General features: G+C 33.2%; 6 protein-coding genes and 1 long non-coding RNA gene across 7 annotated transcripts; 4 read left to right on the top strand and 3 right to left on the bottom strand.

Moving 5' to 3' along the window:
- Window positions 1-6,870: 6,870 nt before the first annotated feature.
- LOC102624754 (uncharacterized) lies at window positions 6,871-9,301 on the bottom strand. Its single transcript, XR_003062871.2, has 3 exons — window positions 8,786-9,301; window positions 8,356-8,419; window positions 6,871-7,165 (listed from the first exon to the last, which is right to left on the bottom strand). It is a non-coding gene; the product is annotated as an uncharacterized LOC102624754 (long non-coding RNA).
- A 1,509-nt stretch (window positions 9,302-10,810) lies between these two features.
- On the bottom strand, window positions 10,811-13,718 carry LOC102624480 (hypothetical protein). The gene is made up of 3 exons (XM_006493682.3): window positions 13,209-13,718; window positions 12,705-13,052; window positions 10,811-11,502 (listed from the first exon to the last, which is right to left on the bottom strand). Exons 1-3 carry the CDS (start codon window positions 13,527-13,529, stop codon window positions 11,008-11,010), a joined length of 1,164 nt encoding a protein of 387 aa, XP_006493745.1. The 5' UTR covers window positions 13,530-13,718; the 3' UTR covers window positions 10,811-11,007.
- Window positions 13,719-19,199: 5,481 nt separating this feature from the next.
- Window positions 19,200-20,967, top strand: LOC107174703 (organic cation/carnitine transporter 2-like). Its single transcript, XM_015525821.3, has one exon. The coding sequence runs from the start codon at window positions 19,282-19,284 to the stop codon at window positions 20,845-20,847; it is 1,566 nt and encodes a 521-aa protein (XP_015381307.1). The 5' UTR covers window positions 19,200-19,281; the 3' UTR covers window positions 20,848-20,967.
- A 2,834-nt stretch (window positions 20,968-23,801) lies between these two features.
- Window positions 23,802-25,163, top strand: LOC102624199 (organic cation/carnitine transporter 2-like). Its single transcript, XM_015525808.1, has 2 exons — window positions 23,802-23,950; window positions 24,008-25,163. The coding sequence occupies exons 1-2, from the start codon at window positions 23,802-23,804 to the stop codon at window positions 25,161-25,163; spliced, it is 1,305 nt and encodes a 434-aa protein (XP_015381294.1).
- A 5,354-nt stretch (window positions 25,164-30,517) lies between these two features.
- On the top strand, window positions 30,518-32,611 carry LOC102623913 (organic cation/carnitine transporter 3). The gene has a single exon (XM_006493680.4). The coding sequence runs from the start codon at window positions 30,773-30,775 to the stop codon at window positions 32,300-32,302; it is 1,530 nt and encodes a 509-aa protein (XP_006493743.1). The 5' UTR covers window positions 30,518-30,772; the 3' UTR covers window positions 32,303-32,611.
- Window positions 32,612-44,725: 12,114 nt separating this feature from the next.
- LOC102613725 (transcription factor MYB41) lies at window positions 44,726-46,398 on the top strand. The gene is made up of 3 exons (XM_006493733.3): window positions 44,726-45,114; window positions 45,210-45,339; window positions 45,452-46,398. The coding sequence occupies exons 1-3, from the start codon at window positions 44,985-44,987 to the stop codon at window positions 46,224-46,226; spliced, it is 1,035 nt and encodes a 344-aa protein (XP_006493796.1). The 5' UTR covers window positions 44,726-44,984; the 3' UTR covers window positions 46,227-46,398.
- A 12,996-nt stretch (window positions 46,399-59,394) lies between these two features.
- LOC102623621 (NAC domain-containing protein 54) lies at window positions 59,395-62,802 on the bottom strand. The gene is made up of 4 exons (XM_006493679.4): window positions 62,560-62,802; window positions 62,182-62,462; window positions 61,178-61,534; window positions 59,395-59,979 (listed from the first exon to the last, which is right to left on the bottom strand). The coding sequence occupies exons 1-4, from the start codon at window positions 62,714-62,716 to the stop codon at window positions 59,740-59,742; spliced, it is 1,035 nt and encodes a 344-aa protein (XP_006493742.1). The 5' UTR covers window positions 62,717-62,802; the 3' UTR covers window positions 59,395-59,739.
- Between the last annotated feature and the right edge of the window lie 4,194 nt (window positions 62,803-66,996).

Genomic DNA, 66,996 nt, shown 5'->3' with positions numbered 1-66,996 from the left:
AAAGGAGAAAGAGCGAAGCTCCCATTGAAACCCCTCTCATATCAACCTTTTTTTTTTTTTTTTTTTTTTATCTTACACTTTTATAATTAGTGATTGTCTAATGTTGGAAAAATGAATATATTTAATTAAAAATATATATGGAAATTATTAAAAAAAAAGTAAGGGAATTGTTATAATTTTCCAATTTATTCCTAAAAATTTTCAGAATTAATTGAAAAATTAAATGCAAAATAAATAAATTGAACTGCATTAAAGAATTGAATGACACAATAGGGGGCTTCGCTATTTTTTCCTTATAAAAAAATCAAAATAAAATTGACAAATTGAACTTCATTTAAACAGTTCGATTTAATTCAAGATCGGTTAAACAATTGCTCACTTTACTACTATTACTACTACTACTACTATTATTATTATTATTGCTATTATTATTGCTATTATTATTATATGTAGTTCAATTTTCCAGGAGAAAATAGGCTACAATAGCTAGCTTGTTACACACGCAGCATGCATGTCTTTCGTAAAACACCGGAACATCGTCTCATTTAATTTATGCAAACATATAAACATATTAAATGAGTCATTCATTTAAAGAAGAAGAAGAAGAAGAAGAAGAAGAAGAAGAAGAAGAAGAAGAAGAAGAAGAAGGTTTTAGTTTAAAATAAAAGAGAAGAGACAAAAATCGAAGTAAGCAAAATATCGGTTACTTGGGTTGGCGAGTCAACATTCCTCAAGGTTACTATTACTATTTCTAATGCAGTAATCTTTTCGAAATACAGTTAAGAGTTAAGCCTTTTTTTTTTTTGGTTAGTTGCTCCAAGTTAGTTAGAATTCTCATCATTGCAGACAAAACCATTGGAAAACTCAAACTAAATAAAGATTACAAAATAATTACTCATATTTATTAATATAATCCCGATCAAAGCTAATAAAGATTTAGGGTTTCGGGGAAAGATATTATAATACATACAGTAAACAAATGAAAGCAAAAAGTTAATTTGAACATTATACACAGGAGGATTGATAAAGAAGCTTCCTCTTGTTAATTAACAAGTGTTAATCAAATTTGAACAAAAGCAAAATTTCCCATGAGGGAAACCGACAAAGGGTGTCTAATAACTTTCATGATGTTTTTTTCTTCTTTGGTACCAACAGTCCTTACTAGGGCATCCGGCACCGTTTTAGTGACCAGCCTTTTCGTCTATATTACTGTTAATGCTATGCTTTCAAATTTGTTAGCACAAAAAGCTACATGCCATGGGGTGTGGCTAAGTTACAGAATCTGTAACTTACAGCCAACCCATTTTGTGCAAGTATAGGCAAAAAAAGTGGGACCAAAACCTTGTAAATGGTGGCCAGCAGTGCTTCTTAAAATTGGTGGGCTGTAAGTTACAGAATCTGTAACTTACCATGCTCCCATGCGATGATGAGCTTTTAGTTAATAGAGAAAATTAATACATGATGGTGATTGATAAATAATGAGATAGAAAATAACAACGAATATATATTAATCATACACTTGTGACAAATCAATTGAGCTCAGGTATGTACGTTGGGATATGTTTGATGGGAATCATATGATAGATCTCGAAGAATCAAAAGATGATCGAGAAAATCGTGTAAATATGACAAGTATGTTAATACTTATTATATATGGAAAACAAATATGTAAGAAATCTCTTTAAGCTACATTGGGTCTTTGAGTTACATTGAATAATAAGAGTGAAAAATATAACCTTTTTGCAGTGGATCTCATAATTCTGTTAAATGTTTTTATTTTATTTTTCATTATTACTAAATTATTATCGATTACTATTTTTACATTGTATTTAATAATTACTAGACACACACACACACACATATATATATAGTAGCTTTCTGGTCATGGATTTTAAAGTGCGGGAAAATCCGGAAAAAATTTAAAACTACACAGTTTTAAAGGCTTATAGTTTTAAGTCTTTAAAACCATGCGGTTATATATATATACACATATGTGTGTGTGTATTGCCAAACAATTAAGTGGGTTATTGGTCAAATATTGAAGAATTTTGTTAATGCAATTAATTACATAATTAGTTGAAACGTCTTGTGGACCAAATAAAATAGATATAATTTGGTTGATTACTTAGTAGCAAAAAATGATATGTATGTGAATAATGAATAATGAAAATCAATAATATTAATTACTTGATTTATGTGTGTGTAACGTTGTTCGTGTTAAGGTGTGTGAAACTACCGGGCAATATACACCTTCACTATTAGTTACACTATCGTTTTTTCTAATAACAGAATCTACAATCTTTTTTTTTTTTTCATAGATTCTATTACTTTTTTTTAATCGATTATAGTATATTCTTTTTCTTTATTAGATTCTATTATATTTTTTAAAAAAGATAGAGAGGTGGACAAAATCAAAATTAATTTCTTAACCCGACCAAACTCTCGGGATATATTTTTATGCATGAGTAACAACAGTTTAAGTTCATTTGGAAAGACTAAGTAAGAAAAATCGACCTCTCCTTATCTCTCACTCTAGAATGGTAAATCTAAGATTAGATCGATGCAGAGGTTTTCTTTCTGTTCCAGAAAAGATTGTGGTGCTTCTGCCACTCACCTTTATTGGTTGCAGAGCGAAAAAAAAAAAAAAACAGCTCTGCAAGTTGGAAAGAGAGCTCCCTCACTCCACAAACAAACACATACACAAAGAGAGAAAGAATGAAAGTGAAGAAAAAGGGAAAAAAAGAAAGCTAATAAAGCCTAAAGCAGAGGAAGAATACAACGCACTTCCATGCTTGCTCATCTCGAGGAAGCTTCTCGCTTTATGTCTATAAAGTTACAGTCCTTGCATTGACATTAAAAGCTGACCATGCGTCATCTATACATATATAGATTTTTCCAGTCCGAACTTGTAATCCGAAATTAAAATTTGGAATGAGTTGTTAACGGTGTGAATATATTTTTATAACATATATTGTAAAAGTATATTCATACCACTATCGATTTGTCCTGAATTTTAAAAAAGTTTAGAATCTTAAACCAGATCATCGTAATCATCATGTGTATATGTATGTGTGTGTTTATACAAAAGTTCCAACTCAGAATCTTCAATTTATTAAAATATGAGAAAACTATTAAATCATATGGATTAATAGTATAATGTATAATACTATTAAACCATATGCTTTAATAGTTTTTCTGAACTTGAATAAAATTTAAAATTTTGGACTAGATTAGTACTCTCTTTCCCGCTCTCTCTCTCTCTCTCTCTCTCTCTCTCTCTCTCTCTCTCTCTCTCTCTCTCTCTCTATATATATATATATATATATGCGCTATTACATCCATAATTTTTAAGAATTTTCGTTAAAAGAATCAATGTATGGAACGAAGGAGTTATGTCCGAATTTTAGTTGTTAATTAATGATAAGATAATAACAACAAAATGAGTAATTTTTAAGGCATTGTTAACAGGGATCATGATTCTCTTCTAATCTGATCATGTCCTGAGCAAATAACTCAATCGATGATTAGTTGTTAATAAATAAAAAAAGTTAAATCTTACCCATATACTACCACTGAAAGACACATGTCACAAGATCTTTAAAAACTCAGTAGAGCTCAAATTAGGAGAGAATCATGTTCCTGTTAACAGACCGATGCATTTAATAAATATATATGTATAGTATATGAAGTAAAAGGGATGGTACGTAGATTGATCAATGTCCTTTCCATTTACATGAGCGGGATTTGAACCCTCCATTAAATTCATCGTATTGTTCGATAAGGTTAATTATTACAATATCATAATAAGCTAAGCTAGCGGATCTAGTTGATTTTCCAAGTAAATTTGAAGTGCTTCGGATTCGGCTCCCTCATTCATATCATCATATGATAGCTTTGGGTTCTGCAATGATGTTTCATTATATTTTTTTCCCAAACAAAAAGCACAGTCCAGAAGTTTCTTTTGTCCCACTTCTTTCTCCTTCTTTGTATCACTTTGTTTTATAGGTAGAGTGATAGAAAATGAGTCAAATTTCCAAGATAACATGCATGGAGATTTTGTTGTTATTTGCTTACCTTTATAAAGGAGAAAAGGAAAAAGAAAAAGAAGAAAGAAAAAAAACAAATTAATAACCCCTTAGCACGCTATATAGATTGCCTTTAAACAATGATCTTCGTCTATAGGATAAAGACATCCCACGTACGTCATCAGTATATAATACAGCCCCCAAAAAAAAAAATTGTCACATAAAATCAACCAAATATGGTAGATTAAGACAAATGATGGAACGAATTTAAGTACATGCAATATTTATATAGAATGGTCTCATTTACATTTTTTTTTTCCCAAATTTTTTTTATCTTGATTTGGATCAGGAATTCGTAAGATTTTTCGGAAAACATGTAACTAGTTTTGGATAAACTTATAGGAACGATGTGATGCATGCGATGAATTACGCTCTTACCCTTTTTTTGGCTTTTACAAAAACATTATTGCAGTAATATTTTTGACATTAATTGTTTAATCTATAAAAGAAAGTTAATTAGCAAATTCAGCAATAACTACTTATTAGCAAATTCAGAAATAATTTTTTTTTTTTTTTAAAAAAAGAAAGTAAACCTTTCAATTGATCACAACACATCAAACACATCTTGAACCTCACCTGGAATAACTCCTATCCGAGGAAGAGTTTCTTCCCAAAGCAAACTTAGCTAGGGAATGGGCATAAGCATTACATTGTCTTAGAACATGATGAACTGCAACTTCCTGAAAATTCCTTAACTGATTTTGGATTTTCAGAAATTATCCAAATTATTTCTATTCTGCTACCCTTAGTGTTGTTAACTAATTGTACCACCTCTAGGCAATCGGATTCTATGATCAATGAGGTTAACTCTGTTGCTCCAGCCACATGAAGACCCCACTGCACCGCTTCAGCCTCAGCAAAACTAACATTTCCCCTTAGATGAGCCTGGTTGATACCAGCCGCAATCGCCTTACCATTTGAATCTCTTATCACTGCTCCTAGCCCTGTCCTCCCATCTTGCAACCATCTTGCTAATAATTATTTAGATATAAATTAATACAAGTTAACTGAAAGCATGTTTAATATCCTTACAACTATCTTAATAATAATCATTTGATAAAAAAACTAATTTACCAAATTAATCTTAAAATAAAATAATAACAATTCATTTTTATTTTAAGGCTAATTTGATTAATTTATACTTTTGATTTTTTATTAATATCCTTAAAAATATTACTACAAGGGTAGTATTGTAAAAGCAAAAAAAAAGTAAAGGTAAGATTGTATTTAATTGCTAGCGAGGGTATTTTGAGATAATTATTAAAATATAAAAATTAAACAATACTTTTTTAAAAAAAATTAAATAAATAATTAAATCAAAATATGGGAACCAAACAAACATTTACCTCCTTGATAATACTAAGAACAATTTTCACACACAACCGCGACATATAATAATGGGAATTCAATTTCCGTAGCCGATAAAAGTCGTTGATTATTAAATATTTGGATTTGGACGGAGAGCTGCCAACTGTAGGCCATCTTTTATGGGCCTAATCCATGGGCTGCAAGCAAAGCAAACCATTTATTTCCCCTCACAAAACTTTGGACCCATACAATTCCTTTGGCTATGATCACTATTCACTTGTGAAGTTTTCTCCTCTACTCTTCTGCTTCAAAGCACGTATCTGAATTTATTTTTCAGGTGAATAACTTTCCAACTCACCTATCGTATTAGTTCATTTATTTGAATATTTGAAAGGATATCTTCTTATTGAAAAAAATAAATAAATATTCATTTAGTCATTTATATTTGGGTTAAGTGTCCGTTAGTCTTTATATTTTAAAAAATAACTTAAAACACCCATGTTATTAAATATATTACATTCACGCCTTTAATTTTTTTTAATTTTATAATGATACCCTTTCAACAATATTCTTGGAGATATTAATTAATCTATCTATAAAAAAATTAATTAACAAATTAACCCTAAAATAAAATAAAATAAATGTAAAATTTTTATTATTATTTTATTTTTAGAGTTATTTGGTAGATTATTATATTATTATCAAGATTGCTACAATAGTACGGAGAATATCAATTCTTTCATACTAACAATTATTGGTTAACATTCTAATAAAAAGTAAATAAATTAATGCCCCAAAATTATGGTAAGGGTGTTATTGTAAAAGTAAAGGAAAAAATAAGAGCATGGATGTCATATATTTAGTAGGAAGGATGTCTTAAGTCGTTTTTTAAAATATAAGAAGTAAACGGACACTTTGTTTAAAATATAAAAACTAAACGAGTATTTACCAAAATAAAAAAGCACAACCAAATAATTTAATTCTTTTGATATACAGTAAATTATTATATTATTACTCATTTGAATTCAATACTGCTCATAGCAGTAGTTACAATCTATCTTTTTTTATAAAAATAAAAAATGGAAGAGTAGCTATTGGTTTAAAGATCCTTCACTACTAGAAAAATAGTCTTTACTGACTTTAGAATAGTGTCAGAAATTACTTTCACTGACACTTATTAATTGTGTCAGTAATCTAGGAGTCAGAAAAATAGTGACACTTGTAAGTGGTGTCAGTGATTACTATTACTATAGTATCACCGATATTATGACACCATAGTGTTAGTAATTATTGATATTTTATTAGTGTCTATAATTATTGTTACCATGGTATCACTAGTTAATTTATTTTTAAAAAAAATAAAAAAATTGAATTGGATCATTGCCTATTGATTTATTGGTAAAATTAAAAGCACCACAAAATAACAAAAAGAAATTGATTTATATCACAAAATCTTTCATTTCACATTTAAATATTATTAGTATATATTACAAATTCAACTTCAATAGCCAAAATATGAGATATCCTACTCTTATAACTAAATAATCTAAATTCAATACATAAAAATTTCTACCATCCAATCAAATGCCTACTACTTGTGGCTAAATTTAATAAATCTAGAAGCTAAATTGATAATAATGACTGTCTTTCACTCTTTGAATATGAGTAGTATAATTGCGTTATCACACAAGTAGCTTCTCCATTCAATAGACTGTATGGGTTAGGATACAAGTGAAGTTGAGGAATAAACATTTCAAACACATTGAGCAAATCTGCATACATGGAAAAGGGAGAAAAAATTAGCTGCCAATTCCCAACCATTAGAGAAACAATGGTTAATTGTTTCAGAGCAGCAGAGTTTAAACAATCATTAAAAATAACCTGCAAGTTCAATCAACATAAAATTTTTCAGATTTGAAGTATGCATATAGAACTTTAGTTTCTCCGAATTTCAGCTCATTCAAACATGTTTAGACTATTGTTTTGCACCACCAAACATGATACATGAGTAATTTATGAAAGATTGGACATCAACCAACCATTTTGAAAAATCGATTAAAAATCAGTTATAAACCCAATTCATTCCAAAATTTCTAGAACTGAAACATACACATTTAGCTTTAATTATTTCAAACATATGATAAATTTGGACAAAATATTTCAATAATTTGAGAGTTCATTCCAAAATCATTACTTATAAACAAGTCTTATGATTTTGGCCATCAGTCATATAAATATAAATAAGAAAAATTAAACAACTGAAGTAGATATTGCCTTATTATGAACATAAATATAAATAAGACAAATCTAATATTGCCTTAGTAATGAACTGAAGAAACAAAATTCTGTTTTGCCCTGTAAACAAATCCATTAAAGAAATGACAAAGACACCTCATTTCTCAACCAGTAAACAAATCCTCTTTAATGACAAAGACACCTCATTTCTCAACCAGTAAACAAATCCATTAAAGAAATGACAAACCTAAGCCACATACTTCAAACTTTTCCTTTGTAAAAGCATCTATTTGATAATTTGTAATAAATAATCATCCAATGAGACTATTTATAGCAAATAAAAATTGAAATCCATTCGATATGAACAAAACTAAAAAATAACAGCCGAAAAAAAATGAAAAGATTGCTTTTGAAAAAAAAAACTAATAACACATGAACAAATGGTTAATAAGCAATAAGTTATATCAACATAGAACCACTATGAACCAATATAAACCATCAATTTTAGCATAATCATACTGCTCTTAAGAATTCCCAAATTAGAAAATTTTAGGGTTTTAGTGTAAAAAATGTTTAATGCCGTTCATCAGCGAAATAAAGTTAATCTTACAGTGACAATCACCCTAAACACAATATTTTTCAAAGTAGATATAATGAAGGCTATTTGGTGCCAATAAAAGAAAAGAAAGTAGCAAAGAAAAAAACATAATAAAAGCTAAATCTTTACCTTCTTGTTTCTTCCAAGTAGCCAAAGAAACATAGAAGCTCTTCTCCAAATCACTTATTTAAACCTAAAAGAACAATTAAAACAAAAAAAAAATCAAGATCTAATGACAATAAGAGAGACCCGAAATCATAAAATAAGAAAAGAAACAAAAAGTTAGGATTTTGAAGGTAAATGGTGAACCTGTGCCACCGGTTTGACAGGATCATGGTTGAGCACTTTTTGACAATTTTTTTTTAGCACATAAATAATTTCATATTTACATATGGAAAATCATCAGTCACTTGCTGATAATAGAGAGCAATTTCATAATAATTTAAGTTCTTAACTAGAGGCATATGGTTACATAAATTTTGTCAAAAATTATATTCATAATTGATTTTTTTTTTATACGAAATGGAAAGAGCTCAACAATTAATGAAGAATGTCATACACAAAAGTCTCCAGCTCCTTTTTTGCAAAAATCTTCCCTTTTGGCCTTTAATCTGGCACTTCTTTGCACCTCAAAAATCACGTGGATTCGAATAGGCTCGCTTTCCGCTGCTGATGCTCTTACTCACGTGCTGGGTTTGAAGAGGCTCGCTGGCTGCTGATGCTGCTGCTCGCACTCGCGTGTTGGGTTCGTAGAGGCTTACTGGCCGCTGATGCTGCTCGCGCTCGCGTGCTGGGTTCGCAGAGGCTTACTGGCCGCTGATGCTGCTAGCGCTCTCGTGTTGGGTTCGCCGCTGTTGCTGCATGGTTCTCGTGGCTGCTGCATCGTTAGCTGGTGGTGATAGCTGATGGGTTCGATTGGCATTCAACAATGGTTGGATTGATCGATGATGGCTGCGATTTAAGTTGTATGGGTGTCGGTCGACGGTTGTTGGCTTTTGATTCTTGCTTGTGTTTAATTTAGGGATTGGTAGTTGAGCACTTTTTGACAATTTAGATGTTAGGGATTTTTCAGATCTGGGGAGCTTAGAAGGGAACCAAATACTTTGGTAGAGGGAGTTGAAAAGTTGTATTTTGGATAAGATAAGACTTGTCCATTTGCTGTGTTTTTATCCACTCAAAAAGCACAACTCTAAAAAAATTAAAAATCGTAGCCTAGTGGTCTTTTGATTCAATGTAGAAGCTCTAGGTTTAAGAGATCTTGGGTTCGAATTCGGACTAAAACAAAATTAAAATGATAATTTTTAATTGCTGATACATAAGCATCATTGATCGCTATTACTAAAGTTATTGATACTTCAGTATTAGTAATTACTGATACATATCTGTGAAACGCGGAAAATGATCCAAATATATGTATATACTGATATTTTTAAATAAAGTGTCAGAACACAAGTATCAGTAAATACCATTTTTAGGCAGTGTTTACTTTCTGGAGTGGGAGTGTGGAGTGTGGAGTGTAGATTTCTCCCACTCCAGTGTTTACTTACCTTAAAAAAGGGGAGTGAGAGTGGGAGTCTATGGTTCCCACCCAATTTTGGAGTGAGGAGTGGGATTCCCACTCCCGTGGGGAGAGGTGGGAGTGGGAATCCACTCCCCCCTCTTCCCATTTTATCCTTATAAAAATAAATAAATAAATAAAATTTAATAAAATAAATAATATCATATTTATTAAAAATAATTATTATATCATATTTATTAAATTAAATTAAATAAAATAAAAATAAATAAATATTATATTTAAATTAATAATATTAAACATTAATTTTAATAAATATTAATTATTTATTTAATTAATAATAATAAATATTTTATTCTAAAAAAATATTAATTTTGTACTATATTATCAATAATAATATTTCATTTGTGTTGCTATTATTAATAATTTTTATTCACATAATTTAAATTAAAATTAATAAAAAATTATGATTTACATAATTAAGAATATTAGTAATTATTATTAATTTATAAATATAATAAAATATTTATTTTATTTTCCAAATATATTTTTTTATTAATTTTTTAATTACAAATTATAATTCTGTACATAAGGATAAAATTGTAATTTAAAATAATTTACTCCCAATCCAAGACAAAGTAAACAAATAATTAGGATTCTGATTGACAATTCATACTTTCATTTAATCTAAGTAAACACCCTACTCCCACTCCCACTCCACACTCTTAATCCAAGGATTCCCACTCCAATCCAAAAAGTAAACGCAGCATTATAGTAGTGCTTATTTAAGCATATCTAACTAGTTAAGAACTTTTCACTATTAATTTAGACTAAAATATCAGCATTTGGTCGTGTTAGGATGCTTTATTGATGTAAGTTCTCTTAAGCTCTGTGTATTTATGAGAACGAATGATTAAGATTAATGTTATGAACTTTGTTCACATATTTGTATTTTGTTCAAGTAAATTCAAACTATTCGAGAATTTTAATCCCACTTTGAAGAACATTAATCAAAACATATAAAATATACATTTTTTTTTTCATTAAAAACTTACTAACAACTAGACATTAGAAGAGAAAAGTCTATTATTCATTCCCAACCTTGAATGTTGACCCATTCTTTAACAACTGTAAACCAACTACTGGTACATACATACTACACTAACCGAATTAATACACCATAAACCCACCAATATTTCCAAATTATAACCAAAACATTTAAAATTAAAAAAGAAAAAGAAGCAAGTTAATGTTAGTAATTAACATCATGGGGATTTTTCATTATCGATGATATCAGCAGGAGGAATGAAATAGTCCATGGAAAGGCCTGGCACATTGAACACAACGTCATCAATCCTCCACATCTCTTCCATCCTGGTTCTGCTATGCTGTATCGACAGCTCTCCGAACCGGAAAACGGTGGCGATTGACCGCCCTTGATGTGCGATGAGCACGCCGTCGACGTCGCTGTAGTCACCAATGCTACTTCCTATAGTTGTTTCCCAATAAATAGTGTCATTTTCCGGAGTCTGTACCCTGGTGAGATGTGAGTCCTCTAAGTATATCAATAGGCCACTCTTTTGGCAAAAGTAGCCGTATAATACATGCCTTATAACTTCAGCTGGACCCTCACTTCTTTCCATAACGGCTGCTCGATCTGCTGCAACTTTTAGAACAAAGCATTCATCATCTCCTATTCTCTTCTCCCCCAAGCATTGTGCTTTTGCAAATAAGCTGGCTGTGATCTTTGGATCTAGGCCCTGGAATTGCATTTATTACTGATCAATAATATTTTATAAAATAACAAATATCTAGATCCTAAATAAAAAATTTTTATTTGTTAAGGTGAAAATTATCCTTTGTAGACACGAATATATTTAGATCTTTAATCCAACGTTGAGTTTATATGTAAATAATTATATATTATAAACTAACATATAAACTTAAGTTCTATTAAAATTTTCAGTAATTCAGGCGATTAAAATTTTTTTTTATTCTCTTCCATTAAAGCTTGATAAAAGAGAGAGAGACTTGGCCTTAAGTTCAAAGATTGGGATCGTCACTTAAATAAAAAAGATATAAAAGAAATACAGGGGGTGGGTACAAGAACTATTAGAGAACGAACAAAGTAGAGGAAAAAAGACAGGAAAAGTGAAGGGGCAATAATGCGCTAAATCCAACCCTGTATATGAACCAAAGTTCCAAAAAGAAAAAGCAAAGCAAAGTATAAGTTGCAATCCCAAAAAATACTTAAAACCCATGTATGACTGTAATTTGTGGAACATGATCAAAATATGACATCACAAAAGATAATCACGTGCTACTCCTAACTCAGTGAGTTGATTATTCAAGAAAGGAGTGTGTCCGGTAAAGCATGGGACAGTTTCTCCATCATTGTCAGCTCACTCACTATTATTTGATTTCTTGGGATTCTCCCCCGTCATTCGTCTATCTATCGCTATCTTTGTTTGGCACTAAAGAAATTTGAATACACAGAAGCTTGCTTCTTTATTGAGATAACACGAATTATAACTTTACTTGTTAAAGTTTTCGAATCTACCAAACCTTAGTTAGTCCTTCAACCTATAAATTTGATTTATTTTTATATGAAATGACATTTATTTTATCTTTTGGGGCAACAAATATTTGATTTGTTCCTAAAAATTTGTAATTAAGATTTTCTAACAATAATTTAGCTGAACAGAAGAGCAACAGGATTGTATTGCTGCAATCCCATAACTCATTAAACTGTAGACGTTCGCTAAATAGAAAGAGTTATTATTACCTTCTTTGCGGCTAAGTTAAAGTTTCGGTGCCAAATATGCAGTGTGTATGATTCTATTTTACTGCTTCGGTTTAGTGCTAAGGGCGCTGTATTGCTACAATTCGCATTTTGTAAATTGTGGATTAATGAAAAAGAAGAGGAAAGTTAATTGTGTTATAATTGGCGAAAGAGGATTACCTGGATAATGCGACGCAGAGGGCGTTGAGGGCCTTTAGCTGCATGGGTTCCGAGCCAAGGAGTGTGTCGCCAAACAGTCTTGCCATCGCTGCCGGCGATGACCTTGTTGCCGCCGACTACCAACTCAAGAGACCACATTCCCGGCAGCATTTGCCAAAGAACAAAGCACCCACTTTCCCCACTTCTAGTCCCCAAGCTCTTCACATTTTTTCCTGAAGAAATCTCCGTCTCACAACAGACCATCTTCACTGTTCCTGTTGCGTACATATTTTTTGCACGCTTTTGTTGTTTCAAGCAACCCGTGGCCGCCAAATATTGCTGTATGATATAATGTGCACTCGAAGTTTCCTACCAAAAAGTCAATTACACAAATCATCATAAGTTAATCAGAAACAGTACTCAGCAGCCACCTACCAAAATGTGCTAAACAAGAGTCTCTCTCTGTAGTTCTAACCCTATTCACCCAAATAGAATTGAAGAATTTTAAACAAATTGGAAACTTACAATGGGGATGTCTTTGATATGGATGCGCAGAATTGGGTCGTTAACAAGAGGAATAGGAGCTAATGGGCAGCCTAAGACACCTAGCAAAAGCCTTAAATCTTGCCTCTTAGCAGGAATACTGCTACCTTCTAACGACATGGAAAAGTTATTATGATTAGTCCCCGAAGAAATTCCTTTTTGAATTCCGAACCATTCTCGAATCACTTCCCATGAGCTCTCCTTCTTGCTTCCTTCTTCTAGCATTTCAGGATCAGGACCTTCCATCAATGGAGTAAGCGTTTGTGTGCACCATCTTTGTTTCCTCCGAGCTTTTGAACTCATTATCAATAAAAGTTATCAAGAGATGGTCAAAGAAGAAGAAGAGAAGTTGGATATATGAATGAAGATAGAGTAAGATTTTGCTTTAAAGAGAGGAAGAGGGACAAAATATTTTAAAAGCGACAGGCCATCTGTCCAACCTGCAGAGAGGGATAGATTAGCATTATTATTATTTTACAGACTCGCATGTTGGGCTGTCGATATAGCTTTGCTTTATTCTTCTTCTTTTTCTTTTTAGACTCATCTCACTTGTCGTCTTATTTTTTAAGTCTGTTAAGTCTATTCTCCTGAGCTACTCGCCTACTCCTACTCCAAGTGAGAGGTCCCATTAGAATTGGCCAACATCTCTTTCCATAATCCTGTAGCTAGCTGCTAGTCTCCCTAATCTCCTCCATTTGGGTTAATCTTTTTCGGAAAACGATAACATGTGTTCCACATTATAAATCGTATTATTCTTTTTGCAAATTGATTATAACGATAAGAAACGCACTTATGTTTTACTGTTTATTACCATGAAAAAAATCATTTCTTGATATAACACGAGAACAAGATCATCACATGAATTTTTAAAGACATATATATTTTTGCCCATTTCATGGATGTTCTTTTTAATATTTGTACTTGATTAATACTTAATTACTGACTTATGTTTGTGAGAACTAGTTGATTCAATAGGTGAAATTTTTTTAAATGGTACAATAACTTCAGTTTTTAAACCATTTAAGCATAGTATTCATTTAAAGTAAAAGTTTTTTTTTTTTTTTTCTAAAGTCTATTCAAGTAAAAGCTTAAATTAAAAAAGGAAGTTGGTCCTTCGTTAACAACAATCACTAATCTATCAAAATTCAGATAAAAAAGAGTCCTAAGTCATTATTAGCAATAAAACAAGTACCGATCGATCTAGAAGGGTGCACTTTGATCGATGCATGACAAATTAAATATATTCTAATTTAGGATAAAATTGTGGTGCAACTGTGGTACCGTGCCACAGTTGCACCCAACCGTTGGATTTTCACTTATTTAAGTAGACCCCACTCATTTGAGTGGATCCAACGGCTGGTGCAACTGTGGCACGGTACCACAGTTGCACTGTAGCCTGACTCTCTAATTTATTGTAATATATTATCCTGCTTTGATAATCTTGATTCTTATCTTTCTCTGTGAAGAACATTTCCCCAAGTAGTCCGCAATTGCGTATATAATCTTGTCTCTATGATAATTATATAATTAAATCATTAATTAGGTGACTAATGAGCGGTTACATCCGGTCATCATACTTTACCACGTGGACTTTACTGATGCTCATGATAGTAATAAAATGGGACCCACAAAGAGGTGAGCCGGGGCCGGCAATTGGGCCGATCGAGCAACAAGTGGTAAAGATATTGGAGGGTCGGCATCTTGGTGATCTTCAAAGCTAAGCTCTTCTTTGGCAAAGGTTGGGGTGTGATTTTCGTTTGTTGGAGACAATTTTTTTTATCACATATTTACGCCACATTTGCTCTGGGATCCTCAAATAGAATTGTTTTAGTACATGCTACATGCTTATAGCTAGTCCATCAACATCGAATTATTGAAATATTAGACTATATATATATAAATTAGGATGGTGATTTAACAGTTAGCTTATTAGTGCAATTATTTTCTTCACAATTTCTCTTGTGACATGTCTTATCTTATTTGTTTGGCAAAAAGAGTTGTTCCGGCACTCGTTATGTAGCTAGATGGCAAGCTTGACTTTCCATCAAGATAGTTCGTATAGTTAACTACAAATTTAGGCAAATTATTCGTCTTATTACTCTGGATTTACTTTTCTCTTATTTTTAAATTTAGCTTTAAAGAACTTATTAATTCTCTTAATATTGGTTGGTATGTACCGAAGAAAGATAAAAGTAAACAAATAAAAGAAAGAGTGAGGCTATTTGCACCAAGCAATCTACTCTCAAACTCACTTTTTAATAATATTTTAATTCTTGAAATATTCTCATAATAATTTACTAATAAAGACAAGAACGATATAACTAAATAGAAATATTTTTTTCTAGTTATATTGATTAATTTTAAATAATTATTTTTGTTCACCTTACCATGGACTTACATCACTACGGTTCAACAATTTCTCTCTTAAGAAATGACTAGATAAAGTTTAAAAAAAGATCGCTTCAATCTATATTTTATGATGTTAGGTCGAAGATTTTAAAAGTAAGTGAAACTATAACAGTTACAAAATTATTTTTTTAAATTTCGAAATCTATCTTTTTTATCTACAGGTTGAAGATTTTAAAAATTGTTTTAAAACTATATAAAAAAGATAAATAAAAAATAAAAAATATTTTATAACGGTTATAGTTTGACTTACGTAGATAGAAAAAGATAAGAGGACATGGATTTAAAATGAGTTTATCAAGTAATTAGGTAGAATTTTTAATAAAAATTTAATTAAGTTTATCTAAAGCTTGGGTCTTAGCATGATTTTTTTTTTTTTTTTGCCATCCCTAATTTTAGATGAAGTGGAGCTTCTAACACACTTAAGAAGTCATATGAATATAATTACAGCTCTTTCTTTGACAAAAGTATAAAAAAAAGGACAAAAAATTGTATTAGTTATTTAGTTTAATTAAAGTTACTATCTTCTAGAATAAATTAATTAAATTGTACCCTTCATAATAAAATTCATATTATTAGGGAATTTATTTTTCATTGTTTCAAAATAGTTTAATAAACGATATAATTGTTTTATTAAAAAAAATTATATCATATATATAGCATTTGAAGATAGTTAACATCGATGACTTGTAAATATATTTTGTCCTTTCATGTCATTTTTTCTGGCAATAGAACCATGATCATAAAAGTTGGGTTTATAATGATGTTAAGGGGTGCGAAAAGCATTATTCTTTTAGATAAGAAAAGAAAGAAGTTTCCACTTTCGGCATTTTTATTTCTCTAGGCCTTTGGACACCCCGCAAAATCCCTTTTAAAACCCCCTTTTAACTGAAATTACTCAAATAACCTAACACAAATTAATTCAACTCTTGTTTTGAATGAAAATTCAATTAAGCAACTTTCAACAAACTTTTTTCACCCATGACCCATCCAATTTCATAATTTTTATTTTTATTTTAAAATTTAATTAATAATTAAAACGATTATAAGAGTTTAAGAGTTGTGAAGATATAATATTAACAAAAAATTTAGGATTCATATCAAATTTAAAAAGAAAATTTTTGGTAGATTTTATGGGAAAATGATTAATTGTAATATATGAATTTTTATTTTATCAATTAAACTTATGGTACTTTAGGAACTAAAATTGAGAAAGGGGCATTATTAGAATTTGAGAGGGTTGTTAAAAGCTCCAATGTATTTCTTATTGGTTTGACGACAACACAATTTCTTCCCCCTCTCTCCAAAATATGAGTGAGATTAAACCTAATTAACTAGTTTAATCTCAAGAGGTTAAACTAATTAACTAGTACACACTCTTGATTTATGTCATTATTGCTTTTGATTTGTTGCCATTTCTATAAATGGTTCTTTTGAAAATTAATTTACGGAATTAATTAAAAAAAATATGAATATGAATATATCATTCATTGTGCGTGTATGATTTGTGAGAGCTGATTCGGCTGTGTTACCAAAACTGTCACAGTTTAATTTTAGTTAAAAGAGTTTAGGGCCGGCCAGTTTGGTATGTTTGCTATTTATTATTTTCATAAAATAAAAATGAAAATGAAAATGATATTTTCAAATTTGTTTTTTAAATGTTAAAATACATTCATTATCATTTTAATGAATAATCTTGAAAACGAGAAAAGGAAAATACATTGGGTATGAATATTTTAAAGAATTATTAATGGAATAATTTTCATTAACTAAATATTAAATGTTAGTTAGTCATTTTTATTCTTCAATTATTTTTATTTCAATAATAGATTAGGTAATCTTATTAATATTATTTGTTTAAAGAAATATGATAAATTATATATATTTGACTTAATTAATTTAATGTATAAAAACTTAAATATCATAATGTATAAAAAGAAAAAGAAAAGATTATTGTGAGGGAAATTGATCTAGCGTCGATGGAATCGGTAGAATGGGAATGTGATGAAGAAAAGATTTCTGAGAAAGAAGGGTGGTTGGTAGTTGGGAAAGTTCTACTTGGCACAAAGAAATGCTCTTATACAACTTGACATAGTGCGGAAGCGATACTAAATACCATTTTAGCATATATTCTTAAAAACTCAAAAAAGAGGGTTCTCACGAAAGAGAAAAGTATTTTAGTTGAGAAAATAAGTTGAATATTATTGATGAAGTTGTTGAAAAGAAACAAGCATAATACGTCTATTTATACTAGTTGTAATTGATCGTAATCCTAGTAAACTTATGATTCCTTCTAAAATAAGTAATATGGCTTAAACAAGAAAGTGTAAACAAAATTTAATTAAACTAAAATTACAAATATAACTCAAATATGTTTTCTAAAATAAGATAAATACTAATAAAATACTAAATATTCAATTGAAATTTCTAATATATTCTACTTCCATATGCTTCCTGTGTACGTCATAAATTAGTTTTTGATGATGATGATGATGATATTATTATTATTATTATTATTATTATTATTGATGTTGTTGTTGTTGCTGTTATTATTATTTTGAGAAAGGTGGAAGAAAATTGTTCATTTGAACTTAACATTGGAAATAAAGAAAACAAGAAAAAGTTAAATGTTTTTCATGTTTCCTTTGTTAAAAGTGTAAAATGAATTTTACGTTTCTAAAGATGTTTTTAGAAATAATTTATTGAACAAATATTTAGTGTTTCCTAGATTTAGAAAAAGGAAAACATGATTTGAAGACACTACCGAACTTACCCTTAATTTTTCACTTAATCACATATGAGATATTTGTTTACATCCCACAAAAGAAGCAATGTGCAAAGCCATCTTAATTAAAATAAGATAGTTTTGGCTCCATGAAGTGAGGATATATTGAAATAAGCCAATCGTAGCGAAGATGGCAAATGACCCATTATTGGCCATCAAGATTAATCCAAAAGTTGTGCCTCAGCTTAAATAATTATGGAGGCTAAAGTTTTCTTTCATCGATTGTCATTAAGGCATAATCTCAAGTACTGATCCTTAAATTTACATCAATGGTTGATGGTTAGTAAATAAAAAAATAAATTCTAACTATATACTATTACTAAATAATCTTAATTTTATAATTATATTTATTCAAGCAGACAAAATTTACTAAGGAAGAGGGTTTAAATGTCTACTTTTGAAAAAGTGGGAGTTGAGTTTCAGGTTTAGCTAGTTATTTGGGCAGATCTAAAGGAGTTTGAGGGACCCTATTCCCTTCATCTTTAATAATTGCGGGTACTTTCCTACTCAAAACAACTTTAATATTTCGGTCCCAACAAATCTTCATCAAAACTACATGATTCACTAACAAGTTGTTAGAGAATGGACAAACTTTTGCCGTCATTCAATTTTAAAATTGTGGTGAGCAAGTTACAAACAAAGCGATAAGACAAATAAAATCATTATTTTCCACAAATGAACAAACAAGCTAAGACAAGGTCAATTATTTAGTGCCCACTGATTGATAATTTATGGGGCTATGATAATATCTCTGACCAAATTAAAAGAAGACATTAAAAATCCCTATAAGATTACACAATCATGTATTGAGAATCATTGAAGCATCAGCAAAATAAAACTTCAAATATCACAGTCTCACTACATATGGAGCACTCAGCTACTCCTCTTATCCCTGTTTATCAATTAGGCCTTGATGATCAAATCTCTCCAGTTGTTTCCCTTGATGAGATGATTGAACAAAATTTGGCAAATTTGGGGCTTCCGCAGTTCATACAAGTCATTCTCATATCACTCTTACTCATATTTGAATCTCAGCAAACATTCATTAGCGTCTACACCGATGAAGAGCCAACATGGCACTGCATAAACAACACAACAACTTGCAGCTCAAGCTCTGATATTTGTACTCTTTCAAAATCTGCGTGGGCTTGGGATCGCTCTTCTGACACAACAATCATATCGGATTGGAGCCTTGAATGCGCTGGCTCATCAATTCTCTCTGGCTTACCTTCGTCCTGCTTCTTTATTGGATGCTTGTTGGGTGGCCTTGCTCTTTCTACACTTGGTGACTCGTCATCTCTTGGGCGTAAGAAATTGCTTTTTCTTTCATGTTTTGCAATGTCTATTACTGCTTTAGCAACCATCTTTGCCAACAACATATGGATTTACTCAACCTTAAGATTCGTTGCCGGGTTCTTTCGGGCACCAATCATGACATCTGTAATTGTTTTGTTATCGAAAATGGTAAGCAAACGATGGCGAGGCCAAGTAGTAATCATTGGATTCACTTTCTTTTCATTTGGGTTGGTTTCCTTACCAGCCGTAGCTTATTTAAATAGAGGCTCTTCTTGGAAAATGCTTTATGTTTGGACTTCAATTCCATCAATTGTTTGTTGCATAATAATCTACCCCTTTATTAGTGAATCCCCTCGATGGCTTTTCATCCATGGGCATGAAGCTGAGGCTATGGCCGTACTCAAACGACTAGCATCACGGTCAAATTATCAATCTGATTATGGCTTAGAGTCATGTTGCTTATCAAACATGCCTCCAAAAGCAAAAAATGTAATTCCTAAATTGGATCTTTACTCATCTCTCAAGGACTTGTTTAATCGAAAATGGGCATTACGAAGGCTACTAACGATTATGGCACTTGCTTTCGGCATTGGAGTTGTTTACTTTGGCTTATTATTGGGGGTTGGAAACTTAAGTTTCAATATATACTTAAGTCTTGCATTCAACGGCTTATTGGACATACCGGCATATCTTTTAACCTTTATCTTAATAGAAAGATGGAGCCGTAAAAGTTCAATTCTTACATTTTGTATACTAAGTGGGACATGTAGCGCAATTTGTGTCGCAATTGGTGATGAACAAGAAGTTTTACAAATTGGTCTTGAGCTAGCATCATTCTTTAGTGCATGTGTAGCGTTTAATGTACTGCTAGTGTTTGGGACAGAGTTGTTTCCGACTTGTGTGAGGAACTCAACCACGTCATTGGTGAGGCAAGCAGTTAACCTTGGTGCTGCCTTTAGCCCTGTGCTTATTTCTGCTGGGAGGCAAAATGAGTTTCTCTCTTTTGGAGTGTTTGGTTTAGTTGTATTTTGTTTTGGGTTCTTTGTGGTGTTTTTGCCTGAGACAATAGGCGTGACCCTTTGTGACACCTTGGACCAGCAAGAGTATTTCAAGACTGGAGGGGAACTATGTTGAGGCTTGGCGAGGCTACCACACAACCTTAAGTACTGCTAGTGTATATGTTCTCTAATCCAATCCAAGACCCTGTATTTTCTGCAAAGTCCCAGATAAAATAATTTACAATCTTGAACTAAATCAGTACTATGTGTGTGTATAGTCATTCTTTCATGTAGGCGTCCTCATTTTTTTCTCCATGCAGATACGCTATTAAATCATATCGTTTAATAGAGTGATTGTTTAATTAACTATAAACTCATACGACTTAATAGCATGTGAAAAAGAGAGAGAGAGAGGGCGCTCGCTTTAATGCTTTATGTATGTTTCACTATTTGTTTTCTGTAGCGCCCTTTGTAAAAAAAAAAAAAAATCAATTGATGTAGAACTATTTAGACATGTGCAAGTTATGTGAGAGTTGTAGAAAATTCTAAAATCAGACTGAGCTTGCTTGCATATTTCAGTTTGATCTTGGATTGTCCGCTGCTAAGCTCACTACGGGTCGCTAATTGTATAAGGTGGTCTACTGTTGAGCGCATCTTGTTGCTGAGCATGTCCCACCTTTTTGGCGGTCCTTTGTTGAGTATAGCTTGCCCCGCCGGTTCAACCTCGTTAAATTAAGTTCATGAATGATGAAAGGCTAAGTATATATTTCAAAAATTCGACATATTTTTCCTTAATTTTTAGATTCGCTCCACTTGAAATTCCAAATTAATACAATTAAAATAATACTCCGAATAAGTTTTTAACTCCAAAATCAAATACATACTTATTCGTATTCCCTCAAAATCCATTTAGTCAAACAATACACCTTAGATTATTCCAGACCTCAAGCATAAACTTTAATTATACATGCTATATAAATAAATAAAATTCGAAATAAAAAATAAATGGTACAAACTACCACTCACCTTGTTCCACGTGTTTCTTCTTCTCAGGGATCTTTGTCCTTCCAATTCCCTGTGACGTGTTTCTCCCAAATAAGCAAATCATGTATCTCATTCAAAAGTTAAAAATAATATACTTGAAAAGTCTAAACCCTCTAACACTCATTACTAATTTTGAAAAGCCATGGGGATTTGTATGAAATTTTCCACTAATAGAACCCACATCCCACATCGTCATTCCCCTAGCTCAACCTAGGAATAGCAATGAGGCAGATATGAGTTGGATCTACTCTACTATAGATTCAGATCCATAATAAAAATCAAGATCCGTATATGCTTTAGATCTGTCATGAATCCATATTTTTTGCTTCATATCCAGATAAAAAAAAGAAATAAATATTTATATCTTCTCCAAATCCGAAAAAAAAAATAAAAATCTAAATCTGCTCTATATCTGTCATGAATTCTAAAACTCAACAATTAAAAAGTAATAATTTGTTAGAATGAAAATTAAAGGTTAAAATGTATTGATAACAAATAAATTATATATTTTTTCTCAAAAATATAATAAATATTGTAGCTTATACTTTTACACAAAAACAACAAATAAGAAAGATAATAAAATATCCTTCAAAAGTAATTGCAGGAGTAAGATTAATATAATATTCCATTGTTTCTTTCATCATTCTAATATTCACGACATACCCACCTTCATTCATATAACATTAGATAAAGACATATAAATTAAATATGATTTATATTTAGTCCTTTATTATTTTTATTATGACTATATTTGACTAAATATATGAATAACTATATTCCTTAAAAATTATTTGGCCAATATAATAAAATAAATTGCCAGGTTGTATTACTTGACTTGCAATTTGAATATTGCATATACGTTCTTTGAGGCTGGCTAGCCTTTAAATTTACAAAACTAACCTTTAAGTTTTAAGAGTTTAAATGTATGGTAAATACCACTAATGTGCTATGAATAAAATTTATTATCATTATAATTCCACAATTGTTAAGAAACTTTTAAAATAAAATAAAATTAAAAAATGGGTAGATATGGATATGGATTTAGATATTCAGATAGATCCAACCTAGCTCCAGATCCGTCTTAGATCCGCACATCAATATTCAAATTCGATCCAAATTCATTTTAAACCGACTCAAATCCGATCCGATTATATTTAGATCACGTGAATCTTGGATCAGATCCAATCCATTGCCATCCCTAACTCTACCTAACTATTTATTTATTTATTTTGAACTTCTCTTTGTTTCTTCTCCGTATTTTTTCCGGTTTCTTCTCTCCCTCGTATTTCCCATTTTCTCATCTCTTGTCTTAACAAAATTCTAGAACACTCTTCCATGTATCTTATATGGGCTTTGTTTTGGGCTTAATAACAAAACAAGTACCCAGTCGAATATCCAACCCTATTACTACTAGTTAGAAGCCTTGTAGCACAGTAGCAGAATCTTCAACAACTATCCGCAAATACCATATTGATGAGCTAGCTTCGGTAAACCTGCAAAATCTTATCCAAGTTTTTTGACATAACTTTTTTTTTCTTTCTTTAACAAAAATAAATAAATAAACATCAGATAGTTAGTTAATGGAATGTTATTTTTAAATTATATAATAATTTTCAAATATATAATTGGCTGATAAAACTAAAAGCATGCAAATAAAAAAGAATACATCTTAACATGAAAAAGGAGCAGAGAAATAGAATATGCACGAATCATGAAATACAATTAATTAATATTAATTTAGATTCAATTAAATGTGTTATGATTTACATTAAATTCTTTCTTCTACAATCCCCTAAAAATCTACGAATATCTGCTCTCAGTTGGTAAGAAGTACATATTTGCTGGAGCGGGATTGGAAATGAAATCCCTCATGCGTTGACCGTTAAAGACAATAATATTTGGTGCTATTAAATTCATTAATGGCGGGTGCGGATGCGGGTTTGGTTATTTATACATATATATCCATTCAAAACCCTACCCTTTGCCATCTCTCGAGTCGATCGAGAACGTAACTCTCGGTTGTCATTGGCGCATTCAGATCACACAATGGCGGATCCGTCGCCGCTATTATGCCAATCTAACAGCTGCACCGACGACCAAGAAAGCAGTGATCAGAGAAGTCATAAACAGTCAATATCATCCCTCGATGAGATTGTAGAACAGGGTATCGGAGGTTTTGGGTGGGCGCAGTTTGTGTAAGCCATTCTAGTTTCACTTGCATCACTCTTTGATTCACAGCAATCGTTCATCAGCGTCTACACAGAGGCCGAGCCAACGTGGCACTGCCTTAACAACACAACGTGCAGCTCAGCCTCTAACATCTGCATGTTTCCAAAATCTTCATGGGCCTGGGATGGAAACCCTACTACTACTGCACTCACAATCATATCCGAATGGGGGCTTGAATGTTCAAGTGCATTTATCAAAGGCCTGCCAGCAGCATCCCACTTCACAGGCTGTCTTCTCGGCATTGTTTTTCTGGCCACGCTCGCGGACTCATCTCTCGGTCGTAAGAACTTGCTTTTCCTTTCGTGTTTAACGATGTCAGTAGCAACATCCTTAACTATCTTCTCTAACAACCTCTGGATTTACTCCCTTCTGAGATTCTTTAGTGGGATTAGCCGAGCCACGATTGGAACATGTACTATCGTGTTACTAACGGAGAAAGTTGGGACAGAGTGGCGAGGCCTTGTCGGAATTTTGGATTCCTTCTTCTTCACTATAGGTACATTAACATTGCCGGCAATTGCTTATACAAATCGAAGCTCTTCATGGACAATTATCTATTTATGGACTTCGATTCCGACACTTGTCTACAGTGGGTTGCTTTATATTTTCGTTAGTGAGTCTCCTAGATGGCTTTTCATGCAAGGCCGCCAAGAAGAAGCCGTGGAAGTTATTAAAAGCCTTTCGCCCATAAAGGATTCAAATCAATTAAGCTTGAGCTTGGTAAGTGCAGTCTCCTTTGGACATGAACCAGCAGCTTCATCCAAGGAATCCTCGTTTTTATCATCCATCAGGGAATTATTCGTTAGGAGATGGGCACTTGAAAGAACTTTGGCACTCATGGTTCTTGGTTTTGGCATTGGAGTTGTATATTACGGCATGACATTGGGGATTGAAAACTTGGGATTTGACATCTATCTAGGTGTGGTGTTCAATGCTTTGTTGGAGATACCTGTTTGGGGGATATATTTCGACAAGACCAGCCATGATGAACAGGTATCTGATAGCAGGATTCCGCGAACAGGTATATTCTGCAGAAGTCAGGTAGCAGGTGAACACGAGCAGGAATATTCTGCTTGTTCACGAATGTATCCTCCACGGGGCCACAGTGGGAGCCGACCTCCTACTAGGAGGATAAAACCATTCCTGCTAGAGGTTGAGGTGGGGAGACCCGGTCAATGACGGTTGGCGAGACGTGCACTCCTGGCCGAGAATCAAGGCACGAAGCCCATCCAGCCACGACTACGATAATGGAGCATCCACTTCCGAGAGTTGGGGAGGTGATGGACGTGGATTGTGGGAAGGCCCGGATTCAAGGGAAGCCTATAAAAGGGTAACCAACGAAGGTAAAAGGGTTAGACTTTTTTAGATTACAACTGAATAAAAAGAGCTTTTTATTAAGAAATCATAAAAGAGCCATAAGATTAGTGGTCGTTTTTCCCAGAAAGGTAAAGCCTATGTTTCTGACTTGAGCGTCGGAGGGATTACGCCGGAAAAACACCCGGTGTGCTCTGACCTGTCTCTGTGTACGTAGGAGTTTGCGGAGAAGAAGTCTTACGAGAAGAGATCCTGGTCGTGGACGAGTTAGTTGAGGAGAGATACTGGTCATGGACGAGTAGAAAACCAGAATCTCGCATCAACAATACCTTCATTTTTCTTAACCTTCTTCTTGATTCAAAAATGGAATAGGAAAAGTTCATTGCTGGTACTATTTATTATAAGCGGGATTTGTAGCATTATGGCAGTTGTTGCCAACGATATTAGTAATGCCGGAAAGAGAATGAGAATTGGGCTAGAGCTAGCGTCTTTGTTCAGTGCATACATTGCATACACGGTGATATTTATTTATGCAATTGAATTGTTTCCTACTTGCGTGAGAAACTCAGCCACATCGATAATGAGGCTAGCAATCATTTTTGCTGCAATCTTTAGTTCAGTGTTGGTGGCTGCTGGGAGTAACAATGAGTTTGTATCATATGGAGTTTTTGGTTTGGTTATAATATGTTGTGGGTTCTTTGTCATTTGTTTGCCTGAGACTAGGGGTTCGTCCCTTTGTGATACCATAGACCAACGAGAGCACAAGGACAGTGTGACTGTGTGATAGATCCGTATATGAATTCATTTTGTTAAAGTTTATTGCATTAGTGCTTAATTTCAATTACAGTTTTGATATTTTGACTTGAGAATGTGGCAGATTGCAATGATACTATATATTTGACTTTTCAATGCAATGATTTTTTTTAAAATTTTTTTTCTGGATAAGCGTGTCTTACAAATTACAATATGAATAAATAAAAGCGTGTGTCTTACGATATGAATAAATAAAAGCTTACTTTCTCAAATGGCTTTTAATTTATGGTGTATTGTGAATGGGAATGGGCTGGAATGGAAATGAGATTTTAATGTTTACTTGGCAAAAATAACTAGGAATGAGAATGTGCTAGAATGTCATTGATGTGTTTACTTGGCAAAATAAGTGAGAATGAGTAGGGGTGGGCGCGGTTCGGTTCGGTTCGGTTTTTTACTAAATTTTTCATAATCATTCGATTACGATTATTTTAAAATTATAATCGCGATTAATCAAATTACCGGAATAATCAAATACTCGATTAATCGAAATAATTTGATTCAATTCGATTCGATTATTTCGATTATGGACCTATTGGATCTATTTTGGACTTTTTTAAATTTAAAACCTTAAATTAATAAATCTACCACAAATATAAAAAGTTAACAAACAAAAAATCAAAATATATCTCAAAGTATGTTCAAGAACACATAACATGTTCAAATAACAAGTTCAAATCAAAATAAATAAGCAAGTCTTTCAATGATGGTGTTTTGAGTTGTGGGGAATGAAGTGGGAGCAATGATGATGATGGAGAGAATAATGGTAAGAGGACATGATTGTTAATGATGAGTTTAATTCTGTTGGCGTTGAAAGTTGAAAGAAACGAGAGAGAGAAAGAGATGATGAAAAAATAGAAAATTCATTCTAAGAGAGAGAGAGAGAGAGAGAAGAAAAAGTGTTTAGACTTTAGACTTTAGGGTTTGTTTATTTGACATTCGGTTTATTTGATATTCAGTTTGGTTTTTTGGGTTTTTTCTTTAAAAACTGAAAACCGAACCGACTGATTTTACTACTTTTACTATATTACTCATTCGGTTTTTTGGAGACAAAAAAACCGCACAAAAACCTAACCGAACCGTTCGGTTCGGCTTTTTATTAATATATTTTTTTTGCCCACCCCTAAGAATGAGGAATGTGAATGACAATCAATTTACCAAAATACCTATAATATTAATAATTAATAAAAATAATTAATTTATCATTGTTAACAATATTATCATTATTGTTGTTATTATTACTATTATTATTATTATTAATAAAAATAATATTAACAATAATTAATAATAACTAAAATAATAAAGTTAATAAAATAAAATTTAATATTATTTTATTTTTATTAATATTATCATTTATTATTATTATTATTATTATTATTATTAAAATTTAAATTTAAATTAAACCCCCTACAATGCTTCTGTGGAGGTTCGAACCACTTTCCTCACATTTGTGAGGGAGTGGCTCTGGCCCAGTGGTTTAGTGTACTCTTTTCTTTAAAGTTAAAATTTGTGATGGGAAATTTCTAGGAGAGATCAAAAGTATGTACACATATAATAAGGATAATGCCAGGGAAAGTTATAAACATTAAGAACGTGTTTGGCTTGAAGAAATAAATAGAAATTGCTACATGTAGCCTAATTATGGCAACAACATGCTTTTTAAAGTTTCATCCAACTGTAAAATGAAAAAAAATATATATGCTAAGTTTTACACAATTATATTATTAAACATCCATGAACTTTTAATAATTATAGCTTTTGGTTTACAACAGGTATAATGTAAAGGTCATAGTACCTTACTACCAAACAGTCTAAACTTGAATTTTTATTCAGTTTTCAGTTTGACTTGGTTAACCCCAAAACTCGAACGGATCAAATCTTCAAAGCCAAATAGATTATATCTTTAAAACCGATTAATTTAGCAATTTAGTTCAGGTTAACCCGAACTGAGTTGTGAAACTATTCATGTTAAAAGCTTAATATATATTTTTTTTAATTTAAGCACAAAGTGTCAAATCCACAAATGCTCAATGCCTCAAACTCAATGTAACACCCCAAAAATTACCCATGAAAACACAAGGGTAAAATTGGAATGAAACCTAATATCGTTTATTCTTATTTTTTTAAAAAAAACTCAAGATAGACTATCATTATTCATACTAACCTCAAGATAGACAATTATTATTCATACTCCAACTGAATCCTTACATAAAACATCTTAAATAAATTCTCCAAAGAAAAGTCTCTAATCCAAAATAAAAAGCCTAGCCAAATTTAATTTTTAAAGCAACTCCAAAAATCCAGTGAGAAAAAATCTCAATCTAAGAACTCAATCCACATCTCTGATCAATATGCAAAATATTGGAGAGGACGGGTGAGCCGTCAACTCGGTAAGCAAATCCATGAACAATATTTGAAAACCTTTGTCATTATACCTTTTAACATTTTATAATATCTTATAATAACATCTTCATTTAGCATAAGGGGTGAATTCATGTAAAAGCATTAAAAATATTAAAACATAAACATTTGTTAGCTCATGCCTCGTAGTCATCATCACTCATCATTCAAGGTATTAAACCCCGCATTATTCCTCGTTCAGGGTACTATATCTCGCATTGTTCCTCGTTCAGGGTATTATACCCCGCATTATTTCTCGTTTAGGGTACTATACCCCGCATTGTTCATAACATCCTTGTGCACAAGATTATCATCATACCAGCAAGCTGCATATAGTATTACATAACATCATATACATTACTACGGACTATGAGCCAAAACATTTTTGAATCCATCTTACATCCTTTCATAAATAACATAAACAGTCTTCTAAAACATTTAAGAATCTTTATTTGATCATTTAATTCTTTTAGAAAATTATTTAAGAAAACATTTTGTTTAAGAAAACTAATTTCTTAAGAAAAAATCATTTTAAAATACATTTGTATAAATTCATTTAAAAGTGTTTTTATTTTACAAAATTCATTTAAATATTTTAGAAATTAACTTTGTAAAAATTTTCATTTAAACATAATTCTTATAACATAAATTACATTTATTATAAAGCACATCATGTATGAAATCCTGAATCTCAATCGGGTCTGCCAACCCTAAATGTAACTCATGCTAAAACTAATTCAAAAGTTAAGGGATACCTCAAGCTCATTGCTCATATATATAGTCAATGAATTTTTCTCAATTGGTATAAGCTCGATAAATTAAAATAATATCGAATCACAAACAAACAAACAGAATCAGTTCTAGGACTTTTTTAATTTAAAAAAAAAAAAACTAGATCTAGACACTTCTTTTAGCAGAAATGAAATAAAAAGCATCAAGTAGTGAGAATATCTCCTATTGCTTTGGATGTAACGGACAAAACCATTAAATCGTACAGCATTACCGCGACAAGCTCCATCATATACATACATATTGTGGGCTGGTTCATGCTCAGCCGCCATATTGATTATAAATCGTAAAGTTAATTATATTATATACTTACATCTTCAACTTGCGATAAAAATAAATTATTCTGGGATCATCATCAATATTATTTCTTTATAATATTATGTTTTAGCTAGGCTTCATGTCTCCACAACACAAAGGTGGTATAGGTAGCAGATTAGCAGAAACATTGGGCAAACAGTCACACATTAAAAGATGGTGGGGAAAACGACCGTAAGAAAGCCATAACTAGGTACTACTAATGTTTGCACCATGTTTTTATATATTTTGTGACATTTAGTTCTTAACTACTAAGATAAGATTAAATATATATGCGTCTCAGCATGTGTGTGAAATTTTATTGCAAATTTGTGAACAAAAGCATATAGGTAGCAGCTGGGGAGCTAGCTAGCTGTTTCTGACTAGATGAACTTTTTAATCATTTCAAATTTTCCTGCCATATCATGGCCGTGGTCTTTTTACCTTTCATATCCTTTTGTTGCATTTTTGTCGCCTATGCTGCAACAACAGTGTAAAAGTCAAGAGCATCATATATAGGCCAAAATATAAAACAGTTTCTGAACGTATTTGGGAATCAAAACCACGTAGGATCCAACTCGGTCTCACATGCCTTGTTCTTGTACGAAGAATTCCAAGTTTTTCAATCTCTACTAATTAAGTTAATGATCGAACTTATGATTAAGCAGCCACCATAGTGTTTTAATTAATTAGCTAACTGGTATTGAGAATATTTACTGTTTCATTAGCCATATTGTCACACTCCATGTATTGCCGCTGCACATGTTATGCACAGATCATCAGTATGTAAGAATTAATGGTGGCATGACGAGAAGAAAATTCTAGAAATGATGTATGTTGTATTACAGCTTAGAAGTAAATAAATATATGCCATAAAATTACATGAGACAGAAGAGTGTTTATGTCCTTATTCGGTATACCGACGTGGGCATTACACAAATAACGAGTTTTTTAAAGAAAGTGGCTGGTACTCCCAGTGTGATGAAATGTACCTTTAGCAAATTGCTACCATAAGCCAAAATATTTTTTTCCTTTTGCCAACTTGAATCCATATCACTGCTAGTTCTTATCGGCGGCTAGCCATTTATAAAAATAGATCAATTCAGAGAAGAGACCAATAACTAGAAATATTAGTTACGTTCTTCAATAACTTGATCGAGATTATAATAAGCTAGCTGCAAATGAGTGATTCAACACCAATTCTCACTCAATCCGACTTAGAAAGCCGTCCATCCCTCGGTGAGACGATTGAGCGGTGCATCGGAGATTTCAGCTCAGCCCAGCTCGTACAAGCCTTCCTTGTATCAATTGCTTGGTTTTTTGATGCACAACAAACATTCATAAGTGTCTTCACCGACGCTGAGCCAACATGGCATTGCACTGATGATTCATGTAACGGTGTCTCCAACTTGTGTCAACTTCCCAAGAACTCATGGTCTTGGGATTTGCAAGCACACACATCAATCATCTCAGAATGGGATCTCGAGTGTGCAAGTTCACTCATCAAAGGGCTGCCGGCTTCTTCTTTCTTCATGGGTTGCCTGGCTGGTGGGCTTATTCTTGCCACACTTGCTGACTCGTCTCTCGGCCGCAAAAACATGCTCTTTCTCTCATGTTTGATGATGTCTGTCTCTTGCCTTCTTACCATCTTCTCAACCAATATGTGGATATACTCTGTCTTGAGATTCATCAATGGCTTTGGTCGCGCAACGATTGGAACATGTGCAATTGTGTTATCAACAGAGCTCGTTGGTAAAAAACGGCGAGGCCAGGTAGGATCCATTGGTTTCTTTTGTTTCACTCTAGGGTTTCTATCGTTACCAGCCATAGCTTATATTAACAGAGGTTCTTCTTGGAGAAGAATTTATTTGTACACATCAATACCAACAATCTTGTATTGCATACTTGTTCGATTCTTAGTTCGTGAGTCTCCAAGATGGCTTTTCATTCAAGGACGTAAAGAGGAAGCTGTGTCCATAATCAAAAGCATCTCAACATCAGAGAACCAAAGAAGCTTAATCATGGACTTCAACAACGTGTCATTCGAGCAAGAGACATGGAATGTAGATCTTTACTCAGCAATCAAGATTCTTGTGGAGAAAAAGTGGGCTCTTCGAAGATTATCAGCGATAATGGTGACTGGTTTTGGCATTGGAATGGTGTACTATGGCATGCCATTAGGCCTTGGAAGTTTATCATTCAATCTCTACTTGAGTGTGACGTTCAATGCCTTATCTGAGCTACCGGCATCACTAATTACTTTCTTTCTCATAGGGAAACTGAAAAGAAAAAGTTCGTTACTAGGTTTCACTATCATGAGTGGGGTTTGTAGTGTACTGTGTGTTGTGATGGGAAAGATATGGACGAGTGTTGAGATTGGATTAGAGCTAGTGGCTTTCTTTAGCGCATGTACTGCATTTAGCTTGTTGCTTATATACACACTAGAGTTGTTCCCAACATGCGTGAGAAACTCAGCTATCTCAATGGTGAGGCAAGCTCTTGTATTCGGCGGCGTTTTCAGTCCGGTGCTTGTTGCCGCCGGGAGACAAAATAATTTCTTATCGTATGGGATATTTGGATTGGTGATAGGGCTTTGTGGGTTGTTTGTGATTGGCTTACCAGAGACAAGAGATACCCAACTTTCGGATACAATGGATGAAGAAGAATACAAAGAGAGAGCAGCTGCAGCTGGCTTCAATCGCTTAGTTTAATTTATTCGCTACATACCCAACAAGTGCATGCATGTACATTGAAGATGTAATCTACTAAAAGCAACAAGCTGGATTGACATAAGTTATTGGTGGAGAGCAATCACAGCTTTCCCAGTGAGAGCAGGACATGTGAGATATATGTGACTTGATCAAAACCGCTTTCATACTTTTTTTTTTTCTATTTTCTACTTATGATTAATTATTTTGATTTGCAATATGTTTGCATTCTTGCTAGTTGCTGTTGATTGTCTTATTTAGAGAGATTAAAATGTTTGTCTTCACAAAAATAATTGAGTTCAGTTTAATTTATATCGATTTTTTTTTTTATATCGCGACATATATATCTGTGCCGTGGCCATATGATAGTAACGCTACAATTTTTATTCTAGCAATCCTTAAATCATATTGAGTGAGGCTTACAACCAACGAAAATAAAGCAAAAACAATAACAAGCAAGTGGACTAGGTGTAGAGATGGAGCTAGTGCCCTGCTTTTACCTTGTTTTCGGTAGTTGTAACCAGAGGAGACCCATTTATTTTTATTTCAAAAATGCTAAGCGGAGAAAAGGATAGAAAAAAACGAGAGAAATGATTAGGAAAAAGGTAGATTTCTCTCCTCTCTCTACATTTAGCAGCACTCGATCTTTTTATTTTAGTCGGTACAACTGAGTCATGATACGTGATATTGCATTGATTAACCACAAAACACAAACTTTTAAATGTTCCTTGGCGTAAGTTGGCATGTCCAAAGTCATAATGGTTTGATACGAGAGGTAAAATAGTCAATAAATAAGCAAACAAATTGGGGAAGAAAGAAGAAGTTTCTCTCCTCCATTCGTTCAGTGATAACAAGGAGGCAATGTAATTTAATTGCCATAAATTTGAAGATCTAATTTATCTTTTTTTTAATAATTTTTTAAAATAATAATTGAATTTTTGCAAGAGTTTGTAGGTTTGTCCCACAATTGGTAGCAAAAGTGGCAATAAAATTCGAATCCTACCTCCATTTCTGGATCTCGAAAAACGCAGATTCAAATGTGAAAAGTTGATATATGCATGAATTCGGTGCGGATCTGGATGTAAGTGCATCTGGATCTATTTAAATTTATTTTAAATTATAAATATATATTAAAAATTAAAATTTATTTGTGAATTTATGATGTTGCTATATGTTATTCATGTTAAATTGTTAATTGTTAAATTATGGTTGAATTTTGTTTGATATTATTAGGTAAATTATTGAATTTTTAAATTATATATTAAATTATTGAATTTTAATTTTTGCAAATCTGGATATTGGAAATATCTATCCGCATCCATTGCCGATATTATCAGGATCTGGATCCCCTTATTTTTTGCAGATTTATATGCGGATCTAGATATAGAAATGCCAATGCAGATCCGCATCCAGATCTAAATTCAAATTTTACCAACCTTGACTAAATGCACCTACTAGCGAGAAATTATAGAATATATTAGTGGTACTGCACTCACTTAATGCATATATAATATGTGTTGTTCAATTAAATGGATTCCCCTTAGGTGCAACAGTGGCACCGTGCCACAGTTGCACCTAGTCGTTGGATGCAGTTGGATGTCAGTGGATCCCACCAATCCAACTGCATCCAACGGCTAGGTGCAACTGTGGCACGGTGCCACTGTTGCACCGTAGCCTGATCCCAATTAAATATAAATACTAATTACATAGCTTTTTCAAAACAAATACCACATGACATACCTACACTAATTGGGTGGAATATCTTTAATGTACTCTAAAATCTCTTCCTACTATATACTATACTTTAGTGGCAGGGTAAACGCTTTTTAGTTTTACGTCCCTATGTTTTGGTTTAAGACCCCTATATACTGTGTTTAGTCTAGTAAGTATTTTTCTAATTAAATTTAGAAAATTAAATAATTGAAGACAATATTCCTAATAAAAGTTTAAAGTTCTTTCTTTTAGTATATAACCAAATAGTTTACTTATTAGTAAAAAAATAGTTCCCTTATTAAATATAAGTTCCAAGGGATAAAAATTATAAGTGCTAATTAATTTTATTAATCATTCTTAATTTAAATTATTCACAAATGATTCTTATTAAAAAAATTATTTACTATTGAACTTAACCCAATTCTTAAATTGAGAAAAAAAATTAAGAGACAAAAGTGTGTTGGAGTATTTTTAAAATATAAGAACGTAATAGGATACGAGATCAAACTATAAAGATGTAATGAGGATTTGCTCCAATTTAGTGGTGTAGACTAGATTTATAGATAGATTTAAAGATGGCCAACAGGTCATGCCAACTGTCAAACTGAGGCCCACTAGGGCACATGGGTCGGCACGACATGGCCCACCAAGTGAATGGGTTGTGTCGTATCGTGTCCAAATTCTTTTAAGGCCTAGCACGGCCCACGGCATGAACCCACGCATGCCATGCCTAAAAAAGGCCCGCCAATCTTTTTTTTTGTTCCCCTCAAACCCACAATCCTAGTGTGCTTTTTTAAGCTCATTTATTTGGCATGCTTTTTCAGACTCATCAACCCATGTACAACAACAACAATAAGAAGAAAAATAACAACAACAATAATTTTTATTAAGGAAACAATTAACATTTCATTATCAGTTTATCACAATTTCACAACTATATATTTAATTTCACAATAACTAATTATAATACAACAATACATAAACTTAATTCCATAGACCATAGTAATGATTAACAAAAATTAAAATTACAATCTTGGAATAACGATTACAAGAAGTCATAACTACAAGATACCAATTATAACAAGTCACAATTTATTACAATTACAAAATGTAGATTATGACAAATCACCACTACGAGACTACGAAATATTGATTATTAAACACAAAATAACGTTTATGAATCACAACTATGGATATGATAAACGAACAAGGTTAATTGTGTCTCCTTTAACTAAGTTATTATTTCATAAATGAAATATCAGTGTCACAAAATTTTAGATTTATCATTTATAGAATCATGATATTTATAATTTTATTTATTAAAATCACGATATCATTTATTCATTTAATAAATGATAAACATAAAACAATTAGATTTTTTTTAAAATAAAGAATTAAATTAATTATTAAAAGCCTATGCTAATAAAATATATTAAAAAATTTAATTTCAAGATAGTTATAAAATCATAACATTTTATGTTTGAGTGGGACTATTGGCACCCCTCTAAATACCTTTTAACACCCCCTTTCTTTATTAACCCTGTTAAAATATTTTAAAATATTATAAAATTCTTTTAACACCTCCTTAAATGACAAAAATACCCTTAATTAAAACTTATTAGTGTAAACTCATTCTTTAATTTTTATTTATTTTTATTATTAAACCCGATTTCAACAAAAGGGTTTCTTACATTCAAAAGAAAAAACAACGGTTTCTTCTCTCTGTTGCAGCCACAGGTAGTAATAAATTCTTTTCTTTATATATTTTATTTGGACATAAGAACATGAGTAATAAACAAGTTTCAAAGAGCTGTTCTTCATTGAAATTTCAGAGGTTTCAATCTTAATTTGCTGCTTGCCTTCACCTTCCTTAGCTATTTTTAATGGCTTAAGAAACATGAAAATTAATTTTAGATGAAGGGAAATCTTGAAATGTGAGATGTTGTAACACCCGTTTTTGCACAAAATGAACTAGTGGCATTTGGAAATACCTTTTCAATGGCATTAATTAGAGCTAATTTATTTTGCTGAGATGGACATGGACCATGGCTGGGATTAGATTTAGAGGAGTGTATGGTGGGATAAGGTCACTAATGAAGTTGGCTATGCCCAGCTGCTTGGGAATTTGTTTAGAGTTAGGGATGGCAATGGGGCAAATATGAGTTGGATCTACTTTGCTCCATATCCAAATCCATAATAAAAATCAAGATCCGTATCTGCTCCAGATCCATCATGAATCTATATTTTTTACTACATATCCAGATCTAAATAAGAAATAAATATCTATATCTGCTCCAAATCCAAAAAAAAAAATTAAAATCCAAATCTGCTCTAAATCCATCATGAATTTTAAAACTAAGTAATAAAAAAGTAATAATTTTTTAGAATGAAAATTGAAGGCTAAAATGTATTGATAACAAATAAATTATATAATTTTTCTAAAAAATATAATAAATATTGTAACTTATACTTTTACACCAAAACAATAAATAAGAGAGATAATAAAATATCATTCAAAAGTAATTGCAGGAGTAAGATCAATCTAATATTCTATTGTCTCCTTCATCATTCTAATATCCACGACACACCTACGCTAATTCCTACAACATTAGATAATGACATATAAATTAAATATAATTTATATTCAGTCTTTTATTATTTTTATTATGACCATATTTTGACTAAATATATGAATAATTATATTCCTTAAAAATTATTTGGCCAATATAATAAAATAAATTGTCAGGTTGTATTACTTGGCTTACAATTTGAATATTACATGTACATGTTTTGGGCTTGACTGACCTTTAAATTTACAAAACTAACCTTTAAGTTTTAAGAATTTAAATGCATGGTAAATACCACTAATATGCTATGAATAAAATTTATTATCATTATAATTTCACAATTTTTAATAAACTTTTAAAATAAATAAAATTAAAAGATGAGTGGATATAGATATGGATTTAGATATTAAGATAGATCCAGACCTGCTTCAAATCCGTCTAAGATCCGCATATTGATATTCAAATTCATTTTAAACCGACCCAAATCCGATCCGATTGGATTTGGATCACATGGATCTTGGGTCAGATCCAATCCATTGCCATCCTTATTTAGAGTGGTGGTGGTATGAGATCGTGACACTCATAGCTGGGTATTTGTGAAATCCTACACTCGATGTGGCCGCCACTAGAATTTAAAATTGTTATACGAAAATATGGCGTATAAAAAATTTTTAAGGGAAAAAGTTATTTAACTTTTGAGTGAGGTTTAATTAAAAATTGTCCTATTATGTAATTTTAATAAATGTTAAATTTGTAAAATAATTAAAGGAGTTTTAAGAGGTATTTGGAGAGGTGCCAATAGTCCCACTCTTTATGTTTACGTGCCTTTTAGCGTGCCGTGTTTTGTCTCATCTCTAATCATACCGTGTTTTTAAAGCACACATGCCTAAAATTCTAAGCCCGCCCCAGCCCATATGCGTACCGTGCGGCGTGCCCTACCGAAACGTACTCGTACTGTGTCGTGCCACACACTACTCGACTTGTTGGCCATCTTTAGATAGATCCAAATCCAATCAATCAGTAATAGTAAATTACTGTAGAGGCTAGGTACTCTTGAAATATAAATAATAATAGACAAGCGTCTTAATTGAAAACTTAATCTTTCTTTTTCCAAAAAATAATTTATGTTTTCTTCGTCTCAATTTATTATTATTATTATTTTTTGTTGAGAGAAAATATTATTTTCATTTATTCAATTCTGTCAATAAGTACAAAAATTAAGTTGATATATTTTCTACCCATAATACAAAATCATTGAGCGCCAAAGCTAATTTTGCAAGTGAGCTAAATCATTGCAACTTCTTGAAGTATATTGTATGTTCACTTGATTCAGCCTCTTTACCTGCTCTTGAACTTCAGCTACAAACCCAAAAAATCTCTGCTCTTGCGTTTATTTTGAAGGCGTCGTCTCAATTTATAAATATATTATTTTATACCTGAATTCTTCATTCGATCTGACGCTCTTTGAACCAAAATGAAGAAAAGATTTATTCAGAATATACAAAAAGAAGTTACACAGAGGCAAAGCGCAGCGATTGGACTGCTGGACGAACATTGAACCAGGTCAATTTATTTATTAATTTATTAATCTATTTTACTGAAGAATGTTTCATTCCATGAATATGATGTCCATTCTCTGTTACTTTCGTTTTCTTCAGACAACTCCGAAGGATCTAAAAATTAAAAGTAGACACGTGTCGTATTGTGGAGGCAATACGGGTGTCAAGTATTGTTAGTGAATACTGAATTGTGATTGAGTCAAACTAGTCAATTAATTGTTGTCCCATTATTTTGCATTAAAGTAATGGTTAGTTTGAATTTTGAAGTGTAAGCTTGATTTTCCACTAAAATACTTCATTGCCTTCATTTTCTTCAGCACGAAATTTGAAATTTTGGCAACTTTAATCATCTCAAAAACTTGGCTAACCTTTTAGTTGAATTTTTTAGTTTGTTTTCTCTAATTAATTAATTAGTTCATATCTTGATGTTCAAGCTTCCAAACATCACAATGCCAGTGCCAGATACGTTCATCAAGGAATTAATTAAAAATTAAAAGATGATTAGGAAGCTATTCACTTCAACATTCACCTTGCTTGAATTTTAATTTTTGTTCGGAAAATTCTCCAATCATTGGTACAAGAAAAAAGGTTCAATTGGATAAGTACTGACTACTAAGGATAATTAACAAAGCTTAATCAAGATACCAGAACATAGCTTAATTACAAGTTTAACCAAAGTGTTTACCTATTTATTTGTAATTAATCAATTTCAAAACAATAAATTAATTAATCTTCCTAGTTCTGTTAAATTGAGAAAAAGAAATTATCCAAGTAATCAAGCATCATCAATCGGGGCTTAGGATGAAAAATTAAAATTATCGTAGAAAGATTAAAAAAAAAAACCATCATCAATGTACTATGTCCTTAAGATGTTGCATATAATACCCGAATTTGGTACTTTGTCTAATCTAATATTTTACTAAAGTCTTCCTGATAAGGGAGGATTAATTAGCTAGTTGGTCCAGTCTATCCATTGCCCTAAAACGGGATCATCAAGATTATGATTTAGTTATTAAAAAATAGAAAGCATACATACGATAAACAAGTAATTGTACGTGTGGATTAATTGAATAATTAGCAAATCATGTCACTGATTGAAGATATTGTATAAAACTTATCTTAGACAACTAAGTGGCTTCAAGTACACTAAAATTCCGAAAGAAAGACGTTGCCAAATTGGCATATATATATGGTTCTAAGTATATATATGGTTCATCAACAAAATTTACTTTCTTATGTTTCAGAAGATTGATGTAACCCAAAATCAAATACATAGTTTTTCCCTAAATAAAGTAATAAGTATTGTAATTTTGGAACAAAAGAAACAACAATGTGTGGTGTGTTTAAAAAGATAAATAGTACCTTGTCAATTACTCTACCTTTACATATTAACTTTATCACGGTATTGGTCGCCAATTTCTTTGGGTTAATGGAGAGGGGCCTTTGCCATTATATTAGAAGCCAGAAAATCATGATTAGAACGACACTCATTATCTTTGAGAAGCTAAGCCTTATTAACGCGTTTAATTATACAAATTAACAAGCCCTAATTATGTTTCCTCTGTTTTGCCTTTAATTCTGTTCATATGCATTGCGGTCGAATTTTTTGCTGACAGCTATATGAAGCTATAGTAACCAGCAAATAATTTTTAAGCTGCTTTAAAAAGGTGATTAAGTGTCCGTTATCTGCTCAAGATCCATGATTAAAGCCTACAGTTTTTTATTTTATTTTATTAATTTTATCAATTAAACACACACACTATATAAGACTCGACTACCTATTAAACAAATTAGATAAGATTACATTTTTTTTAGCGTCGACACCTGCATGAATCAAATGATGAGTTAAAACCATTTATATAATTAAATTTTAATCACATTTCATTGTTATAATTGTACGTATTATTAAAATAATACAAGTACAAATAAATTTAGCATTGGATTTAAATTTGAGTTAGAATACAGAGCTAAAAATAGTATCTCTCTCTAGTGAAACTCTGGTTTGCTCCATACACCATTAATGATGGACTTCTCTTGTGCACTAAGGGTGTGTTTGGTACGTCATTGTTTTGGATTGGATTAGATTAAAATATAACATATTGTTAGTGTATGGTATATTTAGGGTGCGTTTGAGATTGAGTTGCTGTAACTTTTAAGCTGCAGTTGCTGTGAAAAAAAAGGTATAACTATGAAACAAAAGTTAGTAATATGTAGTAAATATAAATTTTAAATAATAATTTTAACAAAATTATTAAAGATATAAAAGATTTCCATTATACAAGTGAAAAACCACATTAACATATCTTCCAAGTTACAACAGGTAGTGTTTACCAAATACTTTAGTGCTATAACTTGAAAATTATAGCTGCCCAACCTCAATTCCAAACACATTCTTAATATAGTATCATGTTTGAAATGTCATGCATTTTATTATGTACTATAATATTTTATATTAGTAATAATACTAAATTATTTTCTAATCATTTTATATTTTTAATAATATTAAACTATTATTTTTTGATTTATCAAAAGAACTGAACAGCCACTGGCAACCACCAAGGCACCACTGCCCTTTGTCTTTGTTAAAAATTATAAAATTTCTTCACTTAAATTATATTTAGTACCATTGGAATCATTTTCTCGAGCTCTAAGTAACGGCATTTATAATGTTCAGTGATGGAGCTCTCGTTCTAAAGTTTGAAATTTAAAATTTCAACCGTAGATCTACGGCGAATGGAAGCTCTGCTGCCACTGATATACAAGTACCATTGTACAAGAAAGGGATTTTAAAAGCACTAAATTTAACGTTGAAGGATGTCAGAAAAAGTCTGAGGTAGCGATCGGTAGCTGACGATGGTGGTCGCTGGTGCGTATTATTGGCTCGATTACTGGTGATAAGTAAATGCTATTAACAAACTTATTAAATTAAAACTATTGAAAATAGATTTAATTAATAATTATAAAAGAGAGCGAGAGAGAGAGAGGGAATACAGACCAGGTGCGACCCGATTCGGGAGCGAAATTCCCACTTTGGCTTCAAAAGGTGGCCAATTGACCATCTTTATCCAGACCCGGCCGTGTCCACCAAACATGGTAAACACACATAATGCGGCAGAAACCTGGTCTCTACCGCATACCAAACACACTCTAATTTCCTCCCTCATGTTTTAGGAGGGCCCAATTTATGTGCCAATAAATTATCTGTAGAGTATTGTTATCTATTATATATGTATAGATTTTGAACCGCGATGAGAAGGGGAAAAAAAGTTCTGAAAAGCTTTAGATGACCATAGATGGCCTCCAATTGTGTTACTCTTTAAAATACTCAACTTGAAACTTCTTCATGAACTGAAGTTATTGTATATCGTCTTCCTCGCTTTTTATGAATGTCAATTAAGTAGTGCAAGTAAATTATTCTCGGTTATTCACTCATTTGATGATCAAAATCATTCTTTAATTGTCAATAACTAGTATACAGAACTTACAAGCGAGAAAACAAAGAAAATGGAATCAGTTGTCATGGTGAGCTCTTGGTTAAGTTGGTTTTACTCAATTGTTTAACAGGTGTATAGTATTTGATCATGCAGAGATTAAGAGAGGGAGAGGGAGAGAGAGAGACAATAACCCAACAAAAAAATGTTGCTTTCGCAATCATGAAGGGTTTAGTATTCTCTTGAAAATGGCTGGGCAATCATTTGCTCTGAAGACGAGAAGCACATACTTTTCTCATATTAATACTAACTGATTCAATCAAGTATAGTACTTTGCAAGATTGTCACATGACATCGATGTATCATCATGACTACATGCACATGATATGATCTTGGAAGATTGCCCAAGATTGCACATAAATTCGTCATCTCATTAGTAAATTCTAATAAGTAAGGGTATTTTACATAGTTAACATACATTAAAATAAAATAAAATAACTACTAGTTCGACGTTTGGTTACAAGAAGATAATTTGAGGTCGTGCAAGAGGGATATCCTGTAAATATTTTTTACATAAATAAAACAAAAATAACAGTCATCAAAGCAATAACACCAAGATTCTCTTTTGATCTTTATCTCTATATATCTTGAGAAAATTATATGTAGTGTCTAGTGGTTGTTTGATAATAAGAACGTAAAAGTGGCTAAATTTTAATAGTACACAACAATCATCAATGCATATACGGGCATGGCGTAAGATTCTTAATGGCATAGAGTAGTGCATCCATGCACTGCTCCCTTTCCACAACTACTGTTTGTATGTTTATGAATATTTTCATGATTGGTTAAAACACAACACAGAAAGAAGTTAATAGAGAGGGAGTGATGCATCCATGGGTGAACTCAGGACTTTATATTATTCAGGGCTAAATGAAAGAATATATAAAAGATTTATGTTTTGAAGTGAACTTGAAATTTCATGAATAGATCAAAAAAATACACTAATAAGAGGGGACATTAGGAGCCTTAATTATCCCATGTAGTGCCACTTTTATAATTTAAGGAAATAATTTTTTTTTTTTGATTAACTGTTCTAGTTCACGTGAAAATTCGTTCTTGGATGCATCGAGAGCACCCAAAATTTTTTCAGGAGAACTCAAATAAAGAAGAAATCCTAGCTAACTCGACATCTCAACCACATGGGTGGAGAATTTAGTTAAGCACCATGTATATATGGCCGCATGATCACCCAATTTCAAGTAATATAATAGGAAACAAGAGTCGACGGTAGATGGGTGAAGTTTCTAATTTCTATCTAAAATTTCTTTAAGAAAATTAAAATGCGAAGCTATTGTAGAATAATACCGATGAATAACGCTGTTTGGAAACAATATCAATTAAGGCTATCTATACATTTGTTTTGCTATTCAATTAATTGATGTTCCTCGTAAACGATCACATGTTCTGTGCTTCTTCCGTTCTTTTCAATTCGTTTCTCCATGAATTGTAAATAAAATTGAAAGGGGAACTGTGAGGGCATGGGTACCGGAACACTCAATTAGAATTTGTGACCCTCCCTCATGAGTGTACCCAAAGTTAAAATTCCAGCTCATTTCTCAAATCGAGTGGCTTTAATTACCAATATCTATACAAGTTAAATATTAAATGAGAGAAGTGGGTTATTTTATATCAGCTAGACTTTTTCAAATCTTCTCTTATACAATAACGCAAAGGATCAAGATATACAAGACATAAATTTCATCGTATGGGGAAGGATTTTATGTAACCATCTTTTTTGCACAAGACATTATACTCTTTTATTGATGTATTTTTCAACCGTTGACAGTGAATATAATATTTGTAAATAATATATGCATAATATTACAACCACAAACTCTTGTATAAATTATTGTGACATGAAATACATTTTTTTAAATAAAAATATAAAATAATAAAAAAATATTTAGGTCATTAATATTTTCATTCCACCCTACTATTGTGCGATATTTGCTTGTACAAAATAATTTTTAGCTATATCATTTTAATTCACTTGTGAAATGCAATCTTAACATTGACAATCCAACAGTTGTATCAAAAGAGAATTAAAGGGCAATTTCTGCCATGATTATTACATGATTTTTTTTTAAATGAACGGTAGAAAAATTACATAAGATGAATATTAAAATTTTATATAATAAGCATATGGATGATGTGGTACTCGTGATTATTTACAAATATTATATTCGATAATTGTTTCAAGTTATAACCAAGTCCAATCCATTAAAAACTATATTTTAAAGGTAAAAAGTATAAATATCCAATATTAAAAATTTTATTTTTGGATTGTAGGGCCAGGTCCCTAAAGGCCCATTCTAGCCCCCAGTTGGTCCCACGTAGGACTTTGTGGGTGACTTGTTTATCGAATCTACTTTTATGCGACTTCTTTCAACTTTAATTCATACAAGCAGCACTGATTGCTTATTATTTTGTTGCCTTAGGTGATGAACCTAATACAGCCACGAGATTGTTGGTAAATGATATTACCAGTTACTCTTTTTTTTCTTTTTTTGTGGGTAAAAAATGTTTATCACTTTGTGCCTTATAAATTTTTAATAGTTCATGAAAATGTTAAAAGAAAAGTATTTTGTTGAAAAGTAAATTTGACATGTAATAACATATCTACAAATTAATGTTAAATAAAATGCCTTAACACGTCTCTAAATGAAAATTAATCATTTCACATTAAAATAGAACATTTATCTTTCAACAATAGTTTTCTTAAGACATAAATTAGCCCTCTCGCAGTCTTTAGGGTTGCGGTACGCTTTTCTTAGGAGAGGGTAAAATAACAGCACATTGCTGCTATAGATAAATATACAGTTAAAGGTGGGCAACTGAAGAATACATTAGGCGGCTAAGGACTTGGTTTATTTATTTATTTGGAAATTGGAAGGTGGCAAGGACTTGGTAAGTAACCCCATAATGTACTCAAATTGACAAAAACGTTTTTTATTTTTGTGAATTGGTGGGACCATGAGCCACCTCAAGGGATCTCTGCCAATATGGAGTTGCACTTGAGAGGTTGCCCAAATGTGTTAGTTAACAAGACATCAATCACCGATTGGCTTGTTTGGGCTAGCTATGAATCATGTTAAATATGTTGCCCCTTGGCTGAATATTTTGCATTTGTCGAAAACAAACGTACATCATCATCGTCGTCATCATCATCATTAATCACTCCTTCTTTCCTCTCTCTCGCTCTCGCTAACAAAATTGATGAAAAATAGTTCTAAAACCATAACTCACTTCAAAGTGCGTGAATTGTTGTCGTCCTGATAAATTGAAAAGAGCTAACATATAGCTGACCGTGTTAATAATTGTTGAAGGTTATCGAGAAACAAATCAGACAGAGAAGATGGGTCACAGGTGCTGCAGCAAACAAAAAGTGAAGAAGGGTTTATGGTCTCCTGAAGAAGATGAAAAGCTCCTCAAACACATCACTGCTCACGGCCATGGCAGCTGGAGTTCTGTTCCAAAACTTGCTGGTAGCTGTATTGATTAATGCTTCTTAATAACAATGAATTGAATATCGTTAGTTAATTCTTTCCTTTGGCTAATTTAATATGCATATGAATCGTAGGCTTGCAGAGATGTGGAAAGAGTTGTAGATTGAGATGGATAAATTACTTGAGACCAGACTTGAGGAGAGGCTCTTTCACCGAAGAAGAAGAGCAGATAATCATTGATGTGCATAGAATATTGGGCAATAGGTAATTAAAGAATTGAATTAATCATTATTAAGGGTATTTAATTAATATGACATAGCACAATTAATAAGAATGAATGCTGCATGTGTTTGACTGAATATTTGGCTGCTGGCAGATGGGCTCAAATAGCTAAGCATCTGCCCGGAAGAACAGACAATGAGGTGAAGAATTATTGGAACTCGTGCATTAAAAAAAAGTTAATGTCAAAAGGCCTCGATCCAAAGACTCACATTTTGATGCCTTCGCATCAAAGAGCTGCTGCCTCCAGCAAAATTGCATGCAACATACAACTACCCATTTCATCACGAGCATTTACTGTGAGTTCATCACAAATAATGAGCAATATTGTTTCGATGGAGATCATTAGGCCTCCGGTTCTGACATTGCCTGCGCCTACTGATCAATTCTCATTGCTTCAACCAACAGCTATACCGATGCCCCCCGCTTCTGAATATCAGAACCCTAACTTTGTTTGGAATGCTGGTGACCAAAATTCCCAAGATTATTCCACAAATTTTCCTAATTATGTTTCATCATCAGTTGATCATCTTCGCAATGGACCCATGTCGTCTCCGCCTTGCTCCTCATTAATGAACCCTCCTGGATTTGGACTCACAGATGAGAATTATTGCATGTGGGGTACTAATACTAATATTGAAGTGCCAAGTTTGGAAGCAAAGCTGCAACAGCAAAGAGAGAAGGAGAAGAATATTTGTGATCGTCAGGCGCCGCAGATGGAAAAAATTGATGATGAAGCTAACATGGATTGTTCGTTTGATAGTTCTAGTTTTGATCATCACCTTGACTTTGTGGACTCCACACTCATGGCTGGTGCAATGTGTCGTGACTTTAGCTCTTTCTCCACGGATGATTTTGCATGGAACTTTTAGTTTAGTATAATTTAATGAGGCTATCATATTTGTGTGTGTGTGTGTTGTTACTAATCAAATTACTCTATAGCTTAGATTGTGGCTTACTAGTGAATTTTCTTTTATTTCTCTACTTTTTATTTGTTAATTTGTTTGCTGGGGATCAGGTTGTATATGCATATACCAATTACTAGAAAAAAATTTGTTGCTACAAAATGTTTGAAAACGGACGATCATGAGATTCCAAAAGTATTAGAGCTGAAAGCAAGCAACTCTCTTGCATCAATTAATCAATAATGATAGTTGCTTTGTGTCGGACAAAAATAAAAACTTGTATGTTATCCATGTGTAGAATTTATTTTTTAAAAAATGTCAAAAATTCTTCAACATGAGGAGTAAAATACTCATAGCTAGAGTTACAATAAAGTACAAATTCATACTTATGGTTTTATGATTGCTTTTGTTGTTGTTGTAGCTACGGTTAGATATTTTAAATTTTTTGTAAAATTTTTTAAAAGTTTTTTCCTGTCGACGCTTAAGTTTTTGTGTGTCATAGAATATCATAAATTTGAATCATGAATGAAAATTTAGGGGGTTAACAATAAAAAATTTGAGAGATTGGGAAAAAAAAAAGATTTTCAATAAAGCACATTATATCATGCTTTGATTGTTTTGCCGTCATTTTTTTGTCGTGGACTCATCTCAAATGAAAATGATTGGAAATGCTATCCTATCATGAAGAGAGATTACAATATTTTTGAAAGGGATCTAATTGACCAAAATGGTTATTTAGAGGATCTACACTTTTGTATGAAATCTAATAGGATCGTTACTCTAATCAATAATTCCTAATATTTTATTAACAAATCACTAAAATATTAAATATTCTTCTTTAAAACACGTTTTTTCATTATTCAAGTGTGTAGTCAATTGCAAAATATGAAACTAGACATACAGCATGATGATAAGACACGCACCAATCGTACTAAAGTTTGAAGTATACAGAAGAAAATTGGTTAAGAAACAAAACACATACCAAAATTGTGGGATTTAGGTACATTTTGTGATGACAGTCTCTTTAGTTCATGTGTTACATGTTTTGTATATATCTTAATACTTCGCGTGACCTTCTTCTTCTTCATTTTTTGTTTGGTCTGTGCGTGTGAGAATTGGGGGCCCAAAAAACTTGCTTAAGTTAATCATATCACTTCAGCTGTAGGACCAGCAATTGAGATTATACCATTCGGTAGATTAAACGAGTCTAAACTATTTTTCCTATATTAAATTTTGATGGATCTTAGAGTGGGACTTACTGTTCCACCAAATGGCAAGACCTCAATGTCTGTTAAAATAGTAAGACCGGTAAGCCTAAGTTTTTTCTCATAAATTGGTGGAGTACGAAAAATTATATTTGAAAAGTAAGAAGAGTAAATAAAATTCAAAACTAATTTTTACAACTATAATACGTACATGACTATATATGCTAGCTTTTTGCAGTATATAGTTTGTAGTTATAGACTAGAGGTGGAGCCAGCTGGCGAGAAAAGGTTTCTATTTTGGTTAAAATGTTACAAGTTGTAAAATTGTAGCCAATGAGTCAATGACATAAAATTAGAGGGCACAAAGAGCAAAGATCTATTTTGCGGGCTCAACCTATACAATCTTTATCTTAAACAGAAAATTGTATGATTAGCTGTACCCCAAGTCAGAAACCAACTAAACATAGTTAATTATGAATTAACTAGTAAATTTTTTCATAAATATGCCCCCAATAAGTTTTTTTTTTTTTTTTATGAATGGAAATTTCATTAATCTTAAGATATTGTCAACATCGGACATGACCACGGAGGTGGAACAAACCTCCACTCTCCAGGACCTGACATAAAACCCCCCACCCTAGCTATTGTATGGGCAGCAACGTTCGCAGATCGTCGAACAAAAGAGAATCTTACTTCTCCAACTAGTTTAACTAATTCTTGACAGTCCTCAATAATTAAACCAAAACCATTAGGGCTAGGAGTTTGAGTAATTAAAGCTGAGTACACATTCAAACAATCTATTTCAAGAATAACTTTAGAGAGCTGCAGAATTTTCAGCCAGCTAAGAGCTTCACGAACAGCCAAAGCTTCTGCCTCGCGGGGATGAACCGAACCAGGGAAGCGTTGACACTTAGCTGCCACAAAAGCACCTCCAGAATCTCTTATTACTCCTCCAAAGCTGAAGCTGTCCTGCGAGCTAAATACCCCTGCATCCACATTACACTTTAACCAGCCCGTTGGAGGCTTAATCCAACACACCGAACCATGACCCCACTGCACAGGCTCACCAATTGTTAACTTTTTCTTTCTAGCTTCTTGCCATTGGAAGAGATAATGGCCAGCAACATTCACTGGATTTTGAGCCCGCCCACTATTCCCATTCCACACCTTATCATTTCTATTAATCCAAAGCCTCCAGCACACCATCATAGCTAGCTGGCAATCTTCTTTACTGCAGTGACTAAATATGTGCTCAATCCATGCAAAAAAAAAGAACATTTTCTAATAGTTCCTAACGAGGACAGTAGCTAGCAAGAATGAGCAAATAAACACTCCACCAAACAATGTAAAACTGACTCATTAGCTGCACTACAAATGGGACATATAGGGGAAACCTCAACCTTCCTAGGCAGCAAGTTATCGGCCGTAGGCAAAACATTTATTAAAGCACGCCAAATGAAATGTTTCACCTTACTTGGAACTTCCAATCTCCATAAGCACTTCCATACCTTACTACTTGGGGCATCAGAAATAAGATTCAGCAACTTGTAACAACTCCTGACAGTAAAATTACCCTTAGAATTCGCAAGCCAGAACCAACAATCCTTGTCATGTCTAGCACTAAGAGGCACTTGCAAAATAAGTGCAGCATCCTTGTCATTAAACACATCCGCCACCAAATCATTGTCCCATCGTCGTTGACCCGAAACCATAAGACAATTCACTGTAGTTGTTACGAGACTCTCATCCAGAACAGTTGTTATACAGCCATTGTCAACATCGGGAAGCCACGGATCCTTGGTGATTTAAACCTGCTGCCCACTCCCAATTCGTAACCTACTTCCTTGAACTACGACATGTTGGGTAGCCATTATTGATCGCCAGGTATAACTAGGATTAAATCCCACACTTGCCTCAATAAATACGGATCTAGGATAGTACTTGGCCTTCAGGATCCTTGCCACCAGAGATTGTGGATTTGTCATGAGCTTCCAACACTGTTTTCCCAACATAGCAATATTAAAATCGCGTATCTTTTTGAAACCAATGCCCCCAAAAGACTTTGGTTTACACATCGAATCCCAACGACGCCAATGAATTCCTCGATCTTCATTTCGCTTAGTTCCCCACCAAAACGAGTTCATCATAATTTCCAGCTCCTTACATAAATCAACATGTAACAAGTAAATGTTCATGGCATAATTAGGAATAGTTTGGGCTACTGTTTTCAGTATTATCTCCTTCCCAGCCTTACTTAAAAATTTCTGATTCCACCTTTGCAGCTGTTGCCACACGTTATCCTTAATAAAATTAAAAACGACACTCTTCTTTCTTCCAATTTGCGAAGGCAACCCCAAATAGGTTTCATGGTTACTAGTTGCGGAAACTTCCAGAACTTCACACACCTGCCCTTTGGACACCTCATCCATATTTGCACTGAAAGATATGGCTGATTTTTTATAATTCACCTGCTGTCCAGAAGCGGCACCATAGATAGCCAGCAAACCCTTTATAATTCTGGCTTCATTTAGATTGGCTTTAAAGAAGAGTAAATAATCATCGGCAAAGAATAGGTGAGAAATGCTAGGTGCACTCCTAGCCACTTTAACCCCATGAAGAAATCCAGCCCTTTCCCGATTACGGATCAACGAACTAAGTCCCTCAGAACAGATTATAAATAAATAAGGAGATAACAGGTCACCTTCTCGAAACCCTCTACTTGGGATAATCGACCCCACTTCCGCCCCATTCCTTAGCACCTTATAACTCACCGTAGAAACACACAACATAATAAGATCCACCCAACCCTCATCAAACCCCATCCTCAGCATCACAGCCTTTAGGAAGTCCCATTCAATTCGATCATATGCTTTCGACATATCAATCTTGAAGACCATTATACCCGTTTTTCCTTGCTTCTTTTTTTTTTAAGAAAATGAATAATTTCAGCCGATATGAGGATATTGTTAGTGATTGCTCTGCCCGGAACAAATGCACTCTGAGATTTAAAAATTACCGAGTCTAATACCAACTTCATTCTATTTGCAAGCATCTTTGCAACTATCTTGTATAAGACATTGCACAATGCAATAGGGCGCATGTCTGTCAAAGTTTCAGGCTGTAGCTTCTTAGAAATTAATACAATTAAGGTATCATTCAGTTCATCAGGGAAAGTGTGAATTGAAATAAAATATAGACACGCATCTGTAACATCTTGTCCAATTAAATTCCAAAATTTCTGATAAAAGGCAGGGTTCATGCCATCCGGCCCCGAGGATTTATCCGGATGCATGCTAAATAACGCCTCTTTAACATCAACAGCCGTGAACAACTCCAACAACAATTGATTATGCATCACAGTAACACTAGGCCCGCGTGGTCCCCTCAATCTCGTCATCCACTTGACCACTAGATATAGTAATTCCCGATTTTGTGTGAGGAAAAGAATCAACTTTCATTACATCCGCAAGATCCATGCTATTACCATCTTTCGCTTCCCCTATCTCCGGTGGCCCCGAACATAACCACCTCTCACCAGAATTCAAATTATTTCATCTTATGAGCGCCTTCATCCACTGCCCATAAGGTTTTATGATGTCACCATCAGGATAATCGTATAGGGACGGGCATTGCCTTTCGGTATGACCCAGCAATCCACATATGAAACAAAAAACTTGGAGACGCTCATACTTGAAATCTATCCAAACCCAATCTCCACCGGATTTCTTCAGTCGCATACGGCGCTTAAGGGGCTTTCTAACATCAATAGACACCCTTATACGCATATAATTTCTCCAAACACCCATTAAATTATTTTCGTCGGATGCCTGAAATTCACCAATGTAGTCTCTAATATTCTGCAGCACCTTTTCTGAAAGAAAGCCGATCGGTAAATTATAAATTTGGATCCAGCAGGATGTGTGGTATAACGGCACAGCATGAGGTTGTTCTAATTCGCCCAACCGCTTGACAAGTAAGATGTGTTGATCAAACGTCGAAGGCCCTATTTCAAGAACTCTCCTGATGTAAATTTCATGAAAAAATTGAAATAAGAATAATGTGGGTGATAAATCCTTAATACAAATCCCTTTCCCAGACCGCCAGAGAGCCACCATTGTATTTTTCATAGCCAAAAAATTGATAACCTTGTCCGTTAATAATCTTCCCGCCAAGCAATATCGAAAATCAATCCTCTCATCTTTCCCATCTTCAACATCTTCCCCGTGATTATAAGACCCCCGTCATCTTCTTCTTCAATAGACAAAGCAGCATAAGTCTCATTCATGTCCAGTGGTTTCCTAGGGTTTATGGTCGTCATTGATGCTCCAAATGGAACAAAGGAAACGTAAATCTAGAAAATAAAGAAAGTAAAGGAATAAAAAACTTAACTTGTCATGGAGATAAGACAAAAACTCAACTTGTCATGGAGCCAAGACTTTCTCTGAGTAATCATCAAAATTGTTACTTAAAAAAATTAATATTTACTATGCTCCTAATAAGTTATTCCTTATCAAAATTAAAGATATAATTTTCATCAACCTCGTAATTTGACACATTTTTCTTTTAATTTTAAGATAGAGAGTTCAAATCTCTTCATATAGTAGTGAAAGTTTATTATCAAATGTTATATATTGAATTTTATATGTTAGGTTTTAGACTTTAATTGTAATCTATTTCTATTAAACTTTTAAACTTACTTATACTATATATGTAATTTTCTTTTTTAAAAAATAAGGGCCAAAGATATAATTTAGTATTTCATTAAAAAAAAAAGAAGATCTAATCTAGTGCTGATGGTGTCACATCTTTCCAAAAGAAGGAGATATATACTATTTAAAATGAAATTAAGAAAAGAAAATGTAAATAAACAAACGAGAGGTTTCGTCAACAACTCATAATTCAATAGCATAAAAGTAATAAATCCGACACTAAGATTATTAAGATCGATTCCAAGTTCAGGGACATCGTTAAGAATATAATTAAAAAATAATGCGCAAACGGTCAATTTTACAATCATAGATGAACAAGAGAGACGCAATGCATAAGAAATACCTTCAGAAAAATATCTCTACCAACAGGAACTTAATCTGAATTCCAACCCCCCCCCCCCCCCCCAAATAACTTTTATAGGAAAACAGAGACTGAAAAATGAATAAATAAATAAAGTGTGAAGATTTCTGATGTGAATAAAATGATTCCATTCACCATAAATCTAAATGTAATTCTAAATCTATTTGGAGAAAAAAATACTATAATTAGATTGTAGATATAGGTATATATTTACTTCACATGCATAAAGAGAGGAAACGAAACATTGAAATACAAACTGAAATGAAAATTCATTTGGAGGGGCTCCTATTAATTGTATTTTTTATTTTTTTATTAAGAGGGGCTCTTAACAGAGCTAAGAAAGAACAAAGCGGGGGTAGACTACCTGTCTCACGAAATAAACTAGAGCACCCCAGTAGGCGGATAATTAAAAACATGAAGACCTAAAAGAATAAAACAAGCCAAAGTAGCCAAATAATCAGCGGCAAAATTAGCCTCCTTGTAAACGTGAGTAATCTCCATATGCCAGTTTCGTCTGAGGAGTTCCTGAATAGCACGAATTATAGGAGAAAACTCATTAGAAGTCACCATTTTGTTCATCACAAGTTGAGTAACGCAGCAACTATCAGCCTCAGCACAAAGCCATCGAATTCCTTTATTGCACGCAAGAAGTAAACCTTGATAAAGACCCCATAACTTACCATAGTCACTAAACAAATCCCTAAATTAATTCCAAAACCAGCAACCCAATGACCATTATGGTCGCGAATCAGACCCCTGCAATGGCTACACCAGAAACTTTACAAGCACCATCCGAGTTCAACTTGCACCATGGCCAATTCGGAAACGACCAGCCAATCCATTTGTTGACTTTTATAGTTCTCGAGATCAAAGAAGACTGTTGAAGCAAAATCACTTCCTCAGTGCGAGCCTTAACATCATTAACCATGGATAAGCCGTCCATAGTCGATCCATGCACTAAAAACTGGTTCCTCCAAAACCATAGTCTCCATATCGTTATGCCAAAGAAACAAACCCAATTTTGAATTCCATAAATCGGCCATGAATTCTAAAGATTATTAATCATCCACTTGTTAAATGGAGTTTGGAAGAAATGTTGCCTCATTGCTAAAGGAATCACACAATACCAGAATCTTCTCGCAACCATGCAGTCTCTCAGCACATGCAAGATATCCTCAACCGGGGCCCCACATCTGTTACACTCAGGATTTATCAATATATGACGCCTTAAGATTTCAAATTTGGTTTTCAACCGACCATGAAAAGCTAGCCAAACGAAAACTTTAACACACTAAAGGCCTTGCCAATTCCAAGCCAACTTTCAAATAGTATCCTTTAATTGATTATCTGGTGAACTGATAGCATAATAAGCAGAGGACACCGAGAAATTCCCTTCATTAGAATGCGAACCATATAATTGATTCGGCCCTAACGACACTGAAAGAGGATGGATTGATGCAATCTTTATAATAGCAGTACCAGGAAGAAAATAATCAAATAATGCCCAGTTCCATTGCTCATTGACCTCCACACAATTAACAACCATTAAATTATTAAGATGATCAGGGATAGGAAAAATGACATGGCTCGCAAGGGGTTTGTCCTTATAAACCCAACAATCCCACCAGAAACGGGTTTTTCTACCATCACCAATAGACCAACACACACTCGAAAGTGTATCCTGCCAAATCTTACCAATAGCTTTCCACATATGAGATCCATATCGAGTGGGCAAAGTAAGAGGAGGGTTAGAACTATTAAACCCATATTTAGTACACAGAACCCGAACCCATAAACTATCTTTATCTAAAATGACTCCCTAACTGAGCTTCATTAAAAGAGCCTTGTTCATCACGTTTAGGTCCTTAAAACCTAAACCTCCATAAACCTTTGGTTTGCACAATCTATCCCAACTCACCATACTCATTCACTGATGACTAAAATTTCCACTCTATATGATTTCCTACAAGCTTTATCAATCTTTAGATTAATTCCAATGGGGAGGCTCGTTGATTGCTTTGCATAAACCGGAATAGCCTGTAAAATTGTCTAAGCAAGAGTAATTCTACCCGCCAAGGACAGAAGAGAAGCATGCCATCCCGATAGGCGTCTTTTAACCTTGTCAATAATGTTATGATAAGTATGCTGCGAGACTCGAGTATGTAGTAGTGGCATCCCAAGGTACGTGCCTAGATCCTTGGGAACCGAGAACCCAAGGGCAGCCCTAATTCTTTTCATGTCCCGAGCTGATATATTATTAAAAAAGAAAACCTGAGATTTAGTCTTGTTTACCTTAACCTCTGAGATTTGGCAAAAAAGTATCCAAAACTATATTGATAACCTCAACTTGATTGATATTTGCTTCAGCCAATAATAAAAGATCATCAGCAAAAAATAAGTAAGAGGAGTGCCACGACGAGTAAGACGAATCGGCTGCTAATCCCTAGTAGTGACAACATTATTGATTCCATGATTGAGCCGCTCTATACATAAGACAAAAATATACAGGGAAAGAGGATCACCTTGTCGTATACCTCTGGAGGGGACGAACTCAACAGCAACTTCACCATTCCATAAAACTTTCATTGTAGCAAAAGTAATGCATTCCATAATGATGTGGATCATATCTCTCGACAATCTCGTTTCCTGCAACGTCTCATGAATAAAATCCCAGTTAAGCCTATCATACTCCTTTTTTAGATCCATATTAATCACCATGAAACATTTCTTCCCCTTTTTCTTACACATAGAATGAATAACTTCTTAAGCAATCACAATATTATCAATGATATGTCGGCCAGGGACAAAGTTGGTCTGTTGAGGGCCAATAAGATTCGGCATCAATGCATGTAGTCTGTTAGTCAGGATTTTATAAATGGTTTTGTAAACTATTGTGCATAAACTAATCGGGTAATACATCTTCATATTAACCGAATGATCAGTCTTTGGGATGAGAACTAAAAGCGTAGTGTTAATTTCCTTAGGAATATTGCCACTACTGAAAATACTCTGTACAAATCTACAGAAGGATGGGCCAATGATATGCCATTGGGATTGATAAAAAACCACATGTAGGCCATCCACGCCAGGGCCCTTTAGAGGTTTCATGCTAAAAATAGTCTATCGGATTTCATTATCTTTAATGGGAGTAGTGAGCCCTTGAGTTAGATACACTTTAAGGTTAAGGAAGCATCCCCTTATCGGATAAGGTAGGAAAACTAAGGTCTCACTAATATAAAATGCTGATAAGAAAGCTATGTCATGCTGCTTAATGATTCATTATCTAAAAGCCATTCACCATTATCATCCTGAATGGTTGTGATTTGGTTCCTCTTACGTCTGGCCAAAGTTTTTTTTTGTAGAAATAAGCTGAATTTCTATCCCCTTGAATAAGCCAATCTTTGCGAGATTTTTTAAGCCACAATGTTTCCTCTTGTGTAAGTACTTCCTTTAAATCCTTTTTCAGCTTTAGCTCTAACTTAGCCAGACTTTGTCGATAGTTGGTTTCTTACACCTTCTAAACCCCCTTAGGCGTGCTAGGATCCTTCGCTTCCTCTGAAAAATATTACCAAAATGATCTATGCTCCATTCCAGGACCTTCTTCACAAAAGTATCAGCAGCATGTAAATATGACAAATTATTAAGCCAAGCAATAAAGACGAACTAACCAAAGGAATTATCAATAAGCCATGCAGCCAAGAAACGGAAAGGCTTTTGTCCCCGAGAGCAGTGGCGGATCTAGAAAAATAATTTACCGGGGGCTAAATTAAATAACAACAAAATGTAAAAATTGAAAATTGAATATATAAAATTTTTTATAACACAATTACAATTGTTCTCTATGCGATTTCATATTTTGAAAACGTTGTGCAATAGATTTATTATCAACACTATTAAATACATATTTTTCTACATAAACAATCAAATAATTAGTTATCCATTCATCTCTCATCCGATTCCGAAGTTCATTCTTAATAAATTTCATTACTAAAAATGTTCTCTCTATTGTGGTTATAGAAACTGAAAGAACGGAGGTTTTTGATAGTTTGATAGAGATTATTTAAAAATTTATTAATTTTTCTTTTAAACAAAAAGATTTTTTTTTTCAGTGGGGACTTGAGCCCCCACTAGACCTACACTACATCCGCCCCTGCCCGAGAGCTACTGATATCATTAGTAAACCGAAGTAAAATAGGTCTATAATCTGAAGCAATCTTTAGCAGATGTGGGACAACATTATTTGGATACTTGTTTAGCCATTCCATATTAGAAACAACTCTGTCAAGCCGCTTCATAAGAAAACCACGAGACCAAGTGAACCAGGGTCCATGGAAATTTAAATCAAACATACCATTCATATTAAACTAATTTTTAAACAGCCCAGAAACCCCATAGGTATTAGTAGAGCCATATTTCTTCTTAGCAGCACATAAAATGGAATTAAAATCGCCTCCCACCAACCACAGACCATGAATCGATCTGGCTAAAAAGTCAAGGTGATCCCATAACTGCCTTCTCAAATTAGGATTAGGGCTCACATACATCGTTGCGATCCAAGATTGAAGATTGTTATTCTTTAAAATTTTAAAATGGACGAATTGCTTGTGATTATAAAAGACTTCCACTTTAAAACAATCTCGCCAAAGAATCCAGATTCCACCAGAAAAACCTAAAGCTTCAATACGATGAGAATAATCAAAGCCGCTACGTTTAACAAAATCATATGCTTGCTTCCCACTGATTCTAGGCTCCATTATAATAACCATAGAAGGACAATAATTTTTAATAAGAGTATTGAAAGAGCGACGAAAGCCCTTCGAAGCCGCCTCTTGTACATTTTAAAACAGAATTCGTATCGTTATAAAAAAGCAAAATGAAAATAAGTTGAGCCTTATTGCACCAGCCGAGAGGCCTCTTCTACTAAGTCCATGGCCGTTTATTCAACAAGGGACACATCACCTTCTGAAGAATCAACTCTATCCTCACTTGTAGCCATATAATCGATATCATTTGCATCATCTTCCATATCCATGTTGGCAGCCAAAACCTTAGAATCAGAGGGATCACCATCCAATTCCGACAGAAGAATGTGACCGCCAGTACTGTTATGATCATTTGAGTTTTTTGGATGTACATCAACAATGTGGAGAGTTTTAGTGACGTTATCAGGAGGAAATGAGATGGCTAAGTGATAAAGGGGGTTTAGACTAGTAGGAACATACATGGGTATATGTAAAAGATTGGGGTTTGCATGGCTTGCATGGAGATTAGGACAACCACGTAAGTCATGTGTAGGAATAGAGCTTTGAAAATTGGTGTTTTCTACCAACAAAGTGTTGGCTCCACTGGCAATGGAGTCCCCTTAAGTGGCTTGACTGGGTTTGCTCCCCAGTTCGAGTCGCAGGGAAGTCGCCTTTGTTGGGAGAATCTGTGCCTCCCGGTTCGAGCGGGGACTTCTAGTCTGGGTTGTGGTACGGGCTTAAAGGTGCCTCCCACAGTTGGGGCCCTCCCCAGGATACCTCGTGGATAAGACCAAAAAAAAAAAAAATTGGTGTTTTCTTCATTAGGGACTTTCTCATGCAATCGAGTAGATGTACCCACATGCTTAGGACCTTTGGGATTAGCTGATTGGTTGGCTTTTTTCCTTCTAATGGGCCGATTTTTTAGTGACAAGGTAGAGCTAGGATTAAAAGTTCTGAGATCTGTATATTTTGTTCCATATTGGCCTCCTGATTTTCCTCATAAGGACCATTATCATCCCTATCCGGACAGCCTTCCTTATTGTGCATGTATTTACCACAATGGAAACAAATAACATGAAGGTTCTCATATTCAACTCTTTGCACTTTACCATCCAGTTGAAACTGTGAAACCAAAGGTCTCATAAGATCAATCTCAACTGCAATTATTAATTGTGTTTTTTAAATATGTATTGTCACACAAAACTAGTAAATTTATCTCTTACCATAAACAACAAATTGCGGAGATGAAGGGCGAATAACTATTGGCTACTAGCCTTCAAAAATTGACAGTTGCAAAGACTTCATTGATTATGTGTTTATGATTACCCATTAGCACACTTATAGTTCAATTAATTGATGGAGAAATTCTACAACACAAGGTTAGCCGTACATTGGAAGCATTTTAAAATTTGTCATTAATTATCTAAGTAACCAAAGATAAATTTATTTTTTATTTTTTAATTGAAATTATTCTTTCTAATAATGAGAAAAACTACATCATAAAAAAATAATTTAAGATTTTGGGATTAGTATGTATTTAACAATAAAATCTTTAAAACTATATTATTTAAAGGAAAAAATTTTATGGCAAGATGATTAATTTTAAGATAAGTGTTACACATCCTAAATTTTTAATCTAAAAAAAATCCATCAATTGGTTGATGAGATAATTCAATCAATTCACTTAAATCTTATAAAGAATCACCAATCACTCAATAAATGTCACATTATTTGAGATGAAACTTAAGATAAAAAAATTTAGAATATTTGTCGTTACTTTAATTTTAATACATGGATTAGGATTCTATAAATTAAATTGGGGCGTTTTAGGTCTAAAGGGGTATTATTAGGATTTTAGAGGGGTGTTAAAAGCTCCACTCTTTATAACATGACATTCTAGTTTAAGTGGCCCGTAGCTTTTTTTTCCATTTTTACTTGAAAGTGATTGGACCCATAGTTTTAGAAGATTAAGAAGTAATTTGCGCTTGATTAACGACATAATGGGCTATATATGTATGCATGGAATTGTGTGTTCAAGAACTGTATGTATATATGTTTCACGTGTGAAATATCATGACAACAAAAAAATATATTCAAATAAGTAATACATTTGTAAAATGTATAATTTTTCAATTTTCCTTTCAAAATTGACCAAGAAATTACAAAAAGGAAAAAAAATATGGTATATGCCCCGACTCATCATTCTAATTAATAAGAAGTACAATTTTTCTCTTTGAGAGAGAAGCAAATTAAAAGCGCATGGTAAGTCAAACAACATTACCTTGTGGTTAATTAGCAAAACAATTCCCGATTTGGGGTTATTTAATTTAACCCAACACAATTTTCTACTTCTGCATCGTTGAATTTTAGTATATAAAAATAGCAATACATGTGAGAGAGAAACAAAAGTATATAACTTAACTATATGATCATCATCTTTTGGTGAAGTCTCAATTAACTGTGTTAGTCTTGCATGGAGAGGGCGACAGAGTTGTTTGTGTCTTGTGCGGAACACAAGTAGTAAATCTCTTCGAGGGCTCCATTCATGTAATCCCTACACTTATCATACATCAAACACCCGTCAAAAATTTCAGGCTTCGATGGCTTCGTCTCCGCGATGTTTATCTGTGGGAAGTCTTCTAATTCCAATGGTGGGAAAGGACATTGATACTGCAAGTTTGCGTAGCTTGGCATCTGTATATCCTGCATCGACAAAGAAGATCGTTTGTATTTTAAGAGGACATGATCCTTGTTGCTACATGTTCTACTCAGATTCTTGCACGAGTTTCAAATCAATGCATTTTAATTTATCTACATGCATGCGTAATAATATGTGGTTATTGCGATGCACATTTGAGATTAAACGGTGTAAAAATTAGGGTTCGTTATCCGAACCCTATATTGATTATAATTTCCCAGTTTCCTCGAGGTTTCAAGAAAAGAATGAAAGATATATTGAGGCTTCTTCAGGTTGGATACAATGGGATGCGCTAAATTATTTCTTTTGGATCTATTATATTTCAAGGGCAGCATTGAGCATCAATAATTTAAAGCAAAAACTAAAAGAAGAAACAAGATAGGCAATTAATCACTTTTATATGTCACATTCTTTGATGAATAGAACAGTAGTTATATAAACATTAGACACGTGGAAAAATGTTTCAAAATAACAATACTACTTAAGATGGGTTGTATTCCTTTTATAGAGAAAGCAAAATAGATTTTGAACCCTTCCAAAAAAAAAAAAAGGTTTTGAACGGGAAAATGGACCAAATTGTGACTAACATAACGGAAAGGAAATACGTCATTGGAGACAGTGACATTCAAGATGTTTTGGGAAGATGAGAGAGAGAGAAAGAGAGATTTTCAGTCAGTCAGTCAAAAGAATTTATAGAAGATGGTGAAGAAAAAGCCATAATATGTGAGTAATCAGTCTAAGAGATTTTTAGAACCAGAAGGAAGCTAGGTGAGTTCATTACTTGTAACTTTGTTTACTTTATTGAGATCAAAAGAGAATTCAAAGGCCTTCTTTTGTGGGCCACTTCCAACGCAGTGGCCCCATTTAACTGTACTTTGAAAATTTCAATCATTTATGATGACTTTTAAATAAGTGTGCGAAATGTGAAAGCAACCGTGATCATGTGTTACACACAATAGGATCAAAGATGAATAAAAAAATGAGGAGGTGTAAGCACTAAGCTTTAATTGGTGATAAAGCCTGCATAATTTGCTGGAAATTTAGCCTCGGAAAAAAGGAGACAATCATGTCATTAACAAAGAACGTGGCCAAAGTAAGAAATTCTAATTAGAATAATCACCAGCATTAACAAATGAAACGACGACCTAATGCATACCCATGAATAATATTCAATTTTTTCTTTAAATATATTAAGTACTATACCTGAATTAAGTTGGTAGTGAAGTCGACGCCTAGAGAATACATATTAACGGCGCTGTTAGCTTCATCTGAAATGAATGGAGCTTGAAATTCATCTGCATTAACATTGCCGGCTTCTGTAGGCGTTGCTTGAGTGAAATCTGAAGAAGAAGTGTCAGATGGGAACTTAGAGTAATCGTTTTCTTCGGCTTCGCGTCCACTTGTGTCATCCCCTAACATTTGTTCATCTGATGAGAACCCAACCGTTTCTGTTTGATTTTCTGCATCATTATTGTTATTGCCCATTGCTTCTTGAAGACTTTCTTTTGCTTTTGGAATTTGTATCGTTTTCTTGAAGACTCGACACAGTGCATAGGAATCCTGTAGTCCAAAAAATTATATATTAATACCAAGTGAGATCAAAATGGCTTATTTAGTAAAAGAGTATCATACAAAGATCTAATAAAATTGAAAAAGCTAAGAAAGATGATGAGAAAAGAATAAAAGAGAATTTCAAACAGAAGAAAAATGATTGTAATGAGGACACTAAAGCGATCATCAGTGGCAAAGAGTCTTTCGTCGTCATGGTGATGAGCTATATCTAATCTTTAGTAAAAGAGAAGGAATATAACAAGAAAAAAAGAAAGAGATACACAAATCATCGTTGTGATTAATCATATGCATGCCTGCAGAATGATTCTTTCAAAAGATCAGATTTGCTACGTATTTACAATGCTTTTGATAGTTTCAGATGATCAGCGTAACCCCACAAAAATTAGATGCTTTCACTATTACTAACTCAGTATTCATGTTGTATGTCCAAATTGAAAACTTTTCCTAAATCATTTTGAACGAAAAATATGTCGATCGACGATAAATTAATTCCCAATTAGGGGTTTTGTCTTTAAATTGAGTTGAAAAGGTTTCCATCATGATGATTTCTTCAATATAATTGATAACGAAATTAATCTGTGTCGTGTTCATGTGGCAGAATTATTAAGAATAAAGAAGAAATGTATAAATAGTACCTTTAAACTTGATGATGCAGCGCCAGACAAAGGATCAAGCAAGCGATACTCATGCATCACCCAGTTAGTTCTGATGCCATGAGGAGCCCTTCCTCTATAATACACCAGTGTCTTCTTCATGCCCACCGACTGCTTATGAGAGTGCACTGTTCTGTCCTTTCCAGTGGCTTTCCAGTACCCGGCTCTGGTCGCCCGGTTAGTTCTTGAACCGTTGGGATACTTCTTATCCCTAGGGCTAAAGAAGTACCATTCCATATCCTTCCCAGGTAAGTATGACTTATCTGTTGAAAACAAACAAAGTCATCATCAATTCATCTTCACAAAAAAAAAAAAAAAATTACGAAAGAACAAATGGAAAGAAACTATTTAATTATGCACCAGGTAAATCCCATGGTTCATGCTTGTAGAGATCAATCTCTGGGATAATTTCGAGCTCAATGGTGCGGCCGTTAATTTTTCGATCAAGATAATAAGCTACAAGTTCTTCATCCGTGGGATGGAACCTAAATCCAGGAGGGAGGCTCATGGGCGCCATTGAAAGGATAGTAGAGAAGAAAGCAAAAGAGAGAGAGAGCAAAAGAAATGGACTAAAGGTTCAAGGAGGTGTAATATAAATGGCTTGTTTGATAATGAACTATATAGGCCACTGTTGGGGCCATAGCCAAACTTTTAGCCCTTGATATTTCAGTCAATCTACATTGTTGCCATTTTCTAAGCAGTTTCTTAATTAATGATAAATTAAAGCAAAATGAGACCCAATTATCAAGGTTTACCGTAAATTATAGTTAGTCCCTATATACACATATACCCCATTTCGTTAGTTTTTCTTTTTATTTTATTTTTATGTGGAGACATTCAATAGATCATTATTAGGCACTTGGACTCTATTTTTATAATCTATGTGATGGCGAGATAAGAAAATGATGTTAATTATATTTAAAACATTAGATCGGTGAGGGTTTATATATCTATATCAACGGATGGAAATAACATGAGGTCTAGGTATAATTTTCCAATAATTTAATGATCTTTGTCATTCTTTATATCCAAATATCAGCCTTATTTGCAAGAATTAATGAAATAAAACAAGAGGCAGAATTGGTAATTAAGTTGATGATGAGGTATTAAAAGGAAAGAGAATAAAAAAAAAAAAAATTATACATGCCTTTTGCGGATTCTATGTCTAACGATTTGTGTGAAAACCCACAGGGAGGATAAGAAGCTTCCCTGCTTTTGCCTGCTCACAAACTAACAAAAATCAGAGGCACCCATTAAAAAAGTTTTGTGGACCAGCAAACCGTCCATATCCTACAACACGCAATACTAGCTAGGGCTCTGCTCATTATTTTTATCACTTTGCAATAGAATATATGTTATATGATTTTATGTGATCATTGCACTAATAATTATATAATTAGACATTAATTATCAATTGTATTAAGCATGTTTTTATTGGAATGCCCATCCTTTTTGCTACGAATAAGATCGGACCCTAATTAATTAGAATCAGAGTTTGGCATCAAAGTATATCATGTACATACGCATATATTAATCACTCGTACGTACTCCGCCGGAGTTTGCTAAATCGACAATGCGATGATGATTTTTTAAAATTATTTGATGTTTCCAGAGTTTAAAATTCAATATCAAAATTTAGTAATTTGGCAACCTTTTGAAGCTTGAAAATGTGCGGTAAAGCTTTCATTATCTTAAAAAAAATTGCTCTAAGTGAGGTGTCGTTCATCAATTAGTTGGTGAAATAATATTACTAGTTCAACTGAATTTTATAAAAAATTATCAATCACTCAATAAATAACACATCATTTCGATGAAATTTGAGATAAAAAAAACTTGAGATATCTATCATTATTCTTTATTTTAAGTTGAGTTCATCTACTAATGTTGAATTCAAAAAACATTTATATGACAACCAGAAATAAAGAGAAATTTTAGCTGTAGTTGATTGTCGTCTTACGTTTGTAATTATGGATTTTGTAACTAAATATTGCAAATTACCATAATTATATGCAGCTAATTAAGTTTTCCTCTGCTCATGTCAGCCCTTACCCATGAGACTATACAGTAAACGGAAGATTAATCAACAATATATACACAATTGCCCTAGACACAACTCTTTTTATTCTTTCTCATTTTTTGGATATAGAAATGACATTTTATTGTATATCATTTATAGATTTTACAGACCTAGTAGGTGGAAATGAAAGCACAGAGATTGTCACCATGAGGCGAATGAGGCCACGTGCATTACTGACCAATCAGATCGCGGAAGCCTCCTTGAGAAGAACTTGTATACTAGAAGATTATCAAGACGAAATGTAAAGATACATGGAAGAATAAAGAAGTAGTATTATAGATTTGGGAGACAGACACAATCGAGACGTGAGATATCCCTATAAAATTATTTATTGTCAGAAGAGGAATATGTATGTATAGAATGTTAACCTTTTGGCTAATTAAACAATGTATTCCTACTCTTCATAATAATTAAAACATATTCAATCCTTCCTTGCTTTTCCTTTGACGGTGGCGTACACAGCCCTATTCATACACAATATGAGTAAGAAAAGATACATTCTAAATATTTTTTATTCTAAATTTTATCGTAAATAATATGTCATTCATTAAGTAATTGATAATTTTTTATAAAATTTAAGTGAATTAATTGAACGATTGAGTTCTGATTTTTGATTACTTAATTGAACGATTGTAGTTTGTTTCCATATGTGCTTGATAACTTCAGGGAACCTGTCACCGGTTTTGCTGTAAAATGTACATGGTACCTTCAATTTCCAAGTGGGCAAACTTTCCAAACTTGTTTCAAAAGAGTCCCGCTTTGATACACGCAAAATGTGAACTTCAGATGGATATTGATGGACATTGACTCTATATTGATCTGTTGACCCTTAGATTGAACAAAGTGTTGGCTCCACTGGCAATGAAGTCCCCTTAAGTGGCTTGACTGGATTTGCTTCCCAGTTCGAGTCGCAGGGAAGTCGCCTTTATTGGGAGAACCTGTGCCTCCCAGTTCGAGCGGAGACTTCTAGTCTGGGTTGTGGTACAGGCTTAAAGGTGTCTCCCACAGTTGGGATCCTCCCAAGAATACCTCGTGGTTAAGACCAAAAAAAATATGAACCATATAATATTATAAATGCACACATATAACAAAATCATTAAAAAAAATTAGGATAAATCATACCAACATGCATGGATCCAAATCCGCCATCAATAACTATATACGTAAAGAAAATTTACCATTAATCCTTATCTACTAAAAAAGAAAAAAATTTTAAAAAAAATCACGAAACTATATTAGTGTTTTGTAATTTTTATTTATAGAAACTCAAGGGCCTAACTCATACTTAAAAATAATTTTTATTTGTAGAAACTTAAGGTCTCATTCATACTAAGAAATAGCTCAAGAATAAAAAATTGCCCAAACCTTATATATATAACCCAGGATAATAATTTTTCAGCCAACATGGGATTATTTTCTTAACAGCTACTAGGGATGGCAAAATCCGGGTCCGGGTCCGGGTTTAGCCTTTCCGGATCCGGACCCGGATACTATTTTCTTTTCCCGGACCCGGATTTTAACCCGGATTTTTTCACCCGGGTCCGGGTTCAACCCGGAAAAATCCGGGTTTCCGGATTCCGGGTTTTGAACCCGGATCAATGAATCAATATTAATTTCTAAAATTCTAAAAATAAAAAAATTAATACATTTCTAAACAATAACACATTTAGATTAATCAATAAAATTAATTAAAAAATAATATTAAAATTAAATATCCGGGTCCGGGTTAACCTAAACCCGGACCCGGACCCGGATATATCCGGGTTATTAAAATTTATTCCGGACCCGGATTTTTTTATATTCCGGTGCGGGTTCAACCCGGCCCGGATTATCCGGGTTCGTCCGGGTCCGGGCCGGGTCCGGGTTATTTTGCCATCCCTAACAGCTACCATCACCCGTGATTCCCACTTGTTATAAATTTGGCTATAATATCATAAGGAAGTCCACGAGCTTAACGCATGCTAAAAAATTAACACGAAAATTAAGGGTGACCTCGAAGATATGTTATTCATCCAGTATCTAATATCAACTAATGGGATATTTTCCCTATCAATAGTGATAGGTAGCTTAAGTTCATAATTTAGAAAATGCCAATATTTTCACTTATTATTATTATTTTGTTGGTCTGAACTATAAGGTGGTTCTGAGTGGGCCCCAACTGTGGGAGGTACCTTTAAGCCCGTACCACAACCCAGACTAATCTCCACTCGCACCGGGTCGACCCGTAAGGGGTAAAGTACTGGCTAAAGTAGTGACTCCATACGAAAGTGGAGATTGAACCCCTAACCTCTCTTAAGGAGTGAGAGTGTCGAATCATTCACACCAACCAACTTTAGTATATTTTCATTTATTTTAATAATAATCAATTCCTAATATTCATTGTCTGCCATAGACAAAACCTTAAATAATCTCGAACCGCTAAATTCGAGCTCACTTCTTATGTTGCCATGATTAATATTCTAATTTTATATTTGATCAGAGGCATAGTTTATATGCCGAGTGATTGTGGGTAGTCTTTAACTTTGGCGATGTCAGTGTGTAACAATTCAAAATGACAGTATATTTCGGATGAGTTTAGCGATGTGCTCATGTGAGGGGTCCATGAGATGATTCTCTGTACTTTTTATCCCAAAGGGAAAAGAACACTTTTATCATTCAACAGGTGATAGTTTGAAGATGAGGGCCCATTGCCATCTGAACAAATCTACCTGGCACACCGT

The sequence above is a fragment of the Citrus sinensis genome, chromosome 9, assembly GCF_022201045.2.
Source record: "Citrus sinensis cultivar Valencia sweet orange chromosome 9, DVS_A1.0, whole genome shotgun sequence".
Classification (NCBI taxonomy): Eukaryota; Viridiplantae; Streptophyta; class Magnoliopsida; order Sapindales; family Rutaceae; genus Citrus; species Citrus sinensis.
This window is presented reverse-complemented; position numbering and strand designations above follow the sequence as displayed.

Excerpts from the sequence above, each read along its gene's own strand:
- LOC102624199 (XM_015525808.1), top strand. The coding sequence starts at position 23,802 with ATGGCGGATCCGTCGCCGCTATTATGCCAATCTAACAGCTGCACCGAC. Across the intron at positions 23,951-24,007 it reads TTTGGGTGGGCGCAGTTTGT|CGTCTACACAGAGGCCGAGC; the intron begins GTAAGCCATTCT and ends ATCGTTCATCAG.
- LOC102623913 (XM_006493680.4), top strand. The coding sequence starts at position 30,773 with ATGAGTGATTCAACACCAATTCTCACTCAATCCGACTTAGAAAGCCGT.
- LOC102623621 (XM_006493679.4), bottom strand. The coding sequence starts at position 62,716 with ATGGCGCCCATGAGCCTCCCTCCTGGATTTAGGTTCCATCCCACGGAT. Across the intron at positions 61,535-62,181 it reads CTGCATCATCAAGTTTAAAG|GATTCCTATGCACTGTGTCG; the intron begins GTACTATTTATA and ends TTTGGACTACAG. Across the intron at positions 59,980-61,177 it reads TCACTACCAACTTAATTCAG|GATATACAGATGCCAAGCTA; the intron begins GTATAGTACTTA and ends TTGTCGATGCAG.
- LOC102613725 (XM_006493733.3), top strand. The coding sequence starts at position 44,985 with ATGGGTCACAGGTGCTGCAGCAAACAAAAAGTGAAGAAGGGTTTATGG. Across the intron at positions 45,115-45,209 it reads TTCTGTTCCAAAACTTGCTG|GCTTGCAGAGATGTGGAAAG; the intron begins GTAGCTGTATTG and ends TATGAATCGTAG. Across the intron at positions 45,340-45,451 it reads CATAGAATATTGGGCAATAG|ATGGGCTCAAATAGCTAAGC; the intron begins GTAATTAAAGAA and ends GGCTGCTGGCAG.
- LOC107174703 (XM_015525821.3), top strand. The coding sequence starts at position 19,282 with ATGGAGCACTCAGCTACTCCTCTTATCCCTGTTTATCAATTAGGCCTT.
- LOC102624480 (XM_006493682.3), bottom strand. The coding sequence starts at position 13,529 with ATGAGTTCAAAAGCTCGGAGGAAACAAAGATGGTGCACACAAACGCTT. Across the intron at positions 13,053-13,208 it reads ATATCAAAGACATCCCCATT|GAAACTTCGAGTGCACATTA; the intron begins GTAAGTTTCCAA and ends ACTTTTTGGTAG. Across the intron at positions 11,503-12,704 it reads CTCTGCGTCGCATTATCCAG|GGCCTAGATCCAAAGATCAC; the intron begins GTAATCCTCTTT and ends ATGCAATTCCAG.